Consider the following 72,089-nt stretch of genomic DNA (forward strand, 5'->3'; position numbering starts at 1 on the left):
CGTCACATGGCTGATTTTGAGATACTTTGTAAAGTTACCTTTCAAAAGATCACCCAGCATACAACTTCCTTTGTCGGTCATGCTCATCTATTATTTTTTTGTGCTTCGCTGTTTATGGATGTTTTATGCATGTATTCTTTTCCAGGAAAATGTTATTTGTTAATTTATTTGTATCTATATTGAGATGAGAGGTTTGTAATTGTTTTCTGAATATGAATGGTACTTGTTATAGAGTATCCACAGATCTTTATAGATAGGATTTGAAAAGGGACCTTAACCTATGCATTTACTTCCATGAATTTTAAGGGATAAGACATAAGATATTGGACGACAGATTGATATTCAACCCCAATGATATACTCTTTCTTTAGATTACAATTATTGGTTGAAAAGTTAAAACAATTTTAGATTAAACCCAAACAATCAAATTTAATAAACCAAGATATCAAAAGTATACCAGTAAATGTACCAGTGTAACTTACAGTACAATATCCCCTACCTCCCTGGATAATTTAGTTATGGTACCACCTGTTGTATTGTTAATTATTTTGTTTATTTTACATTTTTGTGGTCAGTTTTAAAAATGCTAACAAGACAAATCCCGTGGATACCATGGTACCTTTTGTATTGTTTATTATATTGTTTATTTCACATGTTAGGGACCAGTTTTAAAAATGCCAACATAACAAAGCCCATGGATACCATGGTACCTGTTGTATTATTTATTAGTGTTTCTTTACATGTTAGGTGTCAGTTTTAAAATCTTAACAAAACATGGATGCCATGGTACCTGTTGTATTGTTTATTCTACATGTTAGGGACCGGTTTTAAAATATCCAACAAGACAAATCCCGTGGATACCATGGTACCTGTTTTATTGCTTATTATATTGTTGTTTTATATGTTATGGTCCGGTTTTAAAAATGCCAACAAGACAAATCTCGTGGATGCCATGGTACCTGTTGTATTGTTTATGAGTGTTTCTTTACATGTTAGGGACTAGTTTAAAAATGCCAACAAGACAAATCCCATGAATGCCATGGTACCTGTTGTATTGTTTATTTTATATGTTAGGGACCAGTTTAAAAATGCCAACATGGCAAATCCCATGGATGCTATGGTACCTGTTGTATTGTTTATTAGTGTTTCTGCATAAATAATTAAGCATCTGTAATTACTTTTTTTTGTTTACACGTCAAAAGCTCTGATACCAAGGATCTTAAGGGATAAAACAATAGCCAATAAATTGATTTACACTCCCAATTTTCATAGACAGTAATCAAGTTAATGGTGGATAAGTTTGGACACTGCTAGATTTCATAAAAGGCATCAACGTTTTTAAGCCAACGTTATAACACTTTGGGTCCAGTATAATTTACACTCCAATGTCCCCTCCCTGCTATTCTAAAACACACATACATTAATGAATGTATAATAGACTTAATTGGGTCAAGAGATGCCCTTCGGTGGCTTTCTTAATAAAAAATAAAAATAGAGAAGGGACGGGGGGGGGGATACTAGTTTTCCGTATGATAATTTTAAGGGTCCCCACAGGGTTAGGGCCCCCTGCAGTTGGAAAACACGAAATCCCCAACCCCATATTATTTATGTGCTGGATAGGCACTTTGAGGAAAAAGATGCGTCTTTCCTTTACATCATTTTCTACAAATTTTTAATAAAATTTTTGATTGTTATGATTCTATTTGATTTTTATTAAGATACGTAATTTTGTTTTGTCGACTATAATATAAGACGTTGCGTCAGCATGTCGATTCTTTGTCAGCTATTATTAAAACTTTTATTGAATGCAAGAAAAACAATATAAACCATTGTACAATAATGCTCTGAGAATAAAAACAATGATGACAGCATCCAAACATCCATAAGTAGCGAAGCTTATAGTTTTAGTTATAGAATTTAAAAAAATAACAATCAAGCTGATTAAAAAAATAAAAAATAATTATAAATAGTAGATGGTGTATCTATATTTAACTGATCGCAGTACGGACCAAGTACATTATGAACAAGATGTTAAATGGTTTAGGAAATCTTTACAAAAATTTCAGCCATCTGTTTTGATCAGCATCCACCATATGTACAGTCAAACGGACAGACGAACATTTTTAATCCTTGATTAGTTTTGCTACTATATTAAATAGTTTTACTTTAGAAAAAGAAAAAAAAACATAACTTTGACTAAAATAATAAATTTGTAATGTGAAAAAAGCTTGTTAACCGTTTAACCTAAAAAGTGACAGTAATTTCTATCTATTTAATATATTTGACTTTCTAAACGATTGTAAAATATCTTTTTGTATGGATCTTTATGTGAACATTACTTTTATCTCAGGAATTTTAAGGGATAAGACAATGGACGATAAATTGATATTAATGATTATAAACAAAATTGTTCCTTTAAAAGATTAAGATTAAGACCCCTTATTTTTTTATTTTAGTTTGGGGTGATCATTTTTTCTTTGATCGTCCTCAAAATAAACCCTCCCCCAAAATAAACATTTCATGCACCAACAGAACTATAGCATAGATGTATATACAGACAACTACCTCCCTTCCTTTTTCAAAGACCTCTTTCGTCTGCATCTAAATTATTTTCTGCTACTTGGCTGTGTTAATATAAGCGACACCATTGGATGATTTCAGAGATGACCCAATAGAAAGGTTGCTCAAGGCGGTTGCCATGGGAAGCTTCATTGTAAAGTAGAACCACATCGGTCCAGCGGTGAGCAGACATCCTGCTACTTTAATATAGGGATATATCCCTGGAATCCCTGAACCAAGCCAAGTATTGCGTGATCACATTTTGAATTTCAATTCCTAGACAAATGAAAACATCAAAATATCAATTTTCAAAAATGTTAATGATAATAATTTGATGAATTTTAACCAGTTTTTTGCAAGTAATAATTTTCAACTTTTTTGAGACGTTGTTGAAAATTTAAAATTCATTTACTTAAATTTAGATATTTTTAAGAGCAAAGCTTTTCTGTATGTATGTTCATCCGATAAAGTGATAACATCGAGCTAAAATAAATAAAAGTAATGGAATGTTAGAATCAAAGAAGATAAAGTATAGAACAGAATCCAGGTAGAAGATTCTGCCTGGCTAGCCTGAATTTAAATTGGAATTTTTGAAGTGCCCAAACGTCTATATAGCTTTTAGTAAATCACATGATTTCAGTAATTATTCAGAAAAAATATTCAAAATAAATTCCTTTTGCAATAATTTAAAATAGCCATATAGACGTGCATGCAGCTTTCTTTACCCCATTTACAATGGATTAAAATTGAATATTATGTGCAAAGCATTAAAAATTCTAATTAACCCATTAGTGATGAACCGGTTTTTATCGCCCGGTTCCAGTAAACCATAAAAAACTGGTTCCTAGTTTCTTATTTGCATCATTTGACAGTATGAATCCCCCCTCTATTACCCTAGTTTTCATTTCCCCCTGGATCATGCAGTTTTGTTTACTTCCGTTTGCTGGTGTAGCCATAGAGAAAATAATAAAAGAGAGAAATCGAGGTATTTGAAGGACTAAAATAGGCAGTGGGCCTAGAGGCCTATATTGAGCAATTGCCGCGCTGAATTTTTAATGTTATTCCACCACTTTTCAAAATGGGAATATCTTAAAATTAAATATAATTTCAAGACAGTTATAGTTGCTGTTTGAAGCATAAATCTAATTTTTAAGGGATGATATAGAAATATTTTGAATTATCATCCATTCTGATGAAACCTAATGAACGAATATAAAATTATCATTATTAATTTTTCATGACTTTGCTACTGACTTTAATCATAACACTCATTATCAGCTTATAAGATTTATATTGCAGTCTATCTAACTTATATTTTTTAACTAGAGTTGGCTCGATAAAATTATCTCCCTATTGGCTAGTTTTCTATATGCATATCTATTTCTCAATAAATCTATTTTCCTCACCCGGCATTACTATCTAAAAGAAAGTAAATATTTAATAATTTAAATGATTTTTAAAAGATTTTTTTTAATTATATTTTTTTCTTTACATTACCATCACCAAAGGGTTAATGATGATGATTACAATTTTAGTTTAATATTTGAACACACAAAATGTCGCCACAATCGAATTCTTTTAAAACATAGTTTTCTTAAATTTATCATATTATAAATTTAAATTTTCTTTTTTGTGATTAGAAATTAAATACATCAATATAAGGTAAATAGCAACATGAAATGAAAAAAATGAATTTACTTTTAATAAAGTAAAATAATGGGTCTTATCGTTCTGGGCAATGAGAGTTTATTATGGATTATTGGAGCACTATGAGTTTTAATCATATATTCCTTGGAAAACTTGAGCTCGTTTATAGACATTTATTTCCTATATAGATCTGACATGGATCTTGAAGCAATTAAGCAGGCCGTTTTGTACATGTTAAAAATTGGAAGATTTCATTAAATAAAAGTAATCGCAAATATACTTAGTAAATAAATAAACGTTTTTACAAATTTAATATGAACATTTGATTGTAAATTATAATAATCAGTTTTTCAGTGCCATCTAGCTTTGGATATAGAACTAGAATATCAAAGCGTTCATCAATTTTTATTTTGCCTGTATTTTTCTTGTTTTGGATTTTTGTCACTAAAGGGCCAAACCCTGAGGGGTAAATAACATCACTTGAAAATGTTAAAAATATTGTAAAAACGAGTATTGTCTGAGAAAGAACATAGATAGCATTACAGATTATTCACTTATTTAGATTATTCAGTTATGAAATTTTTTATTTAATATTTAGCCTTAGTTTTAATGTATGTCTTTGAAGTAGACAACTAGCGAACCTGGTGGCTGAGAGCTAAACTATTAATTTTTTATTAGTAAACATTTAAAAGTTTTATCATGTTAATTAGATTTAAATATTACATTTAGGCTAATTTGAAAAAAAATAAATTTTTGATCATAAAAGGTGAACCCTCCTATTTTTAAACTAGGCGAAACATACTTTTCAGCTGCACTAAGACCGTCCGCGGCTGTTTGTTTTTTAAGATTCTAAATCAAATTGTATTTTAGATATTTTCTTTAATTTTTTTTAAAACATAATAAATTACAGAAAAATAATAATAATTAATAAGATAAATTTTTTTTATTTTTTTTTACATATATATAATAGGTTATGATTAAGATGCAAAAAGCCGCGGACGGTTTAGATAAATAGCAGACAAATTATTTTACTAGGGGGGAAGTAATATTTAACAATGAAATTGGGGTGAGTATTCATCCTCTTATCCTTTTTCCTTATGTGGTGTAGCTCAACAAAATTGGAAAATCAAGAAAAACAAGATGATTTTAAAATACCCCTTCTAACTGTTTTGTTTCTGCAGTAAAGTTGCTGATTTTTTTCATGAAATTTAAAGTTTATTGCCAACTACTACATCCATTTGTGAATTTGTTTTATTCAAATTACTATTTTTTATATGATTTTTTTTATCGCTTTTTTACGTCCTATATAGGCCCGGCTCGGCATATGGGGGAAAAGTCTAAAATTTGTATTACCCGGTTTTACTAATAGATCTTTTTTACAACAACAACAAAAATAAGTTTTATTACCCAAAAAGGGCAGTACCTATAGCCAAAATCTTAAATGTGATATAAATCGTTTCGTATCTTACTTGTAGCTCTAACAATTACATGAGGTTATGTAGTTTTCAATTACGGATCGTATCGTAGTATTAGCTACTCTACAACTCACTTTGGACGTTCAAAAATTACATTTTAAATTTTTTGGGCCAAAAAACCGGGTATTTATGACCAATCCGGGCTTGAATGCCGGGGAAAGCACCAAAAAATGCCAAAAATGGTTACCTATGCCAAACGGTTTCTTTAATCGGGCCGAACCAGGTTTTATTGCAACTTTCCTGTTCACGCCACTAGAGCAAAACAAAAAAATTGGAATTCCGTTTTTACCATAACCAAGCTTCCCTGAAATTTTCAGCTCGATCGGTCCATAAAAGTAGCGCTCAGCACTAATGGGTTAAGTAAGAAAATTACTTTTTAAAAATAAACCATAAATATTGGTCTCAGTAATTATATGATATATTGCGCTCCTATGTTTGTTTTCAAACAGCTGATTTATAGATATACAAGTAGCTACATCCATACAAGATCTTAAGGGGATAGGGGGGCACTAAACACTAACCCTTTACAACTAAAACTATGGTCAATTATACTTATCAAAATCAAAACTATAGACTTTTTATGATATTGTAACTTTTTATCTTTGACTAAAATGAGCAAGCGTGAGATGATTGTTTCACTTCTTTAAGAGGTGTGTACCATATGTATCATACATGGCCACACATAATTTATATTCTTCAGGGTTAATTCCTTCTCATTACAGAGTATAAAGTGTACTGATTAAAATTATTTACAAAACAAATTATGAATGTAAAGGCATGAACATTAATATTTGTTTATTAGATTTTGATAGAAATTAATTTATTCCAGTTTTGTCGAACTAGTCACTGTGATCTGTACTTTGAAATAATTTTCCTTTCTGCGCATGTCAATCATTCTTTCAAATTTTCAAATTTCTATTCTATACTTTACCTTCTTTGGGTAGAATCATAAAACAACAATCCAATTATACAAATTAGTAAGAATTTTTTGTCTCGCTAACCGTTCAACCAATATGGTGTTCCTATAAAAGGTTTATAACTATTTTAGGGATGTTACCACCACCCTCCTAAGATTATAAGCACATAGAAAAGATTAAATCCTTTAAATTAAAGTTTACCCCCTTTCCTCTTTACTCAATTACCTTCAGAGTTGTAGGTGCTAGTAAATTATATTCTTTGTTAGTGATGCAACTCTTTAAATATTATTGTTCTATGATCTGACTAGCTTTGATTTATGGATTTATTTGTTATTCTGTTTTGTAAATTGAATGATAGGAATACCATTTACATCATATTTTGTTCGTTTTGTGAATGTATAAAATTGTCAGTTTTTGGGTTATGAAGGTTGTTGCAAATATACTGGATGAATGAACTGAACAATAAAAGATGTTCATTTCCCAAAAAAATTATCGAATTCAACCACAGCCTCCCCCTCCCCCCCCCCCCCCCCACCGCAAGTGCTATTCTTTTGTTGATGTAGGCTATTGCAAATATAGATATTAATTAAATAAAAGGAAAACTATTAAAAAAAAAATCCAATGCTTGGAGCCTTGTACAATAATTAAATTTAAATAACATAGAGTTATAAATTGTATACAATATTTTTTGTGCATTTATATTTATTTTGATTTATTGATATTGTTAGGTAATGTTATGTGTTTAGCACAATAAATTGGTAAAATGTTATAATACTTTTAAGCCTACTAGCGGCTGCGCCCCTAGCATCTAGGGGCACTATATTCGAAGGGCAGAAAAATAGCCTAAAAGCATACCCATACTTATTTTATAAAAGTAAATAGCCTAAAACCATCTCAGAGCCTATAAGAGTCTGCATTGTAAAGAAGAACCATATCGTTTCAGCGGTTAGCTAGATCCTTCGCTACAGACTAAAAAAAGCTTATTACTTTATATTATAGGATAGATTGGGCTTTCCTTACTCCTTTTCCTTACTCCTTTTATTAATCAAAATTTGTCCTCATTTCTATTAAAAAAAAAACTTGTTAATCAACTCTTAATATAAATATAGATCTGATTTTTTTGTTTTCTTTTCTTTTTTGGACTTATTATCTATTTAAGATAATAAGTCCAATGTAGTTGCGGTCTTTTTTCCCTGGTCACAAATTGTCCATGTTAAAAAGTTAATTATTTTGGGTTTTGAAAAAAAAGATAGCCAAAAACACCCCGCCACTGAACTGTTAGGGTTAACATGTAAATGTTATATTATAGAAATTTTTGATTAACTTTTACATATTTTCTTAGAGCAAATAGTGTAATTGTGTTCATGTTCAAGGCAAATTAATTTTATTGATTTATTGGATATTTATAATACAAAGTAGAATGATGTCTGTCCGTCTGAAGCTTAAGATCTCAGTAACCACTGAACCGATTGAATTCTACTCTTCAGGGTATATACCTAGTCCTATTATATAAAGTACTAAGCGTTTTTGTTTGTAGCGAAGGATCTCGCTAACCACTGAACCGATATGGTTCTCCTTTAGAGGAAAGCTTCTTATAGGCCCTGAGATGGTTTTAGTCTATTTTTTTTATAAATAAGTCTAGGTATGGTTTTAAGCTATTTTCTTTATCCCTTCGGATATAGAGCCCCTAGATACTAGGGGCGCAGCCGCTAGTAATAATGATAAAGTAACAGGATGTCTGTACCAAAGGATCTTGCCAACCGCTGGCTGAAACAATTGAGTTCTCCTTAACTGAGTGGCTTCTCATAGGTCCCGGGAAGGTTTTTTAAAACTATTTTGGGGGAGGGTACCACCACCCTCCTACAAGAAATAAGAAAAACTTTGTATTATTCCCTAGACTTGAATGAAACATAGACACGAATTTTTTTTTAATATTCAAAAGACTTCACAAAATTAAAACCTTTTACTGGCCCCCCTCCTCCTTATTTTCTGTTCAGGGATACATCAATTACTAAAATACATTAATGAATAAGGAAATTATGCCCCAAAACATGAATATCCCTGTAATAAGGTTTCCCCTCTGGTATACTGGATTTACTTGATTTACCTCACTCAACTTTCTGGCCATAAGGAAAAAGGATAAGAGGATGAATACTCACCCCAATTTCATTGTAAAATATTACTTCCCCCCTACTAAAATAATTTGTCTGCTATTTATCTAAACCGTCCGCGGCTTTTTGCATCTTAATCATAACCTATTCTATATATTTAAAAAAAAGATAAAAAAATTTTATCTTATTAATTATTATTATTTTTCTGTAATTTATTATGTTTTAAAAAAAATTAAAGAAAATATTTAAAATACAATTTGATTTAGAATCTTAAAAAACAAACAGCCGCGGACGGTCTTAGTGCAGCAGAAAAGTATGTTTTGCCTAGTTTAAAAATAGGAGGGTTCACCTTTTATGATCAAAATTTTTTTTTTCTTCAAATTAGCCCAAATGTAATATTTAAATCTAATCAACATGATAAAACTTTTAAATGTTTACTAATAAAAAATTAATAGTTTAGCTCTCAGCCACCAGGTTCGCTAGTTGTCTACTTCAAAGACATACATTAAAACTAAGGCTAAATATTAAATAAAAAATTTCATAACTGAATAATCTAAATAAGTGAATAATCTGTAATGCTATCTATGTTCTTTCTCAGACAATACTCGTTTTTACAATATTTTTAACATTTTCAAGTGATGTTATTTACCCCTCAGGGTTTGGCCCTTTAGTGACAAAAATCCAAAACAAGAAAAATACAGGCAAAATAAAAATTGATGAACGCTTTGATATTCTAGTTCTATATCCAAAGCTAGATGGCACTGAAAAACTGATTATTATAATTTACAATCAAATGTTCATATTAAATTTGTAAAAACGTTTATTTATTAAAAAATATAAGTTAGATAGACTGCAATATAAATCTTATAAGCTGATAATGAGTGTTATGATTAAAGTCAGTAGCAAAGTCATGAAAAATTAATAATGATAATTTTATATTCTTTCATTAGGTTTCATCAGAATGGATGATAATTCAAAATATTTCTATATCATCCCTTAAAAATTAGATTTAAGCTTCAAACAGCAACTATAATTTTCTTGAAATTATATTTAATTTTAAGATATTCCCATTTTGAAAAGTGGTGGAATAACATTAAAAATTCAGCGCGGCAATTGCTCAATATAGGCCTCTAGGCCCACTGCCTATTTTAGTCCTTCAAATACCTCAATTTCTCTCTTTTATTATTTTCTCTATGGCTGAAATTTAAAGCTTAGTTAGAGTTTAATTAAAAATATTTAAAAAAATTAGTTCTATTGTTTTTCTAACTCTTTCTAAATCTGATTTTAAAAAATAATAGTTTAGGAACACTTTTGACAGGGGCTAGTGGTAAACGGCTATTCCAGTCTTTAACTTCTACAAGCCAAAATTGACTTACAGATCTAAAGAAAAAGTACGTTTCGCAGAAATTTTTGAATCAGAACTGGGGACACAACAAGAACTCAGGAGAGTTTAAACTATGACAACATGAGCACTTATATAGTGTCAAAACTTAATAATCAGAATATTAATCCAAAGGTATAAACATTATTAAAAATAAACTTTTAAAAAAAATTCATAAATACAGGATTCTGTTGAAGGACCAAATAACATTTTAAGGACTTTTTTATACAGAGATAGACGTACCTTCTGGTAAATATCAATCAAATACCAAATTGTAACAGGGATCATCATCCAAAGTTTGAAATTAATAAAACAATTCAAACATGCATAATTTAACAAAGAGAGCTAAACGTGACATACTGATGGAACCCTTTTATAGAAAAGCTTAGCTTTCATAATAAAACTGCACCTAAGTTCATCAGATTATAAAGCATTATAGGAGCAAACAGCTCCCTGAAATACTCCAACAATCTTCTGGACGTAACTATCATTCTCAAAGGAAATAACAAACTAATGCATGTTTTCAATTTGCAATTTCTTCACATATATAAGATTTATTTCGAAATCTATTTATGTGGTTTTATTCAGGAATCTAAAGGGATAAGACAATGATCAATAATTTGATTTACATCCCCAATGGTAATACACAAAATTACCCCTTCTGTAGATTAGAATTAATGGTTGAAACGTTTGACCGCTCAGAAGCAGTCAGACACAGCTTTTGTGGCTCTGAGGGATTAACAGATGTTTCAAATTTAAACTAGTTTGCTCCGCTAATCATAAATATAATTGTCTTTGCTAAATTGTACAGAAAGGTTGCTCAATAATGTTATTGTAACAAGAATGACAACATACATAAAAGATCTGAAACGGTAGGACAATCGAACATTATCACCTGTTGAGCGTCAGGAATGAATAGTAAGAAAATAAATGTATAAAAGTCGAAATAAAAATGTAAGTAAATTTCATGAAAACTGTTTATATACAGGATAATATTTATGGACATACTTACATTTTAAGGACTTGATTATAGAGTTGCTTTGCTTATAACATTATACTTTGTTGTCCCAGGAATCAATATACCAAAAATCAGATCAACAGAATGATTAGATCACATAAAAATTTGTTGTTTAAAAGTAAAAAAGTCAACATGTTTTAAATGAACGTACGGACATTTTGGTAATGATTATAGAATTGCTACGCTTTCTAAATCGTACCTAACTTCTACAGGAATCACCATGCAAAGTTTGAAATCGACAGACAATTCTAACATGCCTAAATTAACGAAAAAAGCTATTCGTTCCGGACGGACGGACCAACCCTAGTTATAGAAAAGCTTCGCTTTTAAAAATTATTTTGTGGTTATTGTGCGACACGTGAATGGATATATTATTACTTGGATCTTACACCAGATTTTCATATTCTTTAATAAAGTGAACTCTGTAGCGGGCTAAAACAACAATCTACCCCACCCCCCTCCTTTACTGCATTCCCTCTCCACTTACTGGATAAACGGCCCGATCAATAAATGCGATGGGATATTGCAACCAAAATTGACGACAACTTTTCTGCTGTCATAATATCTATGTATATTCTACATCCATTGACACGTACTATATGATGAAAAGCTTAATTTTCCTAGTTATCTATAATACAAAGTAGAATGTTGTCTGTCCGTCTATCCGTCCGTCCGTCTGTCTGTCCCTTAAGATCTTGGTAACCACTGAACCGATCGGATTCTACTCTTCAGGGAATATACCTGCTGGTCCTGTGGTGGTTTAAGGATATTTTCTTAGGGGGTGGAACACCCCCAACCCCCACAAAAAGAAAAAAATTCACATTTCATTTTTTTGCGTGAATAAAGACATTGGTGCTTTTTTAATTACCTCATGGGGCTAAGCCCATGGCGGCTAGGGGTGTAGCTGCTAGTTTTACATACAACATTTGATTCTCTTAGTTGAATCATATATACTATTATATGATGCGAAGATACCCCTTTCAAAAAGCAACCACTATACAATTTATTTGGTCCGTCGGTCATACTTTGTCCATCCGCGATTTTTTATGCTTCGCTAATTATGGATGTTGACATTCTTATTTTTTAATAAACATTTCCCTCATCTATAAAAATGTAAAAATTTAATAAATTTCAAATAACATCCAACAACAAAGGAATTTAAAATTCCAAATATCAGATTTTCTAATCAGATTTCTGATATGTCCACCTTTCTGATTATTTCATTATAGTCAGGGATATAGGTATAGGATAATGGATCTAATATTTCTGATATGTCCACCTTTTTGATTATTTCATAATATTCAGGTATATATTGATTGGACTATAAAATTAAAATTTATATTTCTGACAATTCTGACTTCTTCAAATGTAAGTCTTCTGTTAGTTGATTAGTAATATTTTCGCTTTCTTGAATTTTACTTTGCTTCTTTAATACTTAAGCATCTAGGGGTTTAATTGCAGGAAACAGAAGAGAATGCTAGAAAAATAGCTTAAAACCATTTCAAGATTACAATAGAGTAACCTAAAACCATCACAGAACCTATGTCGTATGTCAAGCTTACCTAAAATAGAGAACCAAATCCGTTTAGTTGTTATTGAGGTCTTAAGCTTCATATAGAAACTACTTTATACAATAGGATAACTTGGCAGCTGTCATTCACAGCTGAAGCTCAGCTGCGATTATTGACATATTAGCTGCTGATATTGGACTTATTATTTTCTTTGTCATAAAATAAATTTTCACTTTATTTCTGAAAATAAACAGTAGGGGGCCTAAATATAAATTACAAAAGGGGGATCATAGAAAATTTTAAAATAAACATTGTTAAAAATGAAAATACATCAAAGATTTTTATTTTATAGAGAACTAATAAAGTGTTACTAAAACAAGGATGACATATATACAGACAAAAAAATAAAATACAATACTCTAAAGGGATAAGACAATGGACGATAAATTGATAAACATCCCAAATGATGATACACAAAATAGATTACAATTACAGGTGAAACGTTTGAACATTAAACTTAATGGACCAACCACTAAAGATTCAATAAAAATACTTAATTTGTTATAATGTTATTATAAAACTTTGGGTACTAGTGTAATAAATAGCACAAGAGATAGTGAGTTAACCCCTTACAGTCGGGCCCCTTGCCGCACCTTAATCAGTCGGGGGGGGGGGGGGAGGGGCGTTCAACGCTCCCCCATGTTATCTCAGTTCCTATTAGAGCTAGAGGGCTAAAATTTTTTGTGTAAGTCCCCTGTGTTATGATGAATTTTCGACCTTAAATGAGTCAAGGTCAATTTTCGCTTCCTTCACCCTTTTATTTAACAACCTTTGTTTTTAGGTCCTTTTTTACTTAAAAATTTCAAACGGCTGTAATTTTTTTATTTTTGAAGCTAGAATAAAAATTTTTTTGCAGAAAATGTTAATCTTTATGTAAATTTTATATTTCAAATATCAAAATATAAATTTCAGCGGCCGCAGCTGTACTAGGCAGCTGCCAGCCGCCGCAGTCGGCGGACGGCGGGAAAACGGCGGCGGATCTTTATGAAAATTTAATACGTTATGCAGACATGTAAGAAAAGCTTAAGTTTAAAATTTGAAGTCTCTAAGTCAAAATTTGCGGCCACAGGAGCCATTTAAAGATTTCTGGAGACCTGGAGGATCAGGACCTGCAGGATCATACCTGGAACCTGAAATTGACTTGAACACCTGTATTTAATATGAGGATGTACTACTAGAGGATATTTTAGTATTTTGGTAAGATAAAATGTTTTTTTAAAGTCAAAAAAATATTTTTGCTCTTTACCTGGATGACCCTGCCAGGTTTGCTGGCATCCTGTGCCCGCCAGGATGGAGATATTCAAAAAATTCCAACTCTCGGTTATGTGTCATACCCAAACTTAAAAAGTCACGCAGTTTGGGCTCTTTATCTTTTACACACAGAAAATGAGATAGAAAAAACCGGATGGGGGGGGGGGGCGTTCTACGCCCCCTCCCCCTGACCGTTAAGGGTTAAGATAGATGATTAAATTAGATGATAAAATTAGTTTTTATCGGGGATCTTAAATGAATATGACAATGGTCAATGATTTACACCCCCACTTTTGATAAACAAAATGATATTGTGTAGGTTGGAACTTTTGGTTAAAAAGTTTGATTACAAAAAAGATACCATGTTTTTTTTTAAAGCTGTTGGTACCGTTCCAATCCATTGATCTAAAGGGATAAGACAATGGCCGATAAATTCATGTACATCCACAAAAATAATACACAAAATTTCTTTCGTGTTGATTACAATTAGTGGTTAAAACGTATGAACGTTCAACTAAATGAACCAACCAATCAAAATTTAATTAAAGTCCTCAAGGTTGTTAAGCCAACTAATAAGAAAACATTATTATAAGACTTTGAGACTAGTGTAATAAACAGATCAATGTCCTTTCCCTCCAAGGAGTTAAAAAGTATCTTCTCTGCTAGTGATAAATTTCGTATTAGAGTATTGGAAAGAAATCCCTAGAGGCTAAGGTTACAGCTGCACTGCCAATTATAAAATGATATCAATCACCTTATTATACATAATATAAATTAATGAAAATATCCCATTATTGTACCATATAAATAAATATACAGCTAAGACAATTGATATATTATTACCTGGATGTTGCACCAGACTTTCATATACTCTAATATAGTGATAATCGCAGCTGGCTAAAATAAGACACCCCCCTAACTTCATCCTGTCCTCTCCTACTGCATGAACGAACTGACCAAAAACAAGGCCCGTATCAGCAAGCTAAATTTTTCCATGTCAATATATCCACGTGTTTACTATATCCATTGTCATGACACATTATATAATGATGTCATCTATCTCCTATACATGCTAAAAGTATGCATATAATATAAAGACCAACCAAATCCAAAGGTAGCGCAGCATGTTGATATAAAAACATTAAATACAATAATACAACAACTAAACATAGTGACTAAAATGCTCTACTTTTCCAATAACACTTCACTATTTAAAGGTATTTTATTAAAAAAGTTTTTTAGTTTGAAGCTTAAAATCATGAAAAATGCTAATCAAAATAGTTTGTACTTCTCTTGGAAGCTTTATAAATGTTGTTTTAGGTTATTTTACAAACCTCCCCAACTCTCCCCTAAAGGCTAAGGGCAAAGCAACTTGTTTTATATAGAAGATGGATAATCTTTCATGAAATTTAAAACAGACGGCTAGTATAAACTGTTAAGGACTTACAGATAGACCACATTTATAGAGTAATAATGATATGTATGTTATATACCCATTGGAATATGGGTTAATTATGTATAATACATATATGTATTTAGTATATTATATAGGGGAAACTAAAAATTGATTTTTTATGTATATCAACAAGTTATCAATCTATCTATATCTATCTATCTATCTATCTATCTATCTATCTATCTATCTATCTATCTATCTATCTATCTATCTATCTATCTATCTATCTATCTATCTATCTATCTATCTATCTATCTATCTATCTATCTATCTATCTATCTATCTATCTATCTATCTATCTATCTATCTATCTATCTATCTATCCATATATCTATCAATACATATGTCTATCTATCTATCTATCTATCCATATATCTATCAATACATATGTCTATCTATCTATCTATCCAAGCAAACAAATATTAGCAATATTTTATGACATTTTGGAGTTGAGGCACTCTTTTATTACATTGGTCCCAAAATTTTTATAATAACGTATTCCTATTCGTCGTCTTAACAACTTTGGGTACTTTTATTGAATTTGTATTGTTCGGTTCATTAAGTTGAGTGTCCACACGTTTCATCCAATAATTGAATTCAACAGAACAGGTAATTTTGTATATCATCATTGGGATGTATAAAATGTATTATCCCTTTAGATCCCTAATCAATACTAAAAGATTTTGCTCACCGCTGGACCAATTGGTTCATAGTTACGCAATACTTGGCTACCTATGGACATAGTTATGCTTGTTAATATTTGAATGATTTTATCAGTTGTGCAAAATATTTGCAATTTTTTTTTACAATTATTTTGATTATCCTTTATGCGATGACAGATGACAGAGGGTGATTTTGGAATTTTTAAACAGTTTCCATTGACTATGAAATGGCCTGTTTTACAGCCCTCTTTTTTTAGATTGAAATCCTAAAAGCGTTAGTCTAATTAATGCGTATAAAATATACGTAGATATTATGACAGGATGCTAACATAGATCTAATTTATTGGTCAGATTATTCATCCAGCAGTAGGAAAGGGAATAGGGTATATTAGGTGAAGAGGGGTATCGTTATTTTAGTACTCTGCGAGTTTCACTTCATAAGAGATCATAAAAATGTATTGTAAGATCCAAGTAACAATATCTGTAACAATAATGACAACATCCTTAAGTAGCAAAGCAAAAAACGGATTGACAAGCGGACAATGTGAGTTAGAAAGCATATGTCTGAGATGGAAAATCAAAAATGCTTTTATAAGTATGTGGTATTAATGTTAGACCGACGGACGAAGTAAAATATACATTAGTTGCTTATAAGTGAGTAAATCTTTACCATAAATTTCAGCTGTCTATCTTGAACAGTAACTCAGAAATTAGGAATTAAGATGATTCGATTTAAATCAACAAGAAATAGAGAGGGTTTATTTTGTTGTATGTGTATAATACATATTGATTTAAATTTTTTACTAGTTTAATTCCAGTAGAGTGAACCGCTTTACTACTCTAATCACAGTAGGAAGGAATGTTTTTCAACAAGTCATTTTAAAATTTAAATAAGATTTTCAGGTCTAAACTAAAGGAAACGTTTATTTTAAACTTTAAGCAACAAAGAAGATAATGTTATCTTACTTATTCTATGTTAAGCAAGCACACAAAGGCATAAATTTGGTTATAGAGAATCTTTGCTTAAATATTATTTAAGTTATTACATTAATTGATTACCAAATTTACATAACTAAGCAAAATATAGAATCATTGTCCGATTATTTCAATGTTTTTTACATATTTGCTTAAAATTTATAAATGATTTTTTTATTATTTGTTTAATACCTTGCCCATTTTTTTTTCATTTCATATAAATCTATCAATCAGTTAAATGTTACTAAGCAGGCGTTAGACAATTGGTGATGAATTATCAAGTTTTAGGCTTTAGTTGCAAAGCTATTCTAAAAATGACTTTCTTTGTCCGTCATTATCTGGTCGGTCAGAAACACTATGGAAGAATTGTGATTTTCTCGGCTTTTATTCAACAAAGAATGCTGATTTTTTGTGTAAATATTTTCTTTACCCTTTAGCATTCAGTATATAATTTTGGTCTTTCAGCCTGGCTAAAACGTGAATAGTACGTATAAAAACACACAAGGTTCATGGTTTTAGGAAATTTGGTCAAAAACTTCTTAAATATAGGATAAATTTAAGGACATACTAACACCTTTAGGACTTTATTATAGAGATGCTTCGCCTATAACATTGAACTTTTTTTGTCCCAGGAATCATTATTCCAAAAATCAGAAAAATCGATTGATTTTATCTCATAAAAATTTGTTGTTAAAAAAGTACATCCATTTAAAACATGTTGATTAGACTATAAAAGTTTTAAAGATTTTTAATCAATATAATAGATTTGAAATCTGCATAAAATTTTATGGATTTTTTATAAAATTAGTTTTTTATATAATTCTTTATTTAAAGGCGCAAATACAAATTAAGTTAAATAATTTTGAGATCTGTGATTGGTGGATTGAAAACTATCTGCGCTCTGATTGGAGAAGCTTAAGTGACGTACATCATTCAACCAATTAGAGCGTAGGTAGTTTCCAATCCAGCTATCCTATTGGTCAAAATTTATTAACTTAAATCGTATTTGCGCCTTTAAATAAAGAATTATATAAAAAACGAATTTTATAAAAAATCCTTAAAATTTTATGCAGATTTCAAATCTATTATATTGATTAAAAATCTTTAAAACTTTTATAGTCTAATCAACATGTTTTAAATGGATGTACGGACATTCTGGTAACAGTTATAGAGTTGTTTCGCTTTATAAATCGTACCTAAATAGTACAGGAATCATCATGCAAAGTTTGAAATCGATAGGACAATTCCAACATGCTTAAATTGACGAAAAAAAGCTATCCGTCACGGACATACAGACGGACCCTAATAATAGAAAAGCTTCGCATTAATTATCCCTTTCGCTTTCCTGATTATGATATACACACATACCAGAAATTAATATCAAACATTAAGAGAACAATTATTCATTATAATTGATTTTTTTATTTATATCAAGCATAGAGAAAATAATAAAAGAGAGAAATCGAGGTATATGAAGGACTAAAATAGGCAGTGGGCCTAGAGGCCTATATTGAGCAATTGCCGCGCTGAATTTTTAATGTTATTCCACCACTTGTTATGATGGATTTAATCATGAGGTTCAGATTAGTCTTCATGATCATACACTTCAAGATGGACTAACTTGCAATGATTATGCGTCTCAACAATTTGGTTATGGAGATTGTCTTGAACAACAGATGGAAGAAAATTTTCTAGAATGGTTTGACTGTTTACCCCCCTGGTTCTCAAATGCTTCTGGATTAATGTGTGAAATTGATAGAAAAGTTCAGGTTCCACCAAAGGAAGTGTTAGCTGAAGTTAAGAAAGAAATTCTCCGATATGTAAAAGGACTGGATTTGAAAATGTTTCAGAAATGCTTGCCCCCGTGTACTACCATGAGTATTGATCTTACACTGCTTTCTCAGTTCTCAAGTAGAGTTGAGGATGGATATGTTTTGATTGAGGCTAAACCTAGTGTCACTGTTTATACAGGTATGAAATGCAATACAATTTATTAGGAACTAAACACAAAAAAAAAACAAGGATGGATATTTGCACAAAGTCAGTTATAAATAATAAGAATTTATGTCTATTAAAGCATGTCTGACAGAACAAGTAGATTATATAATGGATACTAATTAGAACAGAGAATCCCAACCAAAAATTTCAGCTGTCTATCCTAAAAATCTTCCAGGAAGATCTCCTTGATCCCTTAACCTTATTGACTAAATGATAGACTTACAAATTTTAACGTAAAGAAGCTTTGTTACTAAAATTGTTGTACCATAAAAACAACAACAAACACGAATTGTTTTTTTGTATTTGAAAATGTTACAGATGTGCTTGCTTATGACGAATTTAGTCTTATTGTGGATTTGGGCAGTGCGCTGGGACTTTGGTTGGGTTTAAGTGCTCTCAGCATCTTTGATATCATTCTGGAAATGTATGAATGGAAGAAAAGAAATATGAAGAAAATGCTATGCCGTTAGACTCTGCCATAGACTCTACTTTTTTGAAATATAACAACATTTGTATGCCTTTATTAGTTTAAGAGATACATTTTACAAAGTTAGGAAAGTTAAAAAAATGATACTAGTGAATGAATATAAAAAATTAGATTTTTTAGCATTTACTTGCAAGCTGCATTTTCCAACCTTTCTCACAAATTTTATTGTAGCTCCAAAACTACACATAGCAAAAATATGATAGTTATATTTCCAAAGAGTGGAGCTTATGATGGATTCAACAATATGCGTTATATCTTATAGTCAGAAATTATTTATGAAAATTATTTTAGAGAGATGTTTACGCCCCCCCCCCCCCAGAATCTTTGAAACCCCTCATTTTAACCCACTAACTCTTGGACAAAATACAGTAGAATACACATTTTAAACATTTTGAACCCCTTATTTTAATACTGAAAATATAAAGCTTGGATGTCTCTTCCTCTAGCCAAAATTATAGTTGAAATACTAGAGTGAGGCAGTTTTGCTTCTCTCAACCCCCCCCCCCCTAAACCGATAAATTGAGGGCCGGATCTTTTAGGGTTAAGAACTGTATAATATTTATATAATTTTATTACATATTTCTGCATAATTCAATGTAATTTTTTTTCCTTAATTATATTTGTTAAACAATAATTTGCTCTCCAATTATTACAGCATTTCAAACATTTTCCAGTATGGCTTCAAAACCCAATAATATCCGCTGGATTTGAAACAGTTATGAAAAAAAGTGAAAAAACATGTATTGTATTGTATAACAGACAATTTTGTACAATTTAAAAAAATAAAATATTAATACCAGGTTTATTGGCCCGGATTTTTTTTTCTTTTTACTATCCGCAGAAAGCTGTCTATAATATGATACAATATTTGATTTATATTATAATGAAAAAGTGTATAGCAAGAAGTAAACATTATATTTACTTTCTAAATTGATTTCTTTTAAATATGTTTTTTTTAAATAATTGTTAATTTCTTTATTTTAAATAATCTTTAGATAAAAGTAACATTAATCAAATAATAAATTCACTATGACAATATTTTTATACTACATATATAATATAAAAAGCAACAGAATGTCTATGTCTGTCTCTACAGAAGGATCTTGCTAACCGCTGGACCAATTTGGTTTTTCTATTCATTAAAGCTTCTCATAAGTCCAGAAGAGGATACCTCCACCCTCTCAAGAAACATTATCCTCACCCCTAAAAAAATTTGTTTCATTTATCTTGCATTTTGTTTATCATCATTAGATATGTCCAGAAGTTTATCATCCATTCTCTTATCCCTGGAAATCCCTGTTCAAAATTGATAAAATTATGTACATACATAAGGGAGGGGACTTAGACTGTTTAATACTTATAAGTTAGCTCAACAACTTTGGGGACTTTTATTAAATTTTGATTGGTTAGTTCATTGACCGTTGAGCGTCCAATTGTTTCAACCAATTATTATAATCTACAGAATGTGTAATTTTGTATATTATCATTGAGGACGTACATCAATGTATTGGCTATTTTTTTATCTCTTTAATCCCTAGATCTTAAGAATGCTTAAGAGAGTTGCGCCTTTGGAAATTTTCTTTCTTGTTAAAAGACTAATAATTCACAAACCAAGAGTGTTCTTCCTGTAAAATAACACCTATATAGCTTCCGGGTGTGGGAGCAAAGTAACTAAATAATTAAAAGCAATTAAAACTAAATTGGACAAAATTACCCCTGATGTAGATTACAATAATTAGTTAAAACGTTTGGACGTTCAACTTAATGAACTAAACAATCAAAATTTAATAAAGTCTCCAAAGTTGTTGAGCCAACTTATAAGTAATTAATTTCAAAAACTAGTGCAATAAAGAGCGTAATGTCATCACCCCCCCCCCCCCATTGGTATTTTAATCTACTTTTATTTATTCTTAAATAGTCGGGGAGGAATAGATATTGAAATGTCAATTATACTGGTACCAAAAATTTATATAAGCTGCTTAGAAAGATTTTGGCCCATTATATCAAATTTCCATTGGTTTGTTTAATTTCACAGTGTCTAATCTTTTCAACCAATACCTTTATAGATATTGTGATTTTAATATTATCATTGATGATGTACATCAATTTATTGTGCATTGTCTAATCCCTCAAAATAATATTAAATAGTTTAGAATTAAAAAGAAACAAGCTTAATTATTTTTTTTGGCAATATTAGAGTATCCAAAGCCATAGTAGATGTATTTTCTTTTGTTTTTAAAAGATTTTATGGGATAGATTAATATAAATCTTAATGATGGTGAACAAAATTAGCCCTTATGCAGATTACGTTCATTGGTTGAGAAGTTTGGACACTGCTGGTTTACACCAAATAATCAAGTTCTTAATAGTGTTAGATTTTTCTGTAAATAAATAATGCAAATTTTTAGTAAATCATTAAAATTTAGCTAAATTATTGCAGCTCTCAATGCCCCCTGCTAATAATTAACAACCTTTAAGTGTTTTGTGCTTTGATTAATCTTGAGAAATTTTGACAGGGTTGATAATGGATGTATTATTAATTGGATATTACACCAGATTTTCCCCTTCCCTCCTACTGGATGAACGAACGGACCAAAAACTAGTTCCATGTTGGCAGTTTTTTCCCTGTCATAATATCCATATATATCTAACATCCATTAGGTTGATGGAATCGGTAAAGAAAAACACAGGGACGATTACATCCAGCTTAATTGTTATCTATCAGATCGAATTATAGACAGATTTCCGCGTATATTAAAGAGAAAAACCAGTTTAGTTGGCCCTGAGGGACCAAAGGCTCGGGTTAACAAAACTGGTATCAATTTTACGATCTTTATAATAATATTTGTGGACAATGATCTGTAATACGATGCCATACATAATTATTTGGTATTAAAATGTTGAAAAATGTTAAAGTTTTCTTCTGGAAAAATATTAGGATATATGTTTGATCCTTGTATAGCCGAGAAATGCCAATTCCAATCAACTTTTTAGCTTTTACAGTTTACAAAAACAGCAAAAAACAAGAAAATGTTTTTTTACCTCTTAATGTTAAAAAAAGAGCATGAATATATTAAAACAAATAGTTTTCCAACAGTAAAAATGATTTAGTTAACTTTTTCTTTATCTATACTTTTGACTACCAATCTAGAGGCCCTTAGGGACCTTTAAGATGTGGAGGGATTGACATTAGTTTGTATTTTTACCAGAATCGGTCTTACTTAAGAGGGTGGAGGTGCCCTTCCCCCAAACAGTTATAAACCTTCTTAGGACATAGAAGAAGCTTTACTGTAAAGGAGAACCATATCGGTTCTGTGGTTGCTCGCTTGCAAAATAGAGTGCGAGTTTAAAAAGGCCCTCAATACCTTTGAATTTTAAGTAATCCCCCCCCCCCCCAGGATAAAACCAAATAATAGCCAATTTCTTCAGAAAATTGGTAGCTTTTGTAGAAACTTTCAATTTGTAACTGTGAAAAGAAAAATATCTATTTGTATGTACAATTCAACTTATATCTATTGGTGGATCAAGTGTAATATACAGCTTTCCGCGGATATCAATATGAAAAATATCTATTTGTATGTACAATTCAACTTATATCTATTGGTGGATCAAGTGTAATATACAGCTTTCCGCGGATATTAATATGAAAAATATCTATTTGTATGTACAATTCAACTTATATCTATTGGTGGATCATGTACAATAGTTCTTTATCGCATTGTATTATAGACAGGTTTCCACAAATATTAATTTTATAAATTATAGATTAAAACTATATGATTTTTATTTTAGTATTCGAGGAAAATTGTTTGTAACACGATACTACAAATTATTTATTAGTATGGCTGAGAACCGGTTCTAATCCAGCGGATTTTAATCGGTTTGGAAGCCATACTGGAATAGTTATTTATAGCATCGTACTAGAGACAGCTTTCAGTGTTTAAGAAAATGAAAAAAATAAAAGAAAATTTTATGTTGTTAAAATTGTCTGTAACACAATGCTATAAATAATTTTTCAGTATGGCTTAGAACCGGTTCTAATTAGCGGATATTAATCGGTTTCGAAGCCATACTAAAAAATATTTTAGTAATATTAAAAGTTTAGCTGACACCAAGTACATGGGCTAAATGTTTTAATGGATGTACAGACTTTCAAATAACAATTATAGAATTGTAATGCCTCCTAAATTATACCAAAATGTTATAGGAAACATCATGTAAAGTTTGAAATTGATAGGGCAATTCTTCTTATATCTGACATGATTCCAAACATCTATTTGTTTTGTAACAGCTAAAACATTGAAAAAGTAAATGTTTTATCATTTAATAGAATAAAAAGAAAATACTAGTTTCATTAAATCCAATAGAAGTTAAGCTTACCTTTTAAAAGTAGTAAATACTTAAACTATATATAAAAGCAAATTTGATATCTGTTGCCTTATAACTTAATTTATATGACAAATTAATCTCTATTTTTTTATTGATATATTATTATATTCAAACTGAAAAAAATTGAAATTAAGTACTGACTATTAATACAAGAATATTTATTTATTGTATCGTATTATAGACAACTTTCTGCGGATAATAAAATGAAAAGTTTTACAATTAAAACCAGTTTTCTTAGACCCAATTTTATTTTAAAAGAAGGCGTCTTAACTTTTTTGCTTTTTATTTAGAATAGCTAGCCGGTGCTTTTAATACGTAGTAGATGTAAAATTTTCCATAGAATTCAGATATGCAATCGTTTTTTTTTTGTAGACCTCTAATTTTTGAAGTAATTTAATTTAAGGTACTAAAACACAACAAAATAAAAGAAGAAAATTGCCAGTATGAACAAAAATAGTAAGATCTTTAATTTGACACCTTACTTTTTAAATTCTGTTGAGTAATTATTGAAAAATCTTTTTTTTTTAAACTCGTTTTAATCAAAACTTTAAACCTAAATATTTTCTCTCACAGGCATAAAAAATATGTGTTTATATATGACTTTAGAATGAGAAAAATATTACGAATCCATTCTAAGAAAATTTGAAAAAGTTTTATAAAATTATAATAAAAATATAAGTTTATTTTAAGAATCATAATTTTTGGCTTTAAAGGGTTGACTTGAACAAAACCTAAACAAATGTACATACACTGTAACAGATATATTTTAAACACAAGAAACAATAATGCATTTTTAACTGCATTGTTTTGAAGTTTATAAACAGATTGAAGCATATTTGTTCATAATTTTTCATTCTTTACATGTTATGTAAGTTTCATTATTTTTATTGTAGTATCTATTGTATATATTGTATGAACTGAACATTATCCTTTTTTTTTTGTCAATTCTATTGGTTAAGTTTTGAGTTGAAGCTTCTTTATTTGTCAATTTTTGAGATTTTTGATTAGCTAGTTTAATAGTTACAATTAAGTGTTGTCTGTAAAAATATAATATTTTAGGCCATTTTTATTTTTTTAAGTTTTTACTTTTTTTCAATTTTGCTTAGAATGGATTCATAATATTTTTCTCATTCTAAAGTCATATATAAACACATATTTTTTATGCCTGTAAGAGAAAAATGGCTATAATTCACTATTATTTTTCAGTATGGGTTAGAACCAGTTCTAATACAGCATATATTAATCGGTTTAGAAGCCATACTATAATATATTATGTTATCATTGGTGTAAAATTGGAGGCAAATAGTTTTCCCCTTTATAAAATATCCCCCATATGATTTAACATTTCCCTACTTAACTTCTATATCATTTGATTTTTCAGTATGGCTTAGAACCGGTTCTAATACATCGGATATCAATCGATTTAGAAACCATATTATGGACTATATTATTCTCTAATTGGTGTAAAATTAGAGGCAAAATATTTTCCCCCTATATAAAATATCCCCCATGTGATTTAACCCTATCCCTACTTAACTTTTCTATTATATGAGTAATGAATATCCCTCCCTCCCCCCCCCCATGAACATGAGGGGGGTGGGTGGTGTTAGCCCCTCCCCACACCAAAATACCCAGGGAGGGAGGGGACATTGGGCTGTTTATTACATTAGTCCCCATAATGTATAATAGCGTTTTATTTTTTGGAAGCGAAAATACTTTATGGTCTTTTATTGAATTTCGATTGGTTAATTCATAAAATTGAGTGTTCACAAAAGTGTTAATCTACAGAAGGGGTAATTTTGTGTATGATATTGTATCGGTTATCGTTTTATCCCTTTATATCCCTGCAAATACCACATATTTAATTCCTAATGCCAGATGTTTAACAAAGCAATCAAGAGGGGATAATCTCTACAGAGAGGGAATTCCCTTTAGGGTTAGGTTAAGTAATATGCTTATATGTACTTTTCAGTCAGGTGGTTGAAAGCTCTTTTGTTATCCTTAAATACAATGGCTAAACCTTGTTTTTTTTTATGAAGGTTACTGTTTTCCTTTCTTTATATATCTATAATACAAAGTAGAACGATGTCTATCTGTTTGTTTGTCTGTTTGTTTGTTTGTAGCGAAGGATCTCGCTAATCGCTGAACTGATCGGGTTCCCCTTTACAGGGGAGCTTCTCATAGGTCCCGGGAAGGTTTATAACTATTTTCTTGGGGGGTGGGACACCCCCAACCCCTCCAAAAAATGAAAAATATCCCCCCCAAAAAAAATTTTTGTTTTCTTTTTAAAACTAAAATTAAAATAGTGGGGTCGATTACCCCCCACCCCAAAAAAAATATTTCCCCCCCCCCCGAAAATTATTTTTAAAATTTTTCTTTTAAATCTAAAATACGAAAAATTGGTTTGATTAAACCTCTTGGGGCAAAGCCCCTAGAGGCTAGGGGCGAAGCCGCTAGTATAATACAAAGTAGAATGATGTCTGTCCGTCTGTCCATTAAGATCTCGGTAACCAATCGGATTCTACTCTTCAGTTAATATACTTACTGGTTCTGTGGTGGTTTCAGGTTATTTTCTTTGGGGGTGGGACACCCACAACCCCCACCCCCCAGAAAAAAAATCCCCCTACCATTATTTTTTAAGGCAGTTATTTCAAAATAAGTGGCAGCACTAGAAATACATAATTTTTTAAAATTACCTCTTGGGTTAAGTCCCTAGAGGCTAGGGGCAAAACCGCTAGTATATATATATAATAAAAACACTTTTTATATATTTGGTAATAAGATGTCTATCAAAACCCATGTCATAATTGAATTATAACGTTAAATTACACACTATGGTAACAGAATAGAGGTAAATTTCTTGGCTTTTATACAGACCAATTAAATAATTATACACAAAAATAAGTTCCAGATAAAGGTAATGCCATCAAAGGGTTGGTTGTAAAATATAAATAATATCAATAAGTAATAGCAACATTTTACTATTGATTATTATTTATATATAATTACAAACCGAATTAAACTCTTAAAAAATCTATCAAAAGTCATAAATGTTCATTGCAATGAGCTATTAACCAATACATTTATCCAAATCTTACTATTAATGTCACGCACCTGACTTAATATAAATAATAAAATCAATTATAATGAATAATTGTTCTCTTAATGTTTGATATTAATTTCTGGTATGTGTATATATCATAATCAGGAAAGCGAAAGGGATAATTATTAAAAACAAAGCTTTTCTATGATTAGGGTCGGTCCGTCCGTACGTCCGTGACGGATAGCTTTTTTTCGTCAATTTAAGCAAGTTGGAATTGTCCTGTCGATTTCAAACTTTGCATGATGATTCCTGTACTATTTAGGTACGATTTAGAAAGCGAAACAACTCTATAATCGTTACCAGATTGTCCGTACATCCATTTAAAACATGTTGATTTTAACTTTTTTAATTACAAATTTTTATGAGATAAAATCAATCGATTTTTCTGATTTTTTGGAATAATGATTCCTGGGTAAAAAAGTTCAATGTTATAGGCGAAGCATCTCTTTAATAAAGTCATAAAGGTGTTAGTAGGTCCCTAAATTTATCCATATTTAAGCAGTTTTTGACCAAATTTACTAAAACCATGAACCTTGTGTGTTTTTATACGTACTATTCACGTTTTAGCCAGGCTTAAAGACCAAAATTATATACTGAATGCTAAAGGGTATAGAGAATATTTACACAAAAAATCAGCATTCTTTGTTGAATAGAAGCCGAGAAAATCACAATTCTCCCATAGCGTTTCTGACCGACCAGTAATTGACGGACAAAGAAGGTTAGTTTTAGAATAGCTTTGCTACTAAAGCCTAAAACTTTGGTTTTAAACATAATTTATCAGCAATTGTCCAACGCCTGCTTAGTAACATTTACCAAATTGAGAGATTTGTTCGCAAGGAAAAAATGGGCAATGTATAAATTTTAAGCAAATATGTAAAAAACCTTGAAATAATCGGACAATGACTCTATATATTGCTTAGTTATGTAAATTTGGTAATCAATTAATGTAATCACTTAAATAATATTTAAGCAAAGATTCTCTATAACCAAATTTATGCCTTTGTGTGCTTGCTTAACATAGAATAAGTAAGATAACATTATCTTCTTTGTTGCTTAAAGTTTAAAATAAACGTTTCCTTTAGTTTAGACCTGAAAATCTTACTTAAATTTTTAAATGACTTGTTGAAAAAATATTCCTTCCTACTGTGATTAGAGTAGTAAAACGGTTCACTCTACTGGAATTAAACTAGTAAAATATTTAAATCAATATGTATTATACACATACATACAACAAAATAAACCCTCTCTATTTCTTATTTATTTAAATCAAATCACCTTAATTCCTAAGTTCTTAGTTGCTGTTCAAAATAGACAGCTGAAATTTATGGTAAAGATTTACTCACTTATGAGCAACTAATTTATAATTTACTCCGTCCGCCGGTTTGTACAACATAATACTCATATAAGAACTCTTGATTTTCAATTTTTTATGATCACCCAACATCTGCTAGGTAACTTACTTCGTCAGCTTGTCAATCTTTTTTTTTGCTTTGCTACTAATGGATGTTGTCTTTTTTGTTTTAGATATTTTAAACAATGAATATATATTTGTTACTTGGATCTTACAACAGATTTTTATGATATCTACTAAAATGAAACTCACAGCGGGCTAAAATAACAATTCCCCCCTCCATCTACCCCATTCCCTTTTCTTCTACTGGATGAACAAACTGACCAATAAACCATGTTAGCAACCTATATTGACGACAATTTTTCTCCGGTCATAATATCCACGTATATTCTATATCCATTAAACAAACTAACATTGTTAGGACCAATAAAAAGGGGGCTGTAAAGCAGGCCATTTCATAGTCAATGGAAACTGTTTAAAAATTCCAAAATCACCCACTGTCATCTGTCATCGCATAAAGGATAATCAAAATAATTGTAAAAAAAATTTGCAAATATTTTGCACAACTGATAAAAATCATTCAAATATTAACAAGTATAACTATGACCATAGGAAGCAAAGTATCGTGTTGCGTAACTATGAATCCAGCGGTTAGCAAAATCTTTTGGTGTAGATCAGGGATCTAAAGGGATAATACATTATTTACATCCCAATGATGATTCACAAAATTACACCTTCTATAGATTACGATTAGTGGTTGAAACGTGTGGACATTCAACTTGATGAAACAACGAATGCAAATTCAATAAAAGTCCCCACAGTTGTTAAGCCAACGAATAGGAATACGTTATTATAAAATATTTGAGAACTAGTGTAATAAACAGCCCATTATCCCCTTCTTTCCTAGGTATGAATTAAGAAAAGACAAAGTAATAAATAGTTTAAATAATATTTTTTTATAAAATTATTGTTATTGAATGAAAATAATGTTTCAACGAGTGCCTCAACTCCAAAATGTCATAAAATATTGCTAATATTTGTTTGCTTGGATAGATAGATAGATAGATAGATATATAGATAGATATATGGATAAATAGATAGATAGATAGATATATATATAGATAGATATATGGATAGATAGATAGACATATGTATAGATAGATATATGGATAGATAGATAGATAGACATATGTATAGATAGATATATGGATAGATAGATAGATAGATAGATAGATAGATAGATAGATAGATAGATAGATAGATAGATAGCTAGATAGATAGATAGATAGATAGATAGATAGATAGATAGATAGATAGATAGATAGATAGATAGATAGATAGATAGATAGATAGATAGATAGATAGATAGATAGATAGATAGATAGATAGATAGATAGATAGATATATAGATAGATAGATAGATAGATAGATAGATAGATAGATAGATAGATAGATGGATAGATAGATTGATAACTTGTTGATATACATAAATAATCAATTTTTAGTTTCCCCTATAATATACTAAATATATGTATTATACATAATTAACCCATATTCCAATGGGTATGTAACATACATATCATTATTACTCTATAAATGTTGTCTGTATGTATGTCCTTCTCCTTTTCTTCTATACAATAAAAGTTGCTTTGCCCCTAGCCTTTATGGAAAATTGGGGGAGGTTTGTAAAATAACTTAAAACCACCCCAAGATATTTATAAAGCTTGCAATAAAAGTACAAACCATTTTGACCAGTATTTTCGAGATCTTTAGCTTCAGACAATAAAAACTTACTTCTTTTTGTTATAGAATTCCAGAGTGTAGAGGGGTGTATTTAACCTCCTCCCCCCTATTTGAGGATTTATTTAAATTATTTTTTTAAAAATGTATTAACTAACAGAGCATTTATATCACTATGTTTAATTATTATATTATTGTATTTAATGTTTTACATATAAATATTACTGCGCTACCTTAGGATATGGTTGGTCTTTATATTATATGCATACTTTTAGCATGTAGGAAATAAATGACATTATTATATAATGTGTCATGACAATGGATATAGTATTTACGTGGAATATTAACAAGGGAAAATCAAATTTGTCATTTATTGGTCAGTTCGTTCAACCACTAAAAGGGGAGGTGATTGGGTAAAGGGTTTGGATTGGTGGTGTCGTTATTTAAGCCTTCTGCGAAAATCCCTTCATTAGAGTATATGAAAATCTGGTTCAACATCCAGGTAATAATATATCAATTGTCTTAGCTGTATATTTATTTATATGGTACAATAATGGGATATTTTCATTAATTTATATTATGTATAATGAGGTGATTGATATCATTTTATAATTGGCAGTGCAGCTGTAACCCTAGCCTCTAGGGATTTCTTTACAATACTCTAATACGAATTGTATCACTAGTATAGTATCTACTCTTTAACTCCTTGGAGGGAGAGGACATTGGGCTGTTTATTAAACTAGTCCCAAAAGTCTTATAATAATGTTTTCTTATTAGTTGGCTTATCAACATTGGGGACTTAAATTAAATTTTGATTGGTTGGTTCACTTAGTTGAGTGTCCATACATTACAACCACTAATTGTAATAATCTACATGAGGGTAATTTTGTGAATTATTATTGTGGATGTACATCAATTTATCGGCCAATGTCTTATCCCTTTAGATCCCTGCATTGGAACGGTGCAAAAGTTTTAAAAACATGGTATCTTTTTTGTTATTAAACTTTTTAACCAACAATTCCATCATAGGCAAAAGGTAATTTTGTTTATCATCATTTAAATCATTTTCTCGTATTCATTTGAATCCGGTGGATAGGAACCGGTTCTCATGAATACGAAAAAACTATGTCTAGCATCATATTATATCCAGTTTTCTACGAATATAGAAATGTACAATCATAAGATTAAAACTAGTTTTTTTAGCCGGTGCCTTCGGCACCACGGGGCTAAAAAAACTAGTTTTAATTTTATAATTGTACATTCTATATCCGCGGAAAGCCGTTTATAATACGATACGAGAAATAACTATTCCATTCATTAATATCCCTGAAATAACTAACTTCTTGCTCGTCCATTCGTTTAAATCATCAATTTAAACTCACTTTGTCCATCAGTCCTTCGGTAATGCTTTCAATGATATTTTTATCAAGGAAGGAGCGAAAATTGGGCTGTTTATTACACTAGTACCCAAAGTTTTATAATAACGTTATAACAGCTTGAGGACTTTTATTGAATTTTGATTGGTTGGTCAATTAAGTTTAGTGTCCAAACGTTTCACCTGTAATTGTAATCTATTTTGTGTATCATCATTTGGGATGTTTATAAATTTATCGTCCATTGTCTTATCCCTTTAGATCATTGTATTTTATTTTTTTGTCTGTCTAGATGTCATCCTTGTTTTAGTAACACTTATATTTGTTCTCTAATAAATAAAAATCTTTAATGTATTTTACATTTTTAACAATGTTTATTTTAAAATTTTCTATGATCCCCCTTTGTAATTTATATTTAGGCCCCCTGCTGTTTATTTTCAGAAATATAGTGAAAGTTTATTTTATGATGGCATCTAATATGTCAATAATCGCAGCTGACCTTCAGCTGTGAATGACAGCTGCCAAGTTATCCTATTGTATAAAGTAGTTTCTATTTGAAGCTTAGGATCTCAAAAACAACTAAACGGATTTGGTTCTCTATTTTAGTTTAGCTTGACATTCGATCTGTGATGGTTTTATGCTACTCTATTGTAGTGTTGATATGGTTTTAAGCTATTTTTCTAGCATCCTCTGTTGTTTCCTGCAATTAAATCCCTAGGTACTTTATTATAAAATATGCAAAGTAAAATTCAAGAAAGCGAAAATATTAAAATATTACTAACATAAGACATATATTTAAAGACCTTTAGTTAGAAATATCAATTTTATAATATAATTCCAATCCATTTACCAAAGAAGATTAAGTATAGAATAGAATCCAGGTAGAAGATTCTGCCTAGCTAGCCTGAAGTAAAATTGGAACATTTGAAAGACCAAAAGGCTATAAGGCTGTTAGTAAATAACATGATTTCAGTAATTATTCAGAAAAAATATTCAAAATAAATTCCTTTTGCAATAATTTACTAAAAGCCATGTAGCCAAGCTTCCAGCTTTCTCTTCCCTATTCACAATGGATTAAAAATGAATTTGATGTGCATTTAAAGCCTTAAAAAATTTAATTATGTAAAAAATTTACAAAAAATATTTGTCTCAGTATTTATATTATAAAACTAGGTTGCGCTCTCATGTATGTTTTTAAACAGCTGATTTATACATGATAGCAACTACATCCATACATTAACTTGTGGTAGGGAGGGAGGGGGGAGGAAGGGGCTTTACCCATTTAGGTGACCCTTGAAAATTACAAATGTGGTAAATTGTATTTACCAAAATTAAAACAACATGATGTTAAGTGACTTTTCATCTTTGTCTAAAACGATCAAGTAGTTAATGCTGTTATCACTTCATTAAGAGGTGTGTATCAGAGGTGCTAGTCTCAATCAGATACTTATGTTTAAGGGTTAATAATTACCTTCTGATTACAGAGAATTATTCTAAATTGTTTAAAGACAAGCATGTTACACTACAATACTTAATTTTAAATCATGAAGATCAAAAAAATTTTTAACAGTATATATCAGATTTTGATACAAATTAAATTTTTTTAATTTTGTCCAACTAGTCATTGTGATTTGTAATTTAGCATTATTGTCTTTACTGCGCAAGTCAAAGATTCCTTCTAATTTCCCAGAAATTTGTAGGGTTTTCACTTCTATTCCTCCTTATTCTACAGGGTGCGCCACATAAAACCGGACTTTTTTAAAACGGTCATAGCGACAAAACTACTTGACCAATCAGGACGTTTGACCCCACTATAAAAAGCTTAGGTTATGAACTTTTAGCACAAAATAATCTTTGGACGAAGATGGGCTCGTACTCCGAGCTGGCCGCGCTTATATTCAACAAGGCAGATTCGAAATGCGCTGGTAATATAATCTGGATTCTCGACTAGGGCCGACTAAATCGGACATCAGCCCATCTGTAGATGAGGTAGAGTTATGCAACTTGCTGGGGATACTGTTAGATACATAAGTAAGACACTAGAAAAAACTAGAGCTCTCTATCTAAAATGGCTTGGCTGTAGTACTCCGGCAAAGTGAAACGTGGCAGATTTAGAGATGTCAAAAACGTCAAAAATCGTGTAAAATCGTGAAAATTTCTCGGTTCTCGACGTTAAAGACCCATATCATATGGAACTTGAAAACTCATTTTAGACTATGGATTGCGCTGACAACCCTAGTTGAATCTTCATGCCATTTCTAAAAAGGTATAGGACGCCGTTCTAGCTCAACTGTGGTCCAAATAAAGGCCTCCGTGTCAAAGGGTAGCTTGAAAGTTGGGTGAATTTGGATCCTGCGGTTACTCACAATCCTAAGGAAATGTGGCCTCCCAGCAGTCCGATCTTAATTCAATGGACTTTTGGGCCTGGAGCTACTTTTAAGTATGCACCAATAGACGTGCTCATACCATAAAGACCTCCCTCATTGCCACTATCAAGGAGAACTTCGCCAGCTTGGCCAGGTACATTTTGACCTGGGACTGCCGGCGGTTGAGTAGGCGGGTAAAGGCGGTGATTGATGCTGGCGGCGATTTTATTCAATGATCTAATAGTCATATACCTAGTTTGCTTCCCAGTTTTTAAAATTTAATAAAATCTTTAAAATTGACGATTTTATGTTAATTTGTTTACAATTTAGAAAAAGTCCGGTTTTATGTGGCGCACCCTGTATATAATGAAATAATCAAAAAGGTGTACATATCAGAAATATTAGATCTATTATCCTATACCTATATCCATGAATATAATGAAATAATCAAAAAGGTGGACATATCAGAAATATTAGATCCATTATCCTATACCTATATCCCTGTATATAATGAAATAATCAAAAAGGTGGACATATCAGAAATATTAGATCTATTATCCTATACCTATATCCATGAACATAATGAAATAATCAAAAAGGTGGACATATCAGAAATATTAGATCTATTATCCTATACCTATATCCATGAATATAATGAAATAATCAAAAAGGTGGACATATCAGAAATATTAGATCCATTATCCTATACCTATATCCATGAATATAATGAAATAATCAAAAAGGTGAACATATCAGAAATATTAGATCTATTATCCTATACCTATATACCTGAATAAAATGAAATAATCAAAAAGGTGGACATATCAGAAATCTCTGATTAGAAAATCTGATATTTGGAATTTTAAATTCCTTTGTTGTTGGGAGTTATTTGAAATTTATTAAATTTTTACATTTTTAAGGAAAATGGAAATTTTTTTTTTAAAAAAGATGACAACATCCATAATTAGCGAAGCACAAAAAACTGTCGATAGACACAAAATTTGAAAAATATTGAAAAAAGGCAAAACACGAAGAACTGACTGACCAACGATCCAAATAAGCTTGTTGGCTGCTTTTTGAGGTATTTTGACAAAGTAAGCATTGATATTTTTCTGAAGCTTAAGCTACCTAGAACATCCTCCCACTCTAAAAAAAAGTAAAAAAATAAGAGAATTAAATGTGAAAATAGCAGCTACGCTCTTAGAGGGCTCTAGGGCACTTGAAGAGGGGAGAGTTGAATTTGATAACATATTTTTTTAATTTAGATATTTAAAGAAAAAGTAAAAAAATAATTTTATTGCGATTTCTCGAGGGAGGTTGGTGGTACCCTCTCCCAAAATAGATATAAAACTTCATATCTATGAGAAGCTACCCTTAACAGGAGAACCATATCGGTCAAGTAGTTAACAAGATCCTTCAGTACAGACAAACAGACAGACACGTAGACAGATAAACATCGTGTTACTTTATTAAAAGGATAACACGGGAAACTTAGCTTTTCATCATATAGTACGTGTCGCACAATAACCACAAAATATTTTTACAATAACATATTGAGAAATCTTTCTGTACACTTTAGCAAGGACAATTATGTTTATGATAAACGGAGCGAACAAATTTAAATTTAAAACAAATCTATAGTATAATTGTATATACAGATAACTAACTGCCTCCCTTTTCTTCGTCTGCTATCATTTTTTTTTCTGCTACTTGACTGTGTTAATATTCCCGACACCATTGGTTGATATTTAAAGACCCAATTAAAAGTCATCACATGGTCCTTGGGATTGGGACACACAGTTATTCAACCCTTTTCCCTCCATGGTTTTACTCTCATAGAACTCTCCTTGGTGTCTTGTTAAAAGGTCCAAAATAGTTCAATAAAATCTATGGAAATTTGCAAACATGTATAATAATAAAACCTGGTTAGAGAGGGGTTTATTACATTAGTCCCAAAAGTTTTATAATAATGTTTTCTTATTCTTTGGCTTACAACTTGGGGGACTTTTATTAAATTTTGATTGGTTGGCTCAATAAGTTGAGTGTCAAAACGTTTCAACGATTTAATTTAATCTACAGAAGGGATAATTTTGTGCATTATCATTGGGGATGTAAATCAAATTATTATGTAAATCTTATCCCTTTAGATTCCTGAATAAAACCACATAAATAGATTTCGAAATAAATCTTATCTATGATAAGAAACTGCAAATTGAAAACATGCATTAGTTTGTTATTTTCATTAAGAATGATTGTTACGTCCAGAAGATTGTTGGAGTATTTTAGGGAGCTGTTTGCTCCTATTATGCTTTATAATCTGATGAACTTAGGTGCAATTTTATTATGAAATCTAAGCTTCTCTATAATAAGGGTCCGTCTGTTTATCACCGTTAGCTCTTTTTGGTAATTTATGCATGTTACAATTGTTCTATCCTTTTAAAAATATAGATGATGTTTCATGTTGAGTACGGTTTAGTAGGAGTAGAAACTCTTTGATATTTTACAGAAGGTCTGTACGTCTATTTAAAACATGCTGATTTTTAACTTTTTTTGACAACATGTTTTTGAATGATATATTTATCATATTCATCTCATTAAGTAACAAATATTCCTATCACAACCAGGTACAATATTTCAAACAAAGCGTTTCTTTAATCAACACTTTAAAATGTCCTTCAAAAGAATCCTGCAATTTTCAAACAAGTTTATATACAATTATGTTTATACATTTTAACAAATATTCTGCTTATTAAGTTTTGACACTTTGCAAACCATGTTTGATTGTCCTACCATTTAACTTCAGAGCTCCACTTTATGGATGTTGTTTTCCTTGTCATGCTTACAACTCTCTTGTAATTAGTTGAGTTCCAAGTTCTGATTTTAAAATTCCTGCGAAACGTACTTTTTCTTTAGATCTGTAAGTTAATTGTGGCTTGTAGAACTAAAGACTGGAATAGCCGTTTACCACTAGCCCCTGTCAAAAGTGTTCCTAAACTATTATTTTTTAAAATCAGATTTAGAAAGAGTTAGAAAAATAATAGAACTAATTTTTTAAAATATTATTAATAAATCTCTAACTACGCTTTGAATTTCAGCTTTCAACTTTGAATGGCCCTACTCGAACCTTCAGGCTCGGAGTATTGGTCTCTCACTGTCCAACATCATGCTCGTCAATGGTATCAACCCATTCTTTTCTTTCTTTGCCACACCACTGCTAGGTACAGCAGTCTTGTAAAAGACTTTAGAAATTAATACAATTGGCATTTCCAAGCATGAAATAAATAACAATTTTTTAAGTTGTACTCAGATAATAATGAGAAAATAGTTCAAAATTTTGAATATTTTAATTTGCCTAAATATTAATATATAATTATATTGCCTAAATTAATTCAATTCAGACAGATAAGATTAGGCATTGCAGTTATCTAATGTTGTACAGTGTCCAGTGCAAATATAATATGAACTTTTTTTTGGATAAGTTTGTCTCAAATGACATTGCTTCATTTGGCAAGAAAAATAGCAATTGGGACACTTTCACTTTTAAAAATCCTTTATACATTTCAAATCTGCTGTGAAGGTTTCATTGGCGATAAGATTGGATACAAGATAACCCTAATAACACTGCTTTTGATAAATGCTGCTGTGCCGATCATTTTTACATCATTACCACCAGTTCATACAGAAATACAACACAAGGAAATCAAGTCAAAAATGTAAAGGAGACTATTTTTAAAGCTTTTAAAGATATGACCTTTTGTGTAACATGAGTTTGGAAAGTACATTAATTTTCTATGGTTGACATAAGCAAATTTACCAATCTAATTGCTGAAAGACTGATACAAGTAGACCATTTAGCTTCAATAACAAAAAAGTCGTAGGAATTATAAAATTACATTTTAGGTAGATGAAAAGTTGGAAAGTTTTCCATTGCTTATGATAGAAATTTCAATATTAAATTACATTGCCTAGAAACATAATTATAAGCATATAATTGGATACATTCCGACTTGACCTATTTAAGATTCAAATATCTTCTATTGATGATGTAACAGGAGTAAAAGTTAAAAATCCTTTTATCTTGTTGTCTCAATATTCGGACAAATGCGTGGATAATCTTGATATGAAAATAACAAAATTAGTTTGTAATGATGAAGATTATGATATAGATTATAACTTTACAGCAAGTGATTTTATAAATGTAACAGATGCTATGTGTGATGATAGACATGTTTGTCTCTACACCATGTCAGACATACACTTAAATTCTACCATATATTGTGATGCCTATGTGGAAGGAGAATTAAATGAAGTAGTGCATGGAAGTTCTACCTTATTGTTCTGGTAAAGGAGATGAAAGTATAGAGGGAGAAAAAGCCCATGAGTAATGCCTCTACTAGGGTCTGTAAATGAAAAGAAAATAGTAGAAATTCATTTTTAAGTGCCCCATTAAGGGTTAATTTTTCACTTTGTAGCGTGATCTAGCAGAATGTTCAAAGCAAAAAGAAATTAATTCAAAACCGTATTTGTAGAAAACTGGATATGATATGATGATAGACATAGTTTTTCAGTATAGCTGAGAATCGGTCCTAATCCACTGGATATTAATCTGTTTTGAAGCGTTATGGGAAAAACTATTCTAGTCCTATCTGTCACCATGTACAAAACTGAACTTAGCTTCTTTAAATTTAAAAAAAACATGCATATTTTTTTCAATGTCTAAATTTCTTTTTCTCCTTCTATACTTTACCTGTAATATTCTGGTCATACCTGGCATTGAAGATTGTGCTGGCCCTGACTTTTTAGCCAGCGTGGAACTTTGTTGATGCCCTGGCTTCTAAGAAATGTGAAAAGGTAAACAAACATAGATAGTATTTAGTCAGGATTATTATTATTTCTTTTGGGTAACTTATACTTTTTCCTTTCTTTTTGAAAGTAAATTTATGAAGTTTCTATAAGATTAAGAAAAGGTTGATTGTCCAATACTTGTAAAGCTTTTAGAAAAGTAAGCAAAGTAAAAATATATCAAGGAAGAGAAGTAGAGATATAGCAGAATTTGAAGTACACAATCACCAGTAGATAAGCTAGACTATATCTTATGAATTGAATAAATGTTGACAAGGTTTATACATGTAACAGGTGACCAAATGAAGAGCAGCATTACCGACCCACATTGAGACAGGTGTAGATGTAGCATATATAGTTTCAGTACCTTACATGGGTGGGGATGCTGTACAAACACCATGTCCAACAACTCAGGATTAAAGTTGCACACCTAACATAGTAGAAGTAGGAACCATTTTAAACATCTTTAGCTACAACGCAGTGTTAGACTGAGATTTGAACCATCACCGCTCAACAACGAGCAAGGGCACTACATTTTTAGCCACCATCATGGGATTTTGAATTACCAACCCACAATGAGACAAGTGTAGATGTAGCACATAATGTTACTATATCTAGGTTGGTATAGACTGGGCCTGGGTCAGTCTAGTTGGGACCATAGGAGCAGCAGTTGCACATATAGTTACTCTATCTAGGTTGGTATAGACTGGGCCTCGGTCAGTCTAGTTGGGACCATAGGTGCAGCTGTGGCTCCAGTAGTAACAAGTCAGCTCATTAATAGAGTTCACTTACCTGCAACTCTTCCTATGGACTGCTTAACAGGTCTGTATCTATTTGAAATTGATTAATAACTGGTCGATTAGAACTGTTTCTAAGCCATACAGAAAAGAAAAAAAAATAAGATTAAAACCAGTTTATATATTTACTGAAAGCTATTTATAATACGATACAAAGAATAAAGTATTATTTTTAAAACATTGATGCAATGAAATACCAGAAAAATTCAGTTTTGCATTTATCAGAAAATAGTTTCTTTATTTGTATGTGTTTGCTTAAATCTAAGCAGAATTAAAATCCCTGTATTTCTACTTTTAAAAGATATTTCTTATTTTTTTAACTTTTTAAAATTCAGGTTTAGTTCCTGAACAACAAGGTTACAAATTTCCTTTTTACTGTGTTGCTGCCAGTCTCATACTCACTGCGCTTGTCACATTATTTCTCAACATGGACATAACCATAGTCAAATCAGATCAATCCTGGAGAAAAGAGATGTCATGGCTGCTTACCTGGCCTGCTGCTGGATATTATGCGATACTGATAGTAAATGGAATGTGTTTTGCAACTAGAGCCAACTTCTATCCAATTTTTCTGGAGGAACAACTAAAAGTTACGGATGAATGGTGGGGATACTTAGTTACTATTGGGGCTATAGCCTCTATTATCCTTCAATTGATAGCAGGAATTTTACATGGCTATATAGGAATAGGAAGCATGAATTTAATCATCTTATGTTCTGTTATTTCAGCATTGAAAAGTATCATTGTGGCATTCTTTGAACCTGTTACACCAGACTCAACCCCATGGGGTCTCATCATAATACAGTGGATGGATCTTCAAGTTACTCAGTATGTTGGAGTAATTGGCTATGCATCAAAAATTGCCCCAAGCCATCTGAGGGCTGCTGCCCTGGGAATCAGTACATCATGTCTCTTTGTCATTGGCATAAGGAAAAAGGATAAGAGGATGAATACTCACCCCAATTTCATTGTAAAATATTACTTCCCCCCTACTAAAATAATTTGTCTGCTATTTATCTAAACCGTCCGCGGCTTTTTGCATCTTAATCATAACCTATTCTATATATGTAAAAAAAAAATAAAAAAATTTTTATCTTATTAATTATTATTATTTTTCTGTAATTTATTATGTTTTTAAAAAAATTTAAGAAAATATTTAAAATACAATTTGATTTAGAATCTTAAAAAACAAACAGCCGCGGACGGTCTTAGTGCAGCAGAAAAGTATGTTTCGCCTAGTTTAAAAATAGGAGGGTTCACCTTTTATGATCAAAAATTTATTTTTTTTCAAATTAGCCTAAATGTAATATTTAAATCTAATTAACATGATAAAACTTTTAAATGTTTACTAATAAAAAATTAATGGTTAAGCTCTCAGCCACCAGGTTCGCTAGTTGTCTACTTCAAAGACATACATTAAAACTAAGGCTAAATATTAAATAAAAAATTTCATAACTGAATAATCTAAATAAGTGAATAATCTGTAATGCTATCTATGTTCTTTCTCAGACAATACTCGTTTTTACAATATTTTTAACATTTTCAAGTGATGTTATTTACCCCTCAGGGTTTGGCCCTTTAGTGACAAAAATCCAAAACAAGAAAAATACAGGCAAAATAAAAATTGATGAACGCTTTGATATTCTAGTTCTATATCCAAAGCTAGATGGCACTGAAAAACTGATTATTATAATTTACAATCAAATGTTCATATTAAATTTGTAAAAACGTTTATTTATTAAAGAATATAAGTTAGATAGACTGCAATATAAATCTTATAAGCTGATAATGAGTGTTATGATTAAAGTCAGTAGCAAAGTCATGAAAAATTAATAATGATAATTTTATATTCATTCATCAGGTTTCATCAGAATGGATGATAATTCAAAATATTTCTATATCATCCCTTAAAAATTAGATTTATGCTTCAAACAGCAATTATAATTGTCTTGAAATTATATTTAATTTTAAGATATTCCCATTTTGAAAAGTGGTGGAATAACATTAAAAATTCAGCGCGGCAATTGCTCAATATAGGCCTCTAGGCCCACTGCCTATTTTAGTCCTTCAAATACCTCGATTTCTCTCTTTTATTATTTTCTCTATGGTCATTGGTAATGGATTTGGCTCTCTTATTGGTGGATTTTTGAATGATCAGCTTGACAGCATATGGATGACCTATGAAATAACTGGATTTTTCTGCCTCTGCTTTTATTTGCTCTATTATATATTGTATCATTGGATAATTAAGTTCAAAGAGCATCCACCAGATGGTGTTGATTGTAGAAAAAATTCAGATAATAACAAAAATGATATATACATGGTAGAAATCAATGCAGTGAAAGAATCCTAGTCGTTTTCTTTGTTACCAGACCAGAGGTGAATTCTTTAAAATCAGTTTGCCTCACTAAAATCATTGAGGCTATTTGAAAATGGGTTACAAACTAAATTTATTTCTACATTTAAAACATCTTAATTCAAATTGAAGCTGTACAGAATAAATAATAGTTAGAAATGATATTTTATGTAAATTTATGTTCTATAATTTATAACATGTATATTATTAGTATCAAAGCTACTCCATACCTCAATTTATTAGTCTGTCAATCCGTTTGGTAGTAGAGGGAAAGAGCTTTTTTTCTTTTTTTATAAGTGATGATTCTCAGGTATCTAAAGGGATATGACAATGGCCGAGAAATTGATGTTCATCCTCAATGATAATAAATACACAAAACTACCTTTTCTGTAGATTACAGTTGGTAGTTGAAATGTTTGGACACTCAACTTTATGAACCAAAAAATCGAAATTCGATAATAAGTTCCAGTAGTTGTTAAGCCCATGAATAGGAAAACGTTAATATAAACTTTTAGGAATAGTGCAATAAATATTTATTTATAAGCTTTGCAACTTATGAATGTTGTCATCCTTGTAATGTGTATTTTATATATCTCTATCTTAACCTCAGACTGTGTGGATTCAAATTCAATATATTCAATAATTAGGCTTATTCTGGATATTTGTGCAATAGATTTATTATTACTTGGATGTTACACCTGATTTTCATGTTCTTTAATAAAGTGAAACTAGTAGTGGGCTAAATTAACTATACACACCATCTATCCATTTTACCATATCCTTCCCTCCTACTTTCTGAAGTGACCTATAAATGAGTTCAATATTAACAACATATATAGACGCAAATTTTTCCCCTGTCATAATATCCACAAATATTCTATATCTATTATTTGTGCAACCAATTTGATTACACAGCTTTTGTCTTGATGCTGTTACTTTTAGATTAACAATCTGTCGGCCATAGTCTTATCCCTTTAGATCCCTGTATATCTCATAATAATATCATTTAACTCTCAAAGTTCGGATTCCCCCTGCTTTTAGAATTAATGCCATGCGCCTAACATAACAGCTAGGCAGACTTGTAAAACTTGACGTCCAAGCCTACTTATGATAATCTAAAATCTATGATTGGATGTTTAGAATATATTTACATATATAAGTGTATCTTTAATCTTTAATCTTAGGAGTATCCAAACTTACTATCTTTCTATCCTCATATTAAAAAATCTGGGTTTTTAAAAGCGAAGCTTTTCTATAATTAGGGTAAGTCCGTCCGTCTGTTCGTCCGTGTGGAACAGATAGCTTTGTTCGTTAATTTAGGCATGTTATAATTGTCGTATCGATTTCAAACTTTGCACGGTGATTCCTTAAGTGATTTGGTACAATTTAGAAAGCGTAGCAACTCTATAATCATTACCAGAATATCTTAAACTTTTTCAACAACAAATCCTTATGTGATATAATAATCTGATTGATCTGATTTTTTGAATGCTGATTCTTAGGACAACAAAGTACATTGTTAAAAGCGAAGCATCTCTATAATCAATTACTAAAAATATAAGTATGTCTTTAAACATTAACCTGTATTTAAGCAGTTTTTTAACAAATATACTTACAATTTTGTTTCGATTTTTATGTGTTAATTTGTTTGTCCTAACGTTTCAGAGCTTCACTTTTATGGATGTTGTCATCCTTCTGTACTAGACTAGGAAATCCACCTAATTCTGATTGTAATGTCTGTCTAACAGTCTATCCTACAAGATAAATATAACCACTGGACCGATCCAGTTCTTAGATTTAAGTAGTATACTTTAGGTCCTAGGAAAGGATTAAAAATATATTCAAAATATATTTTGTGAAGGTTTACTTACCTATTTTTGTTTGTACTTTCAAAACCATATTTTGATGTTAATAGTTTAATTGAAAATTATATGGAACTACAGTAATATTTTCAATTGGTAATATAAATGTTAAATTTACAAATAACATGAATGACAACACATATATAATAAGCGAACCACAAAAAAATCAATTGACAACAAGACAAAGTAAGTTATAGATGAACCGTTGTCATTAAAAATAAAGAGAGAATATGCAAAAAAACATGTTACAATCAAGAAATAAAGCATCACTGACAGGCCGACGGACCAAGTAAATTACTTACTGAATGCTCATTTGTACAGAGAATCATCACAAAAATTTCAGCTGTCTATCTTTAATAGCATACAAGAAAATAACATTTCTTCACAAAGTGTTATGGTCGGACAGTCCAAGTGAATTATAAAGAAGCTTTACAAATAAAAATAAGAAGAGAAAACTAAAAAAGTTAAATGTATATATGGTAGATATAAAGATAAAGAAATAGGGTCATATATTATCATTAGATTTCAAACTTTTCTTATTAGGATTAATCATTCTTTCTTTCTCTAGCTTCAGTAACAAAGCTAATGTATATCTAGGCTGTGTGTCTGTACGTCCATCCAAAAAGATAAAATACGTTTTTTTTTGTTAATACCATGACTCAATTTGATTTCAATGTTTCATCCTTAACCCTTAACGGTCGGGGGGGGGGGGGCGGGGGGGCGTTGAACGCCCCCCCCCCCCATCCGGTTTTTTCTATCTCATTTTCTGTGTGTGAAAGATAAAGAGCCCAAACTGCTTGACTATTTAAGTGTGGGTATGAGACATAACTGAGAGTTGAAATTTGTTGAATATCTGCATCCTGGCGGGCACAGGATGCCAGCAAACCTGGCAGGGTCATCCAGGTAAAGAGCAAAAATATTTTTTTTAACTTAAATAAAGCATTTTATCTTACCAAAATACTAAAATATCCTCTAGTAGTACATCCTTATATTGAATACAGGTGTTCAAGTCAATTTTAGGTTCCAGGTATGATCCTGCAGGTCCTGATCCTCCAGGTCTCCAGAAATCTTTAAAAGGCTCCTGTGGCCGCAATTGTTGACTTAGAGACTTCAAATTTCAAACTTAAGCTTATCTTACATGTCTACATAATGTATTAAAATTTCATAAAGATCCGCCGCCGTTTTCCCGCCGACTGCAACGGCTGGCAGCTGCCAAGTACAGCTGCGGCCGCTGAAATTATATTTTGATATTTCAATTATAAAATTTACTTAAAGATAAACATTTTCTGCAAAAAAAAATTTCTTCTAGCTTCAAAAATAAAAAAATTACAGCCGTTTGAAATTTATAAGTAAAAAAGGACCTAAAAACAAAGGTTGTTAAATAAAAGGGTGAAGGAAGCGAAAATTGACCTTGACTTACTTAAGGTCGGAAATTCATCACAACACAGGGGACTTGCATAAAAACTTTCAGCCCTCTAGCTTTAATAGGAACTGAGATAATTGATAACTGATTAAGGTGCGGCAAGGGGCCTGACTGTAAGGGGTTAATAAATATCCAATCAACTTAACAATATGACCATTACAAGCAAAGCTTTTTAAAACAATAAGCTGAATAAGGTAAAAGGAGAAGAATAGGGGAAAAGAAAGGGAAATTGGTAAAGAAGAAAAGGAAAAGGGGAAAAGAAAGGGAAATGGGTAATGAAGGAAAGGGAAAAGGGGAAGAAGAGGGGAAAAGAAAGGGAAATGGGTAAAGAAGGAAAGGGAAAAGGGAAAGAAAAGGGGAAAAAGAAGGTTAAAAGAGGAAAAGAAAAAGGAGAAAAAGGGGTGAGAGGAGATAGGAAAAAAAGGAAAGAAGATAATTGTAAATGATATTAGTTTGTGTTCTATTTCTATGCTTTGTTGAACATAATCATCCTTGTTCCTAACTTTAGCTTAGTTTTCTGATTATAAAAGATTTACAAAGATTAAACACAAAATAACATTTATTAACAACCAACTCTAGTATTAATGTATAAACATTTCTTGAGGTCAAAAAAGCTCTGATAATAGATTTGTGTTAAAAAGATATCTAGTTATACTTTCACTATATGTAAACATTATATAATATTAGATATCTAGATAGACAGGATAGATAGAAAGATAGGTAGAAAGATATCTAGTTATACTTTCACTATATGCAAACATTATATATAATAATAGATATCTAGATAGACAGGATAGATAGCATAGATATATAGTTATGCTTTCACTGTATGCAAATATTATATAATATTAGATATCTAGATAGTCAGGATAGATAGATAGATAGATATCTAGTTATACTTTCACTGTATGTAAACATTATATAATATTAGATATCTAGATAGACAGGATAGATAGTAAGATAGATAGAAAGATATCTAGTTACACTTTCACTAAATGCAATCATCATATAATATTAAATATCCAGATAGACAGGATAGATAGATAGAAAGATATCTAGTTATACTTTCACTGTATGTATACATTATATAATATTATGTATCTAGATAGATAGACAGGATAGATAGATAGAAATATATCTAGTTATACTTTCACTATATGTAACATTATATAATATTAGATATCTAGATAGACAGGATATATAGATAGATAGATAGAAAGATATCTAGTTATACTTTCACTATATGTAACATTATATAATATTAGATATCTAGATAGACAGGATAGATAGAAAGATATCTAGTTATACTTTCACTGTATTATATGATATTAGGTATCTAGATAGAAAGGTTAGATAGATAGAAAGATATCTAGTTATACTTCACTATATCCAAACATTATATAATATTAGATATCTAGTTATACTTTACCTGTATGCAAAAAATATATAATAAAAGATATTTAGATAGACAGGATAGATAGAAAGATATCTAGTAATGCTTTCATTATATGTAAACATTATATAATATTAAATATCTAGATAGACAGGATAGATAGAAAGATATCTAGTTATAATTTCACTGTATGTAAACATTATATAATATTAGATATCTAAATAGACAGGATAGATAGATAGATATCTAGTTATACTTTCATTGTAAGCAAACATGGTATAATATTAGATATCTAGACAGACAGGATAGATAGTACGATAGAAAGATAGATAGATAGATATCTAGTTATACTTTTACTATATGCAAACATTATATAATATTAGATATCTAGATAGACAGGATAGATAGATAGAAAGATATTTAGTTATACTTTCACGGTAAGCAAACATTATAAAATATTATATATCTAGATAGACAGGATATATAGATAGAAAGATATCTAGTTACACTTTTGCTATATGCAAAAATGCTATAATATTAGATATATAGATAGACAGGATAGATAGATAGATAGATATCTAGTTATGCATTCACTGTATGTGATAGATAGATATATATCTAGTTATACTTTCACTATATGCAAACATAATATAATATTAGATATCTAGATAGTCAGGATAGATGGAAAGATATCTAGTTATACTTTCACTATATGCAAACATTATATAATATTAAATTTCTAGATAGGCAGGATAGATAGATAAAAAGATGGATAGATATACATACATTCACTTTTTGCAAACATGGCATAATATTAGATATCTAGATAGACAGGATAGATAGATAGATAGATATATAGTTATACTTTCACTGTATGCAAACATTATATAATATTAGATATCTAGACAGACAGAATAGATAGTTATACTTTCACTGTAAGCAAATATAATATAAAATTAGATATCTTAATAGACAGGATAGATAAAAAGTTATCTAGTTATACTTTCACTGTATATAAACATTATATAATATTAGATATCTAGATAGACAGGATAGATAGAAAGATAGATAGAAAGATATCTAGTTATACTTTCACTGTATGCAAACAGCAAATACAGAATTGAGTGCATGCAAAGTTTACCTGAGTTCAATACTTAAAAAGTTTATTAAATTTATCTAGTACTTCTGAAGCTTTACAAAGTGTCTCAAAAAATCAGAAACATCGTAAAGTGCCACCAAAAAAATGACGTCAAAGAATGAAATGACCAATGAGAGGCCAGTGTTAATTTTACAATTGGTCAATAACAATGTATACAGGCATATCATTGGTCATTTATTAGTATGGCGTTAATTTTCTGTGAGGCACTTTACGCTGTTTAAAAGAATCAGCCATGTGACGTCTAAGAATAAGGGATTATCCATCCTTTTTTTAAAGGTTTTCTTTCCCACTTCTCCTCTCATCCGGCATTTGTATGACGTCACATGGCTGATTTTTTAGACACATTGTGAAGCTTTAATACTTCTAATGCCAGGTATATCCATCAATGGCTTTTAATAGGTTTAATAGTAAGTTTTTATTATGGAAACACTGCGTCATTCTAGGGAGGTAAAAAATGGTACCCATTGCTGATATTCAACCCTGTGACATCAATAATAAGAGAAGGGGGAATATGATGGCCTGTAAACAGGCATAACTCATTATACGACAAGTACTTCTAGACAAAGGTCTTACAATTAAAGAGTTGAGTATCTGTTAATAATACTTTACCTAATACCCTGGGTATTTGGACTTTGCTCCTCTTAGTTATCCTTAGCTTTTTGGTAAAAAAATGAATTTTAAGTATTGGGTTTAAGGTCTCCTTTTAGTTTGTGTCTGTTGAAAACTCTTCTCAAATCAACCAATGCAACTTTGTGTGCTCATCGTTAGGCTGGCTCAAAATACAAATTTTCAGTAGGCTGACTCAAAAAATCAAATATATGCTCATCAATAGGATGACTCAAAGCAGAAATTATTTGAATACACTTTTAAAATCAACCAATGCAACTTTGTCTGCTCATCGTTAGGCTGGCTCAAAATAAAATCTTCAATAGGCTGCTTCAAAAATTCAATATATGCTCATTATTAGGTTGGCTCAAAACAAAAATCTTGTAAAACAGATGTAACTTAGTGTGGTTATCGTTAGGTTAGGTTGGCTTAAAATTAAATCTTCAATAGGCTGGCTCAAAAAATCAATTATATGCTTATCAATAGGATGGATCAAAATAAACATATGTTGAAAACTCTTTTCATACCAACCAATGCAACTTTGTGTGCTCATCGTTAGGCTGGCTCAAAATATAAATATTTAGTAGGCTGGTTCAAAATTTCAATATACTCTTATATTAGGATGGCTCAAAACGAAATCTTTTAAAACTCTTCTTAAACAAAGCAATGAAACTTTTGTGCTTATTAGGATGGCTCAAAATAAAAAAATCCAATAGACTGGCTAATAAATTGGTTTAAAATAAAACTATATGTTCTTCACAGAATTTTTATGTTTAAATACAAATCATTTAGATAGGATTAAAAAAAATGTTTTGATGTGTTTCTATAGTTCCTCCAAAGCTTTTTTTTAAATTTTAAATTCTATGTCTTTTAAAATTTTTCTAATCTTATGTAATAAATATGCATTAAAGTAAGAGAGTAAATATACAAGTAGACAATATTATATACAGATAAAAGAAATTTTAAATAGGTCATGTAACAAAATATTACATATTTCATACTACACACAAATATTGTAAACATATTTGGTATTTTCATACATATAAAAAGAAGATATTGAAGTAGACACTAAAAAAGAAAAGTATATTGAACTAATTTTAATCTTTTACCTGTTACCATCCCTACCCCCCGGCTCAATTTTTTCCTAGGGATGAATTCTATTGGGAGGGTTGTAGTACCCTTCCACATAAATAGTTATAAACCTTCCAGGACCCATGGGAAACTACTCTGTTGGCGGTTAGCAAGATCCTTCGATAGAAAAAAACATCCTATTATTTTATTAAAAGGATAAAGATACATTTAACAGTGGCTAAAAACTAAAATATCCTGTAATGATACTGAAAAACAATCATTTATAGGAATCCAGGTCAATTCCATGTTCCAGATACAATCCTGCAGATCCAGATCCACTAGGTCTACAGCAAACTTTAAATTGCTTTTGGGGACACACACGGACAGACAGTTGGACAAATATTTAGAAGCTTGGTTATCTATATAATAATACATCTATTATTTAGAAATATAGACAGAAAGATAGATAGTTACCATATAAAGTTTTTATCTATGTATTAATAGAACTATGATCACAACACAAAAACAGACAGATATTTAGTTATTCTAATACTAGTTTATAAAAACAATAGGCGTAGACAATAATCATTTCGATTGTATATCTATATGATAATACATCTATTGTTTAAAAGTTCCCTGGAGTGAAATAAACATTCAATAGAATCCAGGTGTTTTAAAAAACAAGAACAAAAAGTAAACAAAACCATATGAGCGCTGCAGAATAAAAATTCCACTGATATTTGTGATATGATATTTCTTGTTTAGAATGATGAAGCGTAAAAATAGCTTAAAACCACTGCACTCTTGCTTTTTGATATTTTCATGCAGCTATGTTCCTAGAGGCCTCTAGGGGCTTTTGATGGCAAGAGGGGGGGCCCAGGGGGGGGGGGGGGGTGTTGGGAGTAAATCCATAACTTTAATTTTAAAATGAAAAACAGGTTTTACAGTGTGCTTTATTTTAACAAAGCATTTTCTCTCGGGATGGTTTAAAGACCCTCCCCAAATATTATTTATAAACCTTCTCTTGACCTTTAAAAATATGTACTGTAAATGAGAACCATATCGGTCAAGGAGTTAGCCAGATCTGCAATCAGAGCCATACAAAGACAGAAATTCTGTTACTTTTATGACGTCGACGGAATACAAATAAATAATTTTGTTAGAAATGTCCGTCGATAAATGAATTGTAACTCTCAATGACAAGTAACTTATGGATAATCTATAATACAAAGTAGAACGATGTCTGTCTGTCTGTCTGTTTGTTTGTCTTCCTGTTTGATTGTAGCGAAGGATCTCGCAAACCGCTGAACCGATCTGGTTCTCCTTTACATGGTATCTTCTCATAGGTCCCGGGAAGGTTTATAACTATTTTCTTGGGGGGTGGGACATCCCCAAACCCCCCAAAAAAAGAAAAATACCCCCCCCCAAAAAAAAAATTCTTTTCAAAACTAAAATTAAAATAGTTTTTTAAATTTTTCTTTTATATCTAAAATAGGAAAAATTGGTTTGATTAAACCTCATGGGGCAAAGCCAATAGAGGCTAGGGGCGAAGCCGCTAGTACAATATAAAGTATCTTCTGTTTAACAGGGAGGGAGGGGACATTGGGCTGTAAAATACAGTGTTGCCCAAAGTAATCTTATTCTTTTGCGCAAAAACTTTGGGTTCTTTAACTGATTTTTTTTCAAAACTAGTGGTGTTTAAACGTTTCAACCAATTATTCAAATCTTCAGAAAAGGGTAATCTTGTTTATAATCATATGGGATTTATGTAAATTTATCGTTCATTGTCTTATCCCTTAAGATCCCTGTGTTTTAATAAGAGTTGACTCATACCTTTATACCTCCGTTGAGACCCATACACACTACACAACAAATTCAAATTGATAGGAATTCATCTCCATTGTCTTATCCCTTAAGAACCCTGTGTTTTAATAAGAGTTGACTCATACCTTTATACCTCCGTTGGGACCCATACACACTAAACAACAAATTCAAATTGATAGGAATTCATCTCCAATGTCTTATCCCTTAAGATCCCTGTGTTTTAATAAGAGTTGACTCATACCTTTATACCTCCGTTGGGACCCATACACACTAAACAACAAATTCAAATTGATAGGAATTCATCTCCATTGTCTTATCCCTTAAGATCCCTGTGTTTTAATAAGAGTTGACTCATACCTTTATACCTCCGTTGGGACCCATACACACTAAACAACAAATTCAAATTGTCTGTCTTTTTAGAAAGTTGCAATGCTACTCTAAATGTCAAGGATTTGTCTGAACCTACTGATACTATGTCAGGTTAGTGACATAAATGATAAGAGTAGGTAGAATGCCTTAACCTGTTAACAGATACATCTCATTACAATGCCTAGTTGGGACATTCAGATAAAGGTCATAAAAAGGGTTGGTTTTCTTTTGGGTATTACTTTGAAAGCGGATGATGCTCTTGGATTCCCTAAAAAATGTCTTGAAATCAAAGAAGGACTCTGCCCAAGCGAGGTAATTATATACTTATTATGATACTTCAAAAACAGATGAAAATATAGATAAGGATATATATGAATAGATAGATTGAAAGGCAGATAGATAATTTATTTATATGTGTAGATAGATAGATTTAATCTACTTGGTTACAAATTGATATAGCTAATCGCTTGTTGAAATAGTTATGTACATGGAAAATTGGCAAGATTCGAACTTTTTTCATTGCATACATCACTTGAAGTGGGCTACAAAATCTTTAAAAAAAGAAGCTTCGTATTTAACCCAAATAAGAACTTTATAGATATACTAGTTTCTACGCCCCTAGAATCTAGGGACACTGTACTCATGGAGCAAGGGAAGGGCTAGAAAATAGCTAAAACTATCTCAAGACTTGAATTTAAAAATAAAATAGCCAAAAATCCTCACAGGACCCATGTGAAGCTTAACTCAAAAAGATAAATTAGTGTAGTAGTTATAGAGATCCTAAGCTTCAGACAAAAAAGCTTTACTACTTTATATAAAAGAATAGAACATAAAGAATCATGGACAATTTAGGGAAGGGCTTAACATATTCCAAACTTATAAAAAAAACATCACAAAACTAAGTTATTAGAACAACTAAAGCTTCGCTAATTAAAATATAGAAATGCTCTAAAATTGTAATTTTGTATCAACACTTCAGGTGTGTATGCACTACCGCACATGTTTCACATTATTAAAATAGCACAAACTGCCCCTATTTTCTTTTGCAACACATTAATCATTAGAAAAACACATGTGATATATTTGTAATAATAAAACTTTTAATATAAGGTCCTTAAAGTATATGATAACGTTTTTTATTCGTTGGATTAACAACTTAGGGACCTTTATTGAATTTTGATTGTTAGATTCATTAAGTTGAATGTACACACGTTTCAATTATTAATTGTAATTTAAAGAATTTTGTAATTTTGTATATCATCATTGGAGATGTACATAAATTTTAATTGCCATTGTCCTATCCCTTTAGCACCCTGCCAAATATGAAAAAGAATGCAGAGCTGGATCTTTAAATGTGTAGCCGTTGGCGTGGCTGTAGCCGTGGCCGTAGTCATGGCTGTGGCTTTAGCAACGCTTTAGCCACACTAACGGACTGTGGTCACTTTTAGCATGGTTAACCACGCTACGACTACGACCACGCGTTGCCAATATGATTTAAAGATCGCATTTTTTTTGTGGCCACGGCAACGCGTGGTTAATATGATTTAAAGATCGCTATTAGGTTGGTAGCTGTAACTCTGACCACGACTACGGCAACGGCTACGCTTTTAAAGATCCAGCTCAGATGTGATAATAAGCAGAAATTAGGGAACACCAAACTTTCATGTCTGTTGAGGTTTATGAGTTTTGAGCATGCCAAAAATTATGTAGGGACAGTGATTTAGCAAATTAATTCCATTTGAAATTGCTGGAAAATGTTTTGGCGTAAAACTTGTTTTGTGCTGTAATTAAAGGGAAGTGTTTAAGAAAGGGCAGGGGGAAAAGAAGAAAATAGGTTGTGGGTAAATTTCCACTTGTTTGTCAGAATCCCTGCCCCTTGTCCCTGGCTAAAAATAAAAGTTGCTAGAAAGCAACAAGCATTACAGTATTCTTAAAAAAAAAATATAACAAATTACAAAATTAAAGAGAGAAAAAACAGAGAATCATCTTAGATTTCTAAAGTAAGTTATATAGCATATGTTCAGTTGTCATAACAAAGAAAATAGAGAGAAAGAATATGCAAAAACTCATTGAAAATCATGACAACTTTAAAGAATTAGGATTATGTCTCTAAAGCATGACCGACAGATAGACAAACAAAACAATGTAGATCTATAAGAAAATATCAACTTTATATCCTCAATAGCAGCTAAGAAGATCAGAAATGGTTGTTTAATTTTTGATATATTGTTCCTAAAAGGTTCCCAAAATAGAAAACAACAAAATATTTTAGTAAATCTATTGTGTAAAAGGTGTACTACATACTTGTACTAAGAAACAAAAGGTAATATAAATTTCGAATTATTTTATCAAGTAGATTGAAATACTTTTTTGAAATTAGATCTCTCATAAAATTTAAAAGAGAATAACAAAGAAAGAGGAATAATAAACAACAAACAATTATTTTGTTGAAAACTTGATCATCTTTGTAGCCCATACAGCACTCTTGATAACATGATCCAATACACCTAAATATAGTAAATTCAATTGTATGTGCTTAAGATATGTATAATATGTATTTCCTACAAGTTTGTTCCACACCATGTCATACTAGGGACATGAAAAATGGTACCAAATACTGATATGACTGGCACATGAGAATAAGTTTGAGAGTAGGGGGAATGCCTTGACCAGGTCATGTAATCTAAGGGTTGGTTGTCTATGTTACATAACCTATCCTTGAATGTCAGAGTATCGCATCCAATTACAAGTTTATGCTGCTTTGGCTTCTTTAGATGATCACATTAATCTAAGGAGAATCCAGCCCTAATAAGGTAATTAACTAGGTACCTAAAGCTGACAGTCCAATCCACAATCCCAGAGAACTTCCCACCTCAACTAATAGAGCAAACTCATCATAGTTGCTGGAATCTGTATACACATTCACCTAAAATAAGATTACATAGTTTTTGTGCTTCTACAATCTAATGCTTTTTTACCCTGAATCATAGTTTATCTAAAAATCAGCAATGATAATTTTACTTCAATAAAAATTAGGCACATATAACTTTTTAATAAGAAGATTTAAAAATGAAAGAATTGCAATGAAAAATAAAAGAATAGGAACTACTTAAAACAAAGAAACATGACAGATTTAGTAGTTGTGCCAAAGCATTACTGAAGAAGCTCTACTTTAAAAAAAAATTTAACACCTCACCTCCTTTGAAAAGTAGATTGATAAAAAGTTTGCACCAGGAAAGTTTGACCTATGAAGAGTTTTGACAGCAAAGTATTTGGTCTAGAAAAAAAAATATTTACATTACATGGGAAGTAATGGCATGCAGTAATCCTGCACTGATGATTTTTACCTGAATACAGGGAGGTAGGCAGGCAGATAGCATTGAAACGCATCTTCCATTAATTATCTGAGAAGTCACAAGTCCAAAGTCCTTGAAAGTTTGGTCATCAACAGCCACTGGCTCTGTACACACATTCTCTGAGGGTATCCATTCTGGTAGGCATCCTAACCTTGGCTCCAGATGCTTTTTAAACTCATTAATAACACAGTCTTCATAGTTGTAATTCTGAGATTCATAATCAGTGCAAGCAAATCCTTCCTGCAAGGAATGATCTTCAACATAAACCTTGACAGTGTAAGCTTTCATCTCATAGAGATCATCTTCACCAGTATAATGAATTCTGATTGACTCTATTGTGTCACCAGAGAATGCATGCTTTTCAATCCAAATTGGGTTATCCATTAGGGGATCAATAATGAAAAATTTCAGATTACTATTAGAAGTCAACTGAAGCTCCTGATCAACATCAAAGTCTGTCATTTTTGTACAGAAGCCATTGGGCTAAATAAAGACATTTTCCATTATTACATTGTTTTCGTTTATAATTTGAATGTCAGTGTCATCATCATCCGTATACACTTGGTCAATAAGTTGAGCATAAGTCAGGTTGCCATACTTACCTCTCCAGCTTAACATTTTCTAGATGTTGATAAAAATAGACTGTAAAAAATGTATTTGTTTAATAGAATAAAATAAAAAAAGTAAAACAAGTGAAATATGTATAATTTGAAACTTACTGATCCATTGATTCTGCCCATGAATATGTCATGATTATAGACATATCCATAAGCTTGTCCTGCTACATAGCTGTACTGATCATCAACACAGACAAAGATCAGTGGATCTTCAAGCTAAACAGGGTATTTGAATGGGAAAGTAATACAAAAAATGTGGGGTTGAAGCATTTCCAACTTTCTTTATGATTGAATTTAGATAGAAATTATCTTTTAAAGCGTGAGCTACAAAAAATTTTTATTTACATTACAAGAAAAAATATCCTAACACTATCTTAGGAGCTTTCTTAAAAAGAGAACTCAATCAGTCATTGGTTAGGGTTCTTAAAAGATTAAAACCATAAATCCTTACATCTTTATATAACAAGATTTACTAAAATATTATAATTAACTGATCCAGTGTGGTCTTTGATGTCAATGAAACTATAGGCATTGAAAAGTACTTTTGTAAAGCCACCTAGCAAAGTTTCATTAATTCAATGGTTAATTATTTTAAACAGCAATGATAACAGAATTTTTTTGTTTTATAAATTACACTTTTTGAGAAAAAAATTTGTTGGCTCAATTTTTAAAATGTTTTTTTACTAATTCTAAGAAACAGTTTCATTTGCTTTGTTGCCTTAAAACATTTTTTAAATTCATTTTTTTCCTTTTCTCAAGACTTTACTCTGATTTAGACCTTATACATTTTCAAATTAATCAAATTCCTGGGTTTGGTAGATGAAAATAGCAAAAGCAAGAACTTGAATAGCCAAATAGAGAAACTTGTTTGTCTCTCTCATTTTTAGTGTTAATTATAACTAAATCCATATATGCACTATTAGTATTCAATTCATGGTAATTTATTTTTTTCATTATTTGATCATAATTGAAAAAAAAATCAAGTGTACAGAGACTTTTATTTACATTTGAATTAACTTTTTTTTATTATTTTGATTAAAATATGGGAGAGAATAAGAAAGAAAATATGTAATTCGATTCTATAAACTGAAGAATATTTCTTTTGGCTGCTTATTATTTAAGATATTACCCTGCATATAATTTTTATGTGATAGCATAACCGAGAGAAAGTTCAACTTTCCTGATAGACCTACTTTTTCCCCCCAGTTTTAAGGTACAATTTGTTATAAAAGTTCAAGTCTTTTATTTAAAAACCAAGCAATCACTTTACATAAAAGAATTAGTAAATTACTGTCAAAGGCATCAATAGAAATTTAATTTGTGTAACTTTTATTATAAAGAACTTAATTTACGTTTTACATTTTATAATTAAAATGTTTGTTTGTTATAAACGATTAATAAAACCTTTTCAGCTGTTTATGGATCAAGCTTCAGAAAAGCCTTTTAAAAGGCAGGCTTTAAACTATTATTAATGAGGAAGTTGCAACTGTCTAATCTGGCATCTCTATCTTTATAAGAATATATGTCTATTCTTATTACTCTATTTTCATTAAATAGTATTCCCTCATTTCTTTCTAAAGGTAACAGCTATTTAAACCCTTTCATCTGGACTATGGCTAAGTTAACAACCAGTAAAGTTTATACAGGTTGTGTTTTTGTCATATTTCAAAAGAAAACAACTCTTTGTTGGGTTTTTGTCATACTACTAAAGAAACAGGTAAACCTTTCACTTTTGACAAAGGCTAAATCAACAACCTTCATAACCATTACAGGTTGTTTTTTTTGTCACATTTCAGGTTACAGTGCTATCTAAACCCTTTCATCTGGACCTGTGCCAAGTTAACAAGGAGCAAAACAATAACAGATTTATTTTTGTTATATTTAAACCCTATTATTTCGACTATTGGAAGGTTAGCAACCGGCAAAATCCAATTGTACGTGTAAATGTTATTACTGTAATTACTGAAATTAATAGCAACATATTACTTGTTTATTTTTTTATCATATTTTCAAAATCAACTATTCTATTCTATTCAAATGCCAATCAGAAAAATTAAAATAAATTGTGTTTTTCTTGGGTTAAGACATATTTCTAAAAATGCATATAAACTTCACAGAAAGTATTTGACAATATTATGTTATACCAAAAAAATATTGTAAAGTATAATAATTGTAATTATTTGCTGGTTGTAAAATTGCCACATAACCCTTTGATCATTTCAGCTCCCTAGAGAGCTAGCCCACACCCCCCTCTCCCCCTCTCTATTTCTGTAATAACTCTAACCCGTATATTTTTGGAGAACGTTTTATCTTTACAACATTGAATGAAATAAAGTTTTAGCAATACTTAATTAGGGTCGGTCAATCCATCCGTCCGTAAAGGTTAGTTCTCTTTCTATGTTAATTTAAACATTTTAGAATTGTCCTATCGTTTGCAAACTTGTAGGTAGAATTTAGGAAACATAGCAACTCTAATACCAGAATGTCTGTACGTCCATTTAAGATATGTTGTGTTTAAACTTGTGTGACCACAACTTTTTGTATGTTGTAATTATCTAATTCATCTGATTTGTGGAATATAATTTCTAAGACAAAAGGGTACAATATCATATGTCAATCAAATCCTTAAAAGTACTTCAACTAATGTTAGGCTTATTATGTTTTGACACTCTACAGGTGTTCATTTTCGTTTGTTTTAACGTTTGGTTTTAAAGCTTACTTCTTATTGATGTTGACATTCTTAAATTTTTTTTATAAGTTTTGTAAGACAACCTTATTCGTATGAGAGGGTCAGCTGAATTTGAGTTTCCGATTGTGATCATAATTTCCTCATGCTATCTCAATATTTACTGTTAGCTAAAAAAGCTTCAAACTTCCAAAAAAAAATCAAAATTTGAAATACAATTTATTGCTGTTCCCTTTGACCGGAGAAACTGAAAATATGTTTGGCAAGATTTGGGTTATCTGCTGTACAAGTTTGGAAATTAGGGAAGAAATTAGCAATCAATTTTCAGTTGATATATAAGAGAGATCCTTGAATCCTATCAGCTACTAATCCTAAAGATTTGGATTCTTAAATCACAATTAATGATTAGTTTGTTGGGGAGGGGAGGGGGGGGGGGGTGGTTTGAGAGGGCTAAAGTTTTTATCAACAAAAACTATATTTTCCCCTTTTGTACAAGCAAAGCTTCTGTATATTTTATCTTTCCTCTATCAACAATATTATTTATCACTATATAAATCTATATAACAGTTAGGGAGTTGAATCCATTTTTATAGAAGCAGAAATATAATCTATGATTATGGTTTGGACCCTCTAAAACTGTAATCTACCCTTCCACTTTCCCCTCTCTTGTTGAAGATATCTTCACCAAGAGAGGGGAAAGTGAAATCTTACATTTCAAAAATCGTATCGGCGTTGAAGATATCTTCACCAAGAGAAGGGAAAGTAGAATCTTACATTTCAAAAATCGTATCGGCGTTGAAGATATCTTCACCAAGAGAGGGGAAAGTGGAAAGGTAGATTACAGTTTTAGAGGGTCCAAACCATAATCATACATTATATTTCTGCTTCTATAAAAATGGATTCAACTCCCTAACTGTATAAAGATAAAGGTTTCGCTTTTTTCTATCAATAATCATATCTTTCTCCCTCTCTCTTATATTCTTATTCTCTCTCTCTCTCTCTCTCTCTCTCTCACTCTCTCTCTCTCTCTCTCTCTCTCTCTCTCTCTCTCTCTCTCTCTCTGCTTCTCTTTTTCTACTTCTTATATTCAAAACCACTGAACATCTGCTTTATAACTCACTGTGTCTGCTTGTTCGTCCATAATCTTTTTGTGCTTTGTTACTTATGAATGTTGTCATCTTTGTTTAGATACACTTTTGAAAAGAAAAAGTCTTTAATATCTGCTTTTCTAGAGATAGATATTTTTCTATTATTCATTGAAAATATAGTTTGCCTCTAACTTTTCCACCAACCAAACTAAAAACGAATTTTCGCTTAAAATTTGGAATCAAAATTAAGCTAATAAAATGGTTACTTTTGAGATGTTCTAAAATTACTAATTAAAGATGTTATTTTCCCAATTTTTTTTTTGTTCTAAGGATATTATCTGCCCCCAGTTATCTTTTTTATAACTATAAGAACTTTTTCGACATACATACAATGTTTTTATCGGCATTTGTATCTCTAAAAAAAAGACATGGATGACGTATTATCGATCGACACCATTGTACCCTATTGTCGATATAGAATTTCAATAGCTTATGTTTGTCGTCAATACGGTTTCAATATAAATGCGTATTAAACACTATTATTTAAATTACAAAATTGTCTAAATGGCATAAAACCAAACTGCTCATGGCTAACCTATAAAAACTAATTTTGATATCGCATTGAAAGGTGGTAATTTGATGTTACAAATAAAAATTAAAGGATGTTGTCAATGACAAATAATGTTAATCGATCTATCATTAGTTGGATCTTGCACCAGATTTTTATGTACTCTGATAAAGTGATGATCGCAGCTGGCTAAAATAACCATACTTCCCATCCACAATATTTACCCCATCACCTCTCCTCTTACTGGATAAACAATCTGACCAATAAATGAATTCGTTTATATTAGGAAGCTAAATTGACGACAAATTTCCCTGTCAATATATCCACGTATATCTTATATCCCTTTGTAAAGTTGAATGTTTATTATCTTATCATATCCGCATAAAGTGTTTTTTAATCGCAAGCAGAACTAAAATATACAGGGATATCCTGGGATAGGACAACGGCCGGTAAATTGATGTACATCCCCAATAATGATACACAAAATTACACCTTCTGTAAATTACATTTAGTGGTTGAAACGTTTAGACACCAAATTTAATGAACCAACCTTTCAAAATTTTAAGTCCTAAAGTTATTGACAAGAAAAAAATTGTTATGAAATTTTGTAATAAACGGCCTAATGTCCCCTTCCTCCTTGTAAAAAATAAGTATGCATTAATTTGTGCTGTTTTAATAATTCTGAATATTTGCTAATATGACACATAAACGGATATGATCGCACCCCAGAAACTTGATCAAGTGCAAAAAATATGCAAATTGGTAAAAAGGTTTCTAAAAAGGAAAGAACGGCGAGGGAATTTTAAAATAAAGTCGATGCAATTGGGGGATAACAAGGATGACAACATGCATAAAAGCGAATCACTGAAACGGTAGGACAAACGGACATCAACACTTGCATAGTGTTAGAACTTAACAAGGATGACAACATCCATAAAAGCGAAGCTCTGAAATGGAAGGACAAACGGACATTAAGACTTGTATAATGTCAGAACTGAATAATCAGAATGCGAATGTATAAGAGTAAAAGCAAAATTGTAAGTAAATTTGTTGAAAAACTGCTTGATACAGGATAATGATTATGGACATACTTACATTTTTAGGACTTGATTATAGAGTTGCTTCGCTTTTAATATTGTACTTTGTTGACCTAGGAATCAGTATACCAAAAATCAGACCAATCAGATAATTAGGTCACATACAAATTTGTTGTTAAAAATGTAAGAAAATCAACATGTTTAAAATGGACGTACGGACATTCTGGTAATGATTATAGAGTTGCTACGCTTTCTAAATCGTACCTAACTATTACAGGAATCACCATGCAAAATTTTAAATCGATAGGACAATTATAACATGCCTAAATTAACGAAAAAAGCTATTTAAAAAAGTAAAAAAATCAACATGTTTAAAATGGACGTACGGACATTTTGGTAATGATTATAGAGTTGCTACGCTTTCTAAATCGTACCTAACTATTACAGGAATCACCATGCAAAATTTTAAATCGATAGGACAATTATAACATGCCTAAATTAACGAAAAAAGCTATTTAAAAAAGTAAAAAAATCAACATGTTTAAAATGGACGTACGGACATTTTGGTAATGATTATAGAGTTGCTACGCTTTCTAAATCGTACCTAACTACTAAAGGAATCACCATGCAAAATTTGAAATCGATAGGACAATTCTAACATGTCTAAATTAACGAAAAAAGCTATCCGTTACGGACGTACGGACGTACGGACGTACGGACGGACGGACGGACGGACGTACGGACGGACCGACCCTAATTATAGAAAAGCTTCGCTTTTAATTATCATAATATAAATTTATAAGAGTCAAAGCAAAATTGTAAATAAATTTGTTGTAAAACTGCTTGATACAGGATAATTTTTATGGACATACTTACATTTTTAGGACTTGATTATAGAGTTGCTTCGCTTATTACATTATACTTTGTTGTCCCAGGAATCAATATACCAAAAATCAGATCAATCCGATGATTTGATCACATAAAAATTTGTTGTTAAAAAAGTAAAAAAAATCAACATGTTTAAAATGGACGTACGGACATTTTGGTAATGATTATAGAGTTGCTACGCTTTCTAAATCGTACATAACTACTAAAGGAATCACCATGCAAAATTTGAAATCGATAGGACAATTCTAACATGCCTAAATTAACGGGAAAAGCTAACCGTTACGGACGTACGGACGGACGGACGTACGTACGGACCGACCCTAATTATAGAAAAGCTTCGCTTTTAAAAAGGGGGGGATGGGATGAAATGAAACAGAGAACAAAAATAATGTCAAAATAAGTAGTTTTCTCGTATTCATTCGAATCCGGTGGATAGGAACCGGTTCTCATCCATACGAAAAAAAACTATGTCTAGCATCGTATTATATCCAGCTTTCTACGAATATAGAAATGTACAATCATAAGATTATAACCAGTTTTTTTAGCCAATGCCTTCGGCACCTCGGGGCTACAAAAAACTAGTTTTAATCTCATAATTGTACTTTCTATATCCGCGGAAAGCCGTTTATAATACGATGCGAGAAAATACTATTCCAGTATGGCTTTGAAACCGATTAATATCCGCTGGATTTGAACCGTTATTTTAAAATCATTTATAGCATTGTATTACATACAACTTTCCGCGACTATTAATATAAAAATCACAAAATTGGTAGCAGTTTTGTCAACCAGGGCCCTCTCAAGGCTAACTAAACGTGTTTTAATCTTATCTTTTTTATTTCAATATCCTCAAAAAGCTGTCTATAATACGAGGCGAAAATAGCTGACATAATGTCGACATTTTAACAGTCTACTAATAGCACAAAATGTATTTAATAAATAAACGCTTAATTTTGTTAAATAATAAACATTGAGAAAAAAACTATATTTCTTTTATTTATAAGTAGGAAAATTTGTTGGAAAAATAATAGCAAGAACAATTCATTCACATAGCAGCGAAGCCATTTGAAAATGGTAACCATTGAATAGGGAAGTTATTGTATATAACATTTTTCTGTTTGGCCGTCAACCATTGGCAGTTGCTGCAGCTATAGCTCGGTGCAGGCCCAGATAATACATTTTTTCTAGAACAGGCTGACGCGGTCCCTTTCGATTGGGACCACCACGGTGAAATATGCTATGGGACCGCGTGGGGCAAGCGTCAGCGAATGGGGCAAGCGTCACAGAAAAGAAAGAGGATAAAATGCCACAGAATGGAAAAAAAACAGTTACAGGCATAGGCATCAGCATAGGCCTAGTCAAAACCCAAGCCAGCCTGTATCAGTGCAAAAACAGGGTCTAGTCAAAATTTATAATTTCTTGAAACCCCACCCCACTTTGAGGGGCTGTGGCCGAAAAAAATCACATCAGGGGGGGGTCAATTTTTTTACATCCCCAAAACCGGCATTGCCAGCCGGTTTCACGGATGTGCCGGTCAGGCCTGTCGGCCTGCCGGTTCGGCCGTGGCCGGCCGTCAAAGTACGGCCGAAAACGGCGTTTTTTGACGGTTTTCGGCCGATTTTGACCCAGGTCACTTTGAACGGCCGTCCCGGCCAGGGTAATTGGGGGAAAAAAATTGTGCAAAATAGCAATGAAGGCCCATGGCCCATAGAATCCAGGGATATGTGTCCCAAGTCGGTCGGCCGACCGGCCTAGCCGCACCGGCCCGCTGAAAATCCGCAAAAACAGCGATTTTTGACGATTTTCGCGACCTTTGACGGCCGCTGCCGGCCAAACGGCCGGGCCGACCGCCTACGGCCGCACATCTGCTGAACCGGCTTGGGATGGACTACAAAAAAGTTGGAATACACGTGGCTGCGCCACAAACACACGCCGCGCTACGCGCGAAAAACACGTCAAAAAATGGCCATTTTTTGGATGCACTAACTTTGCCGCCAATTAAAGGCCGGAAGACGGCCGGCAATTGCCTCTGGCAACACTAAATGATAGTTAGAGCTGGCCATTGTGGTTCCATAGGTACCTTTGGATTTTTTCTCCCCCTACCAGGAGGCCCACAGTGGCCAATACGGCAGGCCTCCTAAAAAAAATTTTGAAGTGCTCTAACTTTTCCGCCAATTGGGGGAAAATGTTGGGTCATGATTTTACGCGACCCCATCGGGCCATATTTTCAGGGTTTTCAAGGAAATTACTGTAACTTGAAAAACCTACGCGTTATTAACGATCAAAAAACGAGAGGATAATTTGAACGAAACGTGAAATTGAGACTTTTTTTCCGCAATTTTCAACTTTGCGCGCGCGCTGCGCGCGCGTTTTTGCTCCGATTTTCGAAATTCCAATTGTCCCACCTCCGTACGGCATTCAAAAATCCATAGCAATTTTCCTTTTTGAAATCGGCCTCCGGCCGCCCCCCTGCGGGGGGGGGTTCAACCGCCACCCCCCCATTTTTGAGACACTTGCAAAAAATTTTTTTTTCCTTGAACTTCATGCGGCTAACTTGGTAAAATTATTTCATAATTCGTTACACTCTTATTCCATATTTCACCATCATCTATAGTTTTTAGGTAAAGTTTATCTAAAATTTCTAAAATGAACCACTCTTTTTTAATAGATTTCAAAAAATGGAAAATTTGTTAATTCACTGATCGGAATTTTGTCATCTTTGTCTTTTTCTTTTTAAATGCACATAAAGTGGTAATGTCAGTTTGTCTTACAGCTTTAATTTTCTAGTTTTCCCTTTATGGATGTAGTCATTCTTATATATAAAAAAAGACATTATAGTTACTTTATGTATGTAAATCAGTAAGAAAAAAGTATATACTATATCCATTTATGTAAATAAATCAGTGAGATTTACGTGGATATATTGACAGGGGAAAATTTGTCGTCAATTTATTTTGCTAATATGAACCTTATTTATTGGTCAGTTCGTTTATCCAGTAGGAGGGAAGAGATGGGGTAACGGCAGTGAATGTTTATTATTTTAGCGAGCTGCTTTATCAAATTACATGATAATATAGAGCAACATTCAAGTAACATTATTATATCGAATATTACGTAGTAGCTACGCTACGGAAAAACTGAAACGAGGTACACAATCCAATTTTCTATTATATCTCCCACGGGGCTAGCTAGATATCTCAACTATAAGGGGGACACGACACGGAAATTTCATTATATCTTAACTTGACCCCCCCCCCCCCCGTATGGCCTTTTGTTTTTCTTAATATCTCTAAAATTGCTTTCAGACTACTATCGATTTTAAACTAAATGCATGATGGTTCAAATAGCAATTAGGTACAATTTCAAAAGCATATGACAGTGAAGTCAATTCATACGTCCGTTTGATAAATGTAGATTAAATTTGAATTTAGATTTTTGAAGTGGTGATTCTTGGAACGAATTGGTAACATGTAACAAGCAAATCAAGCATCTACATAATCATATCCAAAACCTTAAGTGATTTAAATTTTAAATAATATTTTGTTTAGAACAGGTACCTAAAGGGATAAGACAGTGGACGATAATTTGATGTACATCCCCAATGATGATTAAAAAAAAACACTCTCCTTCTGCAGATTAGAAGCATTGACCAGAAAGTACCCATGGTTTATGAGCTAACTTTTTAAAAGAGGCCAAATAAGATAAAACTTGACTAGGGTTTACTTTTTCGAGGGGGTTTGATTGGTTAAAATCCAATATGATGGGAAATTATTGGATCATACAAAAATTATGATCAGTACAACACCCAGTAAAGTATACAACCAAGGGCGTGCACGGGAATGGGGAAAGAGTTCAATAAGTTATATGTGCACGCCACTAAAATATGCAGGAAATGGTTGCAACGTTTAAACACTCGACTTAATTAACAAACCAATCAAATTTCCATAAACGTTCCCAAAGTTGGAATGACAACGAATAAAAGAACGTAATAATAAAACTATGGGGACTAATGTAATAAACAGCCCAATGTTCACTCCCTCCCTGATAAACATGTGTCTGGGTAAAATTTTTACTAACAAATTATTTAAATGTTTGAATGCTTAATGGCGATTCTAACATGCCTAATTCAAGCTTACATCTAAACCTTGTTTTAAATCGATGAAAATTTTCTTTTGTGTTTTTTACAAAATCATTAAAAAACTATTTTGATAATGATTTCTTTAAAACAGGGATAAACGGACGGGCAATGATGAATGTTAATTTGGTGTGGTACCCAAAGTTTTATAATCACCTTGTCTTATTCGTTGGCTCAAAAACTGTGGATACTTTTATTGAATTACTATTAGTGTCTAAAATTTTCAACCAATAATTTAAATCCGAAATCAGGATAATTTTGTTTATTATCATTAGGGTAAATTCATAGTCAATTGTCTTATTTTTTATAGAAATCTTATTCCTATATTCTAATGTTGTATGATCAGGGAGGTAGGGGACATTTGGCTGTTTATTATACAAGTCCCCAAAGTAAAATAATGTTTTTTTTTCGTTGGCTTCACAACTTTGGGGACATTTATTGTTATTTTGATTGGTTTGTTTATTAAATTGAGTGATCAAACTTTTCAACCACTAATTGTTATCTACTAGTTGTTTTATTTTGACTATCATCAATGGGGAAGATTATAATTTTGTTGGCCATTGTCTTATGCCTTAAGATCCCTGTAAAAGATGATGAATGAAAACTTAATTTAGATAAAATAAATGATGAAGAAATCATTATCAAGCTAGATCATTATTAAAATCATCTTAATTTTCTTGGTGGTTTATATCAAAGAGCCAAGTTGAGCACAATAGGGTCCCCCGTCCAGTTCGTTTATTTTTAAATGAATTGAAATTAAGATATTCTTGTGTTTGTATTTTTCTTTGAGTCAGGTTAGGTTAGATTATATTGGTATTCCCGCAGGTTTAGGGCAGTGCATGTTTAAGGCCCCCTCCCCCAAAATTGCCCCACCCTTTCTTTAAATTCAATTTTTTTTCAAAAGGGGTCTTTTGTGTACTCTTTGCACATTATAAGAAAGCACCATTTTTCTATATTTTTAAAATTGCTAAATTATTATATTATGTGATGTAGGTTTTTTTGTGCTTTCCTTTAAAGTGCATATCGAGCACTACAACCCCCACACCTTATTTTTAAAAACAATTTAAAATAATTGATGGAGTTAGTATTTTTCTATTGCCAATACCCATGAGGGTTTCCAGAACCCTGAGCAACTATCAAGTATAGAGAATAACCTAACCTAACCCAAAGTAATAAGCAAACAAACGAAAAATTTCCCCCCCCCCCAAAAAAAAAAAAAAAAGATTACTGTTAGTGGCTTTGTCCCTCCCTCAAAATAGCTATAAACCTTCCTAGCACCTATATAAGAAGCTACACTGTAAAGGAGAACCATATTGGTTCATCGGTTAATAAGATTTTAAAAAATTAACAAAATTGTATGTGATATAAGTGGAAAACTATATTTGATAATCTAAAAACTGTGTGTATTTGTGTAACGCCATGTGTATAAAAATTAGATTAATATTGTTGATAGATGGAGCAGTGAGGAAAATAATTGAATCAACCACCAACCCCTATCTGATAAAAATAAAATATACTGCAAATATAAGTTCTCTACTCTCTATTACTGTATATATATACTAGCGGCTTCGCCCCTAGCCTCTAGGGGCTTTGCCCCAAGAGGTAATTAAAAAAACATAAAAAAGTACTAAAAAGTGCTGCCAATAGTTTTATGACACCAACTTCTACATAAACAAAAAAATGGGTGGGGGGATTTTTTTGTTTTTCAGGGAGTTGGGGGAGTCTCACCCCACCAAGAGAATAGCTTAAAACTACCACAGGTCCCATAGGTATATACCCTGAAGAGTAGAATCCAATCTGTTCAGTAATAACCGAGATCTTAAGGGACGGACGGGCGGACGGACAAACAGACAGACGGACAGACATCCTTCTACTTTGTATTATAGATATTCAGGGAGGGAGGGGACATTGGAATATAAATTATACTTGGCCCAAAGTCTTGTTTGTTGGCTTATAAAACTTAGGTCTCTTATTAACACTTGCTTGGTTGGTATAAACTAGCAAGGTCCAAACTTTTCCATCAATAATTTTAATCTACAGAAGGGGTATTTTGTTTGTTATCATATGAGAAATTGTCTTAAGGGATAAGCTAATGGACGGAAAATTGATGATACTAAACATAATTACCCCTTTTGTAGATTAAAACTATTGGCTGAAACGTTTGAACAATCCTAATAAATGATTCAACCAATCAAGTACCCAAAGTTTTTAAATCAACAAATCATAAATATTAAGTCTAAAACTTTGGATACTAGTGAAATAAACAATTTAATGTTTTCTCCCTCCCTGGAAAAAATTGAAATGATTATCTAACCAATACATCCATAGTAAAAGTAAATATAAGAATGGTGTTCTACATAATATAATGATTATTTTAAGGCTATCTTTATTGATTCATCTACATAACTATAAACAGTTGAGGGTTTAAATATAGAGTAGCTTCGATAGTAAAAACTAATATGATTGGCTAAACCATAAATTTATAGTAAAAGTAAAAATATAAGCATGGTGTTCTACATAATACAATCATTATTTTAAGGCTATCTTTATTGATTCATCTTAAAACTATAAACAGTTGAGAAATTGATTATAGAGTATCTTTGATAATAAACTGATATAATTGGCTAAACCATAAATCCATAGTATAAGTAAATATAAGCATGGTGTTCTACATAATACAATCATTATTTTAAGGCTATCTTTATTGATTCATCTATAAAACTATAAACAGGTGAGATATTGAATATAGAGTAGATTCGATACTAAAAACTAATACAACTGGCTAAACATAAATTAATAATAAAATAAATGTAATGCTGGTGTTCTACATAATATAATCATTATTTTAAGGCTATCTTTATTTATTCATCTATAAAAATATAAACAGTTGAGAAATTGAATATAGAGTAGCGTTGATAATAAAAACTAATATGATTGTCTAACCAATAAATCCACAGTAAAAGTAAATACAAACATGGTGTTTAATATAATACTAGCGGCTTCGCCCCTAGCCTCTAGGGGCTTTGTCCCAAGAGGTGAAAAAAATTAAGGCGACATTCGTTAAAGGACCAAGGAAATCTTTTACAAAACATAAAGGACCAAGGAAATCTTCTACAAAACATTAAGGACCAAGGAAATCTTCAGCAGAAAAAAAAATGGGGGGGGGGGATTTTTTTGTTTTTGGAAAGCATTGTGGGTGTCCCACTCCCCAAAAAAATAGCTTAAAACCACCACAGGACCAATAGGTATATACCCTGAAGAGTAGAATCCAATCGGTTCAGTGGTTACCAAGATCTTAAGCTTCAGACAGACGGACAGACAGACATCAAGCATAGAATAAGGAGGAATAGAAGTGAAAACCCTAAAAATTTCTGGGAAATTTGAAGGAATCTTTGACTTGCGCAGTAATGACAATTAGGCTAAAGTACAAATCACACTGACTAGTTGGACAAAATTAGAAAAATTTAATTTGTATCAAAATCTAATATATACTATTAAAATTATTTTGATCTTCATAATTTATAATTATGTATTTTGTTGTAACACGCTTGACTTTGTAACATTTAGCAATAACTCTAAGGAATCAGGAGGTAATTATTAACCCATAAATATATGATTGAGACTATCGCCTCTGATATACACCTCTTAATGAAGTGAAGACAGCAAGAGCTGCTTGGTCGTTTTAGACAAAGATGAAAAGTCACTTAACTTTATGTTGTTTTAATTTTGGTAAGTTTGATTGACCACATTTGTAATTTTCAAGGGTCAGTTAAATGGGTACAGCCCCTTCCTCCTTCCTCCCCCCTCCCCCCTACCACAAGTTAATGTATGGATGTAGTTGCTATCATGTATAAATCAGCTGTTTAAAAACATACATAAGAGCGCAACCTAGTTTTATAATATAAATACTGAGACCAATATTTTTTGTAAATTTTCTTACATAATTATATTTTTTAAGGCTTAAAATGCATATTAAATTCATTTTTAATCCATTGTGAATAGGGAAGAGAAAGGTGGATTCTTGGCTACAAGGCTTTTAGTAAATTATTGCAAAATGAATTTATTTTGAATATTTTTTCTGAATAATTACTTAAATCATGTTATTTACTAACAGCCTTATTGCCATTTTTGTCTTTCAAATGTTCCAATTTTATTTCAGGCTAGCCAGGCAGAATCTTCTACCTGGATTCTATTCTATACTTTATCTTCTTTGACATCAAGCTACTTTGTATTATAGATAATCATTATTTTAAGGCTATCTTTATTCATTTTATTACAAAACTACTATAAACAGTTAAGGATTTGAATATAGAGTAGTGTTGATACAAAAAAGTAATATGATTGTCTAACCATAAATCCATAGTAAAAGTAAATATAAGCATGGTGTTCTACATACTATAATGATTATTTTAAGACTATCCCATTAGTGCCAAGTGCCACTTTTATGGACCGATCGAGCTGAAAATTTCAGGGAAGCTTTATTATGGTAAAAACAGAATTCAAATTTTTTTTTGCTCTATTGGCGTGCACAGGAAAGTTGCAATAAAACCCGGTTCAGCATGGTCATTATTATTCATTTATTTACAAAACTACTATAAAAAGTTAAGTAATTGAATATAGAGTACATTTAGTATTAAAAACTAATTGATTCATCTAAAAAACTATAAATAGTTGAGAAATTAATTATAGAGAAGCGTTGATACTAATAACTAAAATGATTGGCTATCCCATAAATACATAGTAAAAGTAAAAATAAACATTGTGTTCTACACAATATAATCATAGTTTTAAGGCTATCTTTATTGATTCATTTACAAGATTTAACAGCCGAGAAATTGAATATACAGTAGCATTGATACTAAAAAGTAATATGATTAGCTAACCCATAAATTCATAGTAAAACTAAATATAAGCTAGTTTTGAGACTATTTTTTTGATTCATCTATAGAACTATAAACAGTTTAGAGAATGAATATAGAGTAGCGTCGATACTAAAACTATCATGATTGTCTAACCAATAAATCCACAGTAAAAGTAAATATAAGAATGGTGTTCTACATAATATAATCATTATTTTAACCCTTACAGATCGAGGGGGGGGGGGGGGGCTCTTGTAGTAATTATACGTCGACAAAAGTTGATTTTATTTGGATATCTGGTCTGTGTCGGTCATGGTGTCCAGTCAAAGTCGATTGGGTAGCACCAAAATTAGAAAAAATTCTAAATAAATCTTAATTTCTACATTATGACTTTTTTGTATAAGGTAGAAGCCTAAAATTTTTTTGGTGAATACTTAGATATCAATGACCTTCTGAGAAAAGTGATGTCATGACCGTTTGACCGCTCCCTGACCAACTGTATGGCCAATTTTTGTCTGGCTTTTACTATAGACATATATCATGAATATCGTGGCTTCTATTAAAGCTAGAGATCTATAAATTTTTTTGGTAAATCCTTGAGCAACAACAAACAGATAAAACAGTTGAGAGGTTAATTTTAGAGTAGCGTCGATACTAAAAACTAATATGATTTGCTATCCCAAAAAATCCATAGTAAAAGTAAATAGTAAGCATAGTGTTCTACATAATATAAGCATTCTTTTAAGGCTATCTTTATTGAATTATCTATAAAACTATAAACAGATCGGGGGGGGGGGGGGTCATATTGACCCCCCCCTCTATTTTTTCAATGTCATTTTTTTTGTAGGTAAGATAGAGAGTTGTGACTTCATGACTTTTTAAGTTTAGTAATTATATGTCGGCAAGAGTTGATTTTTTTAGGATATCTGGTCTTTGTCGGTCGTGGTGTCCGGTCAAAGTCGGTTGGGTAGCACCAAAATTTTTAAAAAATTCTAAATAAATCTTAATTTCTACATTATGACTTTGTATATAAGGTAGGAACCTAAATTTTTTTTGTTGAATACTGAGATATCAATGACCTTATGAGAAAAGTGGTGTTTTGACCGTTTGACCGCACCCTGACTGACTTTATGACTGATTTTTATCCAGCTTTTACTACAGACATATATCATGAATATCGTGGCTTCTATTACAGCTAGAGACCTATAAATTTTTTTGGTAAATCCTTGAGCAATAATAAACAGATAAAAATATTAATTGGCGCCACCAACCGCCTTTTTACCGCCGTAACCGCCGAAATGGCGGTTTCCGTTATTTGCCGTT

At 31.3% G+C, this 72,089-nt stretch overlaps 3 protein-coding genes across 3 annotated transcripts; 2 read left to right on the plus strand and 1 right to left on the minus strand.

Annotated features, from left to right (window-relative positions):
• Positions 1-36,073: 36,073 nt before the first annotated feature.
• Positions 36,074-37,885, plus strand: LOC145323420 (uncharacterized). The gene is made up of 3 exons (XM_080165834.1): positions 36,074-36,160; positions 36,926-37,048; positions 37,408-37,885. Exons 1-3 carry the CDS (start codon positions 36,079-36,081, stop codon positions 37,545-37,547), a joined length of 345 nt encoding a protein of 114 aa, XP_080021960.1. The 5' UTR covers positions 36,074-36,078; the 3' UTR covers positions 37,548-37,885.
• A 480-nt stretch (positions 37,886-38,365) lies between these two features.
• On the plus strand, positions 38,366-50,119 carry LOC145323465 (uncharacterized). The gene is made up of 4 exons (XM_080165867.1): positions 38,366-38,681; positions 39,368-39,494; positions 39,805-40,439; positions 50,105-50,119. Exons 2-4 carry the CDS (start codon positions 39,479-39,481, stop codon positions 50,117-50,119), a joined length of 666 nt encoding a protein of 221 aa, XP_080021993.1. The 5' UTR covers positions 38,366-38,681; positions 39,368-39,478.
• A 3,844-nt stretch (positions 50,120-53,963) lies between these two features.
• LOC145323466 (uncharacterized) lies at positions 53,964-55,350 on the minus strand. Its single transcript, XM_080165868.1, has 4 exons — positions 54,880-55,350; positions 54,729-54,809; positions 54,362-54,458; positions 53,964-54,039 (listed from the first exon to the last, which is right to left on the minus strand). Exons 1-4 carry the CDS (start codon positions 55,348-55,350, stop codon positions 53,972-53,974), a joined length of 717 nt encoding a protein of 238 aa, XP_080021994.1. The 3' UTR covers positions 53,964-53,971.
• Between the last annotated feature and the right edge of the window lie 16,739 nt (positions 55,351-72,089).

Source organism: Acartia tonsa, chromosome 6 (assembly GCF_053477335.1).
Source record: "Acartia tonsa isolate MP-2025a chromosome 6, ASM5347733v1, whole genome shotgun sequence".
Taxonomy (NCBI): Eukaryota; Metazoa; Arthropoda; class Copepoda; order Calanoida; family Acartiidae; genus Acartia; species Acartia tonsa.

Bases quoted from the DNA above. Each gene is read 5' to 3' on its own strand.
- LOC145323420 (XM_080165834.1), top strand. From the start codon at position 36,079: ATGATTGTTACGTCCAGAAGATTGTTGGAGTATTTTAGGGAGCTGTTT. The intron at 36,161-36,925 runs GTGCAATTTTAT...TTTGAATTTCAG, and splicing joins TTATAATCTGATGAACTTAG to CTTTCAACTTTGAATGGCCC. The intron at 37,049-37,407 runs GTACAGCAGTCT...TCTGCTGTGAAG, and splicing joins CTTTGCCACACCACTGCTAG to GTTTCATTGGCGATAAGATT.
- LOC145323466 (XM_080165868.1), bottom strand. From the start codon at position 55,350: ATGACAGACTTTGATGTTGATCAGGAGCTTCAGTTGACTTCTAATAGT. The intron at 54,810-54,879 runs GTAAAAATCATC...TTTTTTTTCTAG, and splicing joins GCCTACCTCCCTGTATTCAG to ACCAAATACTTTGCTGTCAA. The intron at 54,040-54,361 runs GTACCTAGTTAA...TACTATATTTAG, and splicing joins GATTGGACTGTCAGCTTTAG to GTGTATTGGATCATGTTATC.